Source organism: Musa acuminata, chromosome BXJ2-11 (assembly GCF_036884655.1).
Source record: "Musa acuminata AAA Group cultivar baxijiao chromosome BXJ2-11, Cavendish_Baxijiao_AAA, whole genome shotgun sequence".
Lineage (NCBI taxonomy): Eukaryota > Viridiplantae > Streptophyta > Magnoliopsida > Zingiberales > Musaceae > Musa > Musa acuminata.
The window spans coordinates 3,248,328-3,314,779 of NC_088348.1; the positions used below are offsets into that span (position 1 = coordinate 3,248,328).

Consider the following 66,452-nt stretch of genomic DNA (forward strand, 5'->3'; position numbering starts at 1 on the left):
TGCAACTCAACATCAATCCTAACATACATATTTTGAGAGAAAGAAACAAAATTATTTATTAGATAGCATGGGTACAAAAGTCATAAGACCCCTATGTATGAGTTAATAATCAAGACAAGTTCTGAGAGCTAATGCACTTTAGCATAGTTTGCTAGTCAATTGGCAACTCTGTTATATTTATGATATCAAGAAAGAGTTAAAACGTCTTAACAATAAAGGGAGGATGCTTAAAGGAAATTGGGATGTGTCACTTAGATGTCAACAAAGTACTTAAAATCAATTTCAATATGAATACGACTGAAACATCGAATAAGATTTTAGAAAGGCTACGATGAATATATGCAACTAGCAAAAAGAACACCACTAGTATTCAAAATGCAAAAAACTAGTACCCTCCTTGTCATATTGATTGAAAGAGTTATCACAGTTCAATTTTAGCCACCTAGATTGAAAGAGTTATCCCGGTTCAAGAGATCGTTTCTTAGAGACTTTAGAATGATCCTATAATAATAATAATAATAAATTATCCTAAGAAAGATAGTATTAGAAGAAGCTTTGAGTTTTAAGCTTAAAGATCCAATCTGAAGGAGGAAAAGAGGAAAAGAAGTTTGATTTTGATAGCTTTCCAAAGAAAAACAACTATAAGACAGAAAATATACAAATTGGAAGTAGAGAAACCAAGTGTGACAAGTCTTTCTGTGGGAAAGTGGTGAAGCAACAATTTTCAGGAAAAAGTTTTGATTCAGTGAATCACTAGGAGATATCACAAATGACACCACCAATCCCCACCGGAGAAGAGTAAGTCTGTGTTGAGAATCAAAAGGTAAATAGATTTAATGGATGAAAAACTCGTGCTATCAGAATATCAATATATGAAAGATTTCGACTGCTAATATATCGATAAACATTTCTTCAGCGGATCATTGAAATGGAGACGTCCTGTGTAGATTTTTTGTTCCGCTCCCATCTTTCTTTCTTTCGCTGAAACTACTTGGAAAGTGATGATGGAGCCATGTCGGCTTGTCCCAAAGCGTGGATGATTTTTTTTTGTTCTTTTGAAAAGTAAAGAAGATTATATTAGATCAGCTAAAGCTGCAAAATCCGAAGAGGTCAAAGTCGTCCAACGAAGACGAGAAAAAAACAAAATTTGCATCGTCATGAGCTACGAGATCGAGAAAGCGATCAAAATATTTAAACCGGACAACTTGTAGGAAACCGACGACCGGGATAATGGTATGGAGACCCACGAGTCTCGCTGTTAGGTTTGAAGAAGTTGATCAGCCGGACAGGACACCAAGGTGATGTCAGGTTAAAGCGTTCAGCATGCAGTCCCGTGAGCACCGCATCCAATCCGATGAAATGATGACTTCGGCAAAAACATCCATCCGATTTTTCTCCGTACAATTGCGCACGTTGTTGCTATCCCACTCGCCGTTCGGCTTTCGTCTCCCTCGCTGCGTTCCAACGCATCGATTCCTTGGGATAAGATATTTAAACGGGACTGCAGTGGCCACTGTGAGCTCGTTGACCAAGAAGTCGTGTCATCGGCGTCTGGTGAGGACAGGCTGTACAAGAAGTAGGAACTGTTCCAATCACAAGCCTCCATATATAGGTGTTCTAGCGTCGTTTTATCTGCAAGCTTGTTTTCATTCATCCATACCTCCCTCCCTCCTGTTGTATCATCAGCCAGATGGAAATATAGGGTCTGTTTCGCTGAAACTAATTAAAAATTTAAGTGAAGATAGGTTTTAGGAAGATATTATTGTAATTAGAAGACTCCCTCTCATCAAAATAAGCTCCTAAGAAATTTTAGAATAATCAAAACTTTTTTATTGATCAATAATTATAATTAAAAACTATAATATATCTTACTTAATGCGATAGAATTATATAATTTATTAATTTTATCCTGACCTTTACTCGAGTTTCTGATGGATATTAGGGGACACATCGTCATATGGATCGGTCGTATCAAATAGTAGACAGGTCGTATCTGTTATTTTCTACGTGAAGAAAAGTTTACGAAAAGCTATATCATAAGTCCATCATGTTTCATCAACATTCTCAAACACAAATACCGCACATCGACTGTCCCGGTCTCGCTTCATTCTCTACGTAGTTTCGGCGAACGAGAAAAGCAAGCTGAGAAAAAGTATTCTACGAAGTCCAGACCAATGGGATGCATGACTAGAGGGAGCAACATACGTTTTGGAGACGACTTCTTCAACAAGGCTGGCGTCTTGATGGAGACAGGACCAAGAAGACCGACCGGGAGGAATCATTCGACATTTTTAGCATATATATAGGCGTCCTAACTTCGAGTTGTTTGTGACCAAATCGAGACACAGAGAGAGAGAGAGAGAGAGTAACTCAGCATGGATCCGAGACTAGAGGAAGCAGCTTATGCGGGAGACCTCACTTTGTTGCGACGTTTGCTACAAGAAGACCGGCTCCTGCTCCACAGGCAAGCCATCGCCGTGGCTCACCTGTCGGACAGCCCCCTCCACATCGCTGCATCCCTCGGCCACTCCGACCTGGTCCGGGAGATCCTCGCCGTAAACCCGGAGCTCGCGCATGGCCACAACCGCGAAGGCCTTTCCGCATTGCACCTGGCCGCTGCCCAAAGCCACTTATCCGTGGTGAACGAACTGCTGCAGTACGCAGCCGCTGCCAATCTCTGCTTGGCGACCGACAACGATGGCTTCATGCCCGCCCACACTGCAGCCTTACGAGGCAAGCTTGATGCTTTGACTGTGTTACTGGATGCGTGCCCGGAGTCCTCGCGAGCTGTGACATCGCAAGGTGATTCCATCCTTCATCTTACTGTGAAATCAAACAGCTTCGAGACCGTGCAGTTCTTGCTGAACAGAACGGATGAGAACGATGAGCTACTCAACTCTGGAGATGCGAAAGGCAACACCGTCCTGCACCTTGCTGTGGCCAGAAAACAGCTCCAAGTAGGTATTCCTGATCCCAAGTAGAGGAAATGAATTTGTCTTCTTCTTTTCACCAGGTGTTTATGCATCCCGTACATCTTGAGACACAGCCTTCTCATGGCAAAAAGATATTAAGTATTTTGCATTTCATTCACGAAAAGCAAATGGAAATAGTAAGGAGCTTCATGTTCATATTAAATTCAGACACAAATAAAACATCATAGTATAACATAAATCTCATAATATTTAGATTTAATAATTAAATAATAATAATTTAAAAACATATATTGATCCATTGATAAATTGGATATCATTTGAGAAATTAAAATATCCTAAAAATCAACTCAGATAAATAGAATTCTAGTTTTTCTCCCTTACCCCCTTTATTTGAAATAAGTTCTCGATGAAAATATCATATTAAATAATCATTTATGAATATGACATAATATTAATAATGATGTCTAATAGTGCTTATTCTTTTAACATGTTCAATAAATATCTTGGGTGATAATCTTTTCGATCTGTAATCATAAGGGCAATGCTAATATGTTCAATTAATATTGTTTGTTTCTAAGCTTTTTTTTTTCACTGCTAAATATTCCATTTTCATATGTTTAGCACCCTTATAGCACTCATTTTTAAAGAAGAATAATATTACAAAATTATCATAATAAAATTTTAATTTTTTTTAAGAGTAAATTATGAAAACTAGATTTGAGCTTTTGAATTGTAGCCTTAAAGAATATCACAAACTCAACTTCTATAATGAATGTAGGAATGATGGACCGCTTTGCCCTCATCCACCAAATTGCTCCTCAACTAAAAGGAACAAATAGTCAAAGTATTATTTTTTTATATCATCACATCTAAGCAAAATCTGAATCTAAACATCCAATTACTTTGAGATTATTTGATCTCCTATAAGCGAGTATATAAGTATCTTAGAATTTTCTTTATAGCTTTTCAATAGTCAAATCTAGAATTACGTTGATATCTGCCCAATATTCCAATAGCAAAACTGATGTTTGACCTAATACAAATTTATTCTTTGAACATTGCATAAAGTAAATTTATCCCCTTTCCAAATTGGAATAATTCCTCCTAAATAATTTTTTCTTAAATTTTTTAAAATTTTATTAATATATTTTTTCTGAGATAATCCCAATAATCCTTATGATCGATCTTAAAATATTTTAATTCCTATCACATGAGTTGCCACTCCCATATTTTTTAATTTAAAGTTCTTAGAAAGATATTTTTTATTTCATATAATAAACCAAGATCATTACCAGCAAGCAAGCAAAATATCATCATCATTTACAATCCAAAAAATAAACTTACTCCCACCGACCTTCATATATGTACATAGATCAATAGTATTTTCATAAATATAAAGAATTTTTTATATTTAAGATATCATTGTCCAGAAGTTTGTATAATTTCATATATTAATTCTTAAGTTTATATATCATGTGTTTCTTCCCTTTAATTGGAAAGCCTTTAGGTTGGTAGATGTAAATTTCTTTCTCCAAGTTCTCATTTAGAAACATCTTTTTTCATATCTATTTGGTGTAACTCTAAGTTATAACAAGCTAAGATCATAAAAATTTTGAAAAAATCTTTTCTGAAGATTAAATAAAATATTTTTATATAATCAATGCTATCTTTTTGAGTGAAACCTTTAGCACCAAATCTGACCAGGTATATATTATCATTCAAGTAAAATTTGATCCTAAAGACCTATTAATAATCGACATTTTTACATCCTTCAAGTAATTCCTCAAAGGTCTCAAACTTGATTTTCATTCATAGATTTTAATTCTTGCATTAACCTAATTTTTTAGAAATTATAGTTTCAATGGCCTATGAAAATAAAACTGGACCATCAAATATAACTAAGTCACTTTTGACTCTGGTAAATAGACCACATAATTATTAGAAATAATAGATCTTCTTTATTTTGAGATATTCTTAATATTATTATTTGTGATTGACTTGTTATAGTTCGATTGATGTTTATTTCATCATGGAATGGTTGATCATTTATTTATTTATTGCTCTTGAACATTATCAAATTGTTTAACAGTTTGGGGGAACAACAACATTGAAGTTACTAGTAAAGCTACCTCTATTTGAATTTTTTAAATAATTGTATTTCGTGATTCACCACTCTCACTTATTTTACAATTCTGAGAATAAAATCTATACCTCTTAGATTATAAATATTAAATAATAAAAACATAATTTGATACGATAATAAGATAAACAAATTCAAAAATAAAAGTTATAAATATTAAATCATGACTCTGATACCATATATAAATAGTTTAATTCTTGCACAACTAAAACATCATTGTGCACAACATAAATCTCATGATCTTTAGATTTAATGTTTTTTTTTAAGAAAATCAACTTTAATTGAAAAAAAATACCTTGACATAATTCTAGTTTCCCTTGTTTTGACATATGCTATGGATGAAAAGAGAGGATCATGTTCCAAAATTTATAGTGACAAAAGATGTCTTTCATCCAAATATTAATTTGAAATTAATATATATTCATTAGGAAGACACATCTATCCGAGAATTACATCTTTTATCGTTAATAGATACGATCTTTAATATCATATGAATCAAAAGTCATGTGTGCCACGTTAATTCTGACACATATCTCGAATGAATGCAGACCGTGAAGTTGCTTCTGGGAAGGCGAGGTATCGAAGTTAACGCCACAAACATGAGAGGCGACACCGTCCTTGATATGCTACTGGATTCACCCTTCCAACATGGAGATCTATTGTTGGGAGAACTGATTCGGGCAGCAGGTGGAAGAACCGCCGCAGAAGAAGGGAAGACTCAGCCGAAATCGTCACCGAGTGATGCCAGAGCCTCTGCCACTGTCGCGTCACACAGAAGCCGACCAAATCGTTGGAACCCCTTCCGACGCCAGGCTCGACCTTCTAAGGATGACCGCAGCCCCCGAAAAGTATTGTCTGAACTTAAAGAAAGGTACAACAACAAACCAGCAACACTAATGTTGGTGGCGACGTTGATCGCCACCGTCACATTCCAAGCTGGGCTAAACCCCCCTGGTGGGTTTAAGCAGAAAGATGATGGTGGGCCGACACCCCCCAATACAAAAGTCAATTTTGATGGGAGTTCAAGTGAAGGGGAGGCAGTTCTAAAACATGGTCTCAAGTTATTCCTGCTGTTCGACATGTTCGGGTTGTTTGCATCCTTGAGCATCATCCTCTTGTTAATATGTTGTGTGCCCAGAAAGACGAAAATGGTGATGGGAATCCTAAAGTGGATTCTATGGCTGGCGGTGTTCTCGACGGCATTAGCATTCTCGACCGCCATTATGCGAATATTTTTCTATCCGCCCTACACTACCATCCTTCTCCTGAGTTGGTTCGGAATCCTCAGTCTCTTCATGGTTTGGGTGTGCTTTAGAGCGATCAGGTGGTTGTTGCGCAAAGGTGGATGCTGGAAGAAGAAAGATGGAAAAGGAGAAAGCCAGGGAGGCCCCAGAAGGACCGTTGCCATCTGCACGAAGATTGTGGTGGGCGTGTTGATAATAATTCTTTTAGGAGTTTTTCTTATTGTAAATTTAGTCCTGTTTGTTTATATAGCGACAAGGTCAATAAAATTCCGATAGGATAATATGACCTATCGTTGTTCGTATATGGTTTAATATTTGTCTTCTTTTAAGTTTATTTTATCTTATTTTCAAAATGTAATTTGCTTCTCTGTAAACTTGGTCTTGTACGTCGTGTTCTATATAAAAATTAATGGATGTTCATTTTAGTGTGTTTTCTATTTGTTGACATTGTATGTAATAATATGTAACATTAGTCTTTATTAACTTTTGTTTTGCTGTCACAGATTATTTAGGCAAATTTTGTGGGACATTATATCTCACACATATTAGTGACTTATTAGGAAATTTATTACAGTGAAGGAAAAACTAACGTATACATAAAAAAAAATTAAAAATTTGGAAAAAAAATTTCCTTTGAACCCTTAGCCGACAAATTTTGTATCTCAATCACATAAGCAACAACGCATGTTCAATCGATTGGTTAATATGTGGATGAGATCCAAAGCTAATAAAGATTACTTCTAGGTCCATCTCTACTTGAGGTCTCAGGACGCTAGGAGATTGAGTCCAAGACCTTGCAAAAGATTACATTAGGAAATATCCAACGAGTCTCCTTGATATTGAGAATTAATAGAAGTTTAAAGGATCCGATCAAGTTTTAAGTTATAAGATCCCCATGTTGACACTTGGAGGATATTTTTTATAATGCGATAGATAATCATTAGATTGAAATCGTAATGAATACATAGAATGATTACATGTATCATCCGACTCTCAATAAGTTATAGAAACATGCATTGACTTTCAATTACTTGAGTGTCGAAGGGATCAAATAATTCTTAGTATTATCCTCCTAATAATCTTTGGGCTTCTACACATGTCGTTTGAGTCCCAATTAGGCTAATAAAGATGTCACTCATAATCAATCCTATCATTTTGGTATTAAATTAAGAGATCACGGACATTGATAAAAAATATTTAATCTTACATCGATTAAGAAATAAAAAAAATAAGACCTTATAAGCCCCCAGTATTATCATCTATCCTTAGAATATTTTTTTGAGACTCATTCTTAAGAGATCAGATCATATGAGTTTACGTACAATAAATAATTTTAAAATTACATGGAACCAATTTGAACCTTTAAGTTGAAATTCCTTTTGTCAATTTGAGGATTAAAAAGACACTATACTTTTTCGTAAAACAAAGTACTGTTTGTTTATACAGCACAAGGGTAAATAATAGAATAATATGACCTATCGTTATTCCTATATGTTTTATCCTTTATCATCTTCTAAAGTTACTTTGTCTTATTTTTCAGAATGTAATTTGCTTTTATGTATTTTGTTCCACGGTATATAGTAAATCTGTAACTTTAATCATTATTAACTTTGGTTTTGTTGTTACAGATGATTTATGAGAGTTTTGTGGAACATTTATATCTCTTACATATTAATGATGTATTTCTTTAAAAACACTGGATTCAGCAGATCTAAAACTTATCAATAGTACAATGATGCACTAATATATTTATAAAATCTTAAATATCTGAATCATTATCCAGACTTGAATAATTTAGAACCGACATAATATTAAATGGTGCATAAAAGATAACAAGGATTTAATGTATAGAATTATCAATTATTAACAACTGTGTGCCTATACTTATGTTGCACTTCAAAAAAAAAAACATAATTAACCCTTCATAAATACTTTTTTTATTATATGAAAGGAATTTAGAATATTCTTTTATGTCTAATTTGGATTTTTTTTCTGTATCAACTATAATATTTTTATATTATTACTATTTTTATTTATTTTTTTAGGATATTTATTTTATTTGGAAAAATAATGAATATATTCTTCAAATATGCATTATGCAACCCCTTAAGTTTTTGTTGCCATCATCTCTTTTGCTCATTATTATTATTATTATTATTATTATTATTATTATTATTATTATTATTATTATTATTATTATTATTATTATTATTATTATTATTCTCTTTAAGTCTGGTGTCACGATTTATTTATTGTTCAATTACATTTTTTTTTTCAACAAGCTTTTAAAATTTGTTCTATAATGAAGATGGATTTACAACTATAGTCTTGTCATAATTTTTTTATTTTTAATATAAAAATAAGTATTTATCATTTTTATATATGTTATAAGCATAGTAATTTGGTTAACTTTCCCATCAATCAAAATTCAATATAGGAATTTATGATTTCATAAGAAAATTACAAGAAAAGACTAAGATCTAACATGTTATAATCAATTCCAATTGAAATTAGTCATTAGAATTTACTTCAATCATAGCTCACCACATGGCTACCAACTCAGTATGGAGACTTATATAATAACAACTCCGGGAGGAAAAATATGGTCCATCCCATATAATATTCTTTTGAAGTCCAGTTTATTATAAATATCTATCGATTTACTATTATCAAAGTAGATTACTATTCACTCATCCCATATAATATTCTTTTGAAGCCCATTTAATATTATCAATTTATCTATCTTTAGAATGTCTTTTGAGTGAGTAAAATTGTACGAGTTCACTAAAAACGAACAATTCTGCATGAGCTTAAAGTTATGTGGAACAATTCTTTTAAAATTATGTGGAACTAATTTAAACCCTTTTAGTTGAAATTCTTTTTTCCAATTCGATTGCAGAGTTTAAAAAAACATTATACTTTTGTAAAAACATAGTAAGTTTCATTTTATTAATTATTTTTACACAATACTTATCTAAAAATATATATCAAACTTGTGATCCGATCGTTTGACCCTCTATATATATATATATATATATATATATATATATATATAAGGCTTTGTGGATCACGTTATGTATCAGAATAAATCGGGTCAACACTCATCATGAAGATTCCACACGAGTCCATAAGACATGTGTACGAGCTTCATCGGCAAAATGGCAATGGCGCAATACATGATGCTATCCATGTATCATCACGTACGTACGATATCATGACGTGGTGAGAGGACGAGTGCAGCAACATCATACCTAACTCACCCCCTTTTCCTAGACGACGTCATGCCATGGTCGTACCACAATACAAGTGTAAGTTTGGAATCGGAATCGTGATGCATGGTTGAGTCGCAAATAGGACCGCATCGTTATCGACAGTACTCATTTCCTATTCATCAATCATCACAGTTTTAGGTTTAGAATGTAGGAATATTTACATAATAATAAGATATATTTTGGGTCAAAAATATGTTACAATTGATGTCACGTCGCATTATAGCCGGGTCGGCAAGGGGAGCACCCCCACACGCTAAGTCAGAATTTGTACAAAGACACTGTTTGACATGTCTCATCTCGGAAGCTCGGGACGGTGTCATCTAACATCGTCCCACACGTCCCGGGACAACGGTCGATCATACAGTACCGTCTCATCCCCTAAGGATCAGTCGCCATGTCGAACCCACATGTAACCAACCCTCGAACAATAATATAAAAGCCCATGGTTGGCATCCTGCCAAGGGGAGGCAACAACAATTCAACACTGACTTACTCGTCGGAGGGGCCAAAGTCAAGAATCACTAGACGAGAGCTATTTTTGCAGGTAAGCGGTCACCCCCAAGCCGCGAGCATCTCAACATGGGAATCGCCATCCAGTGAACGAAGGCAAGCTGCCAACCAGCCCGGGAATAGAGACACACTGGTCAACGTAGACGACGCCCGGACTGAGAAACGCTGATCAACACCCTGTTGCGAGAGCCCGGCCTACCTCAACGTCCAATTCAATCGGTAGAAGACTCCCGACATCAATCGTGGACCGAGCCGTGCTAACTTACCAGCCACGACATATTTATTCACCAACATATATAACGTGGAACACATAATTTAAGATGGTTTATTTTTATGCATCATGATTTTAGTTTCTTTTTTTCTTCTCTATTTCTCTCGGATTCATAGAGTAATCATTTAATTAGCACGGATTGATGAATCCGTGGTTAAAGAGTTGCTGCAGTACGCAGACGCTGCCAATCTCTGCTTGGAGAACCGACAACGACGGCTTCATGCCCGCCCACACTGCAAGCCTTACAAGGCAGGCTTGATGTGTTGACAGTGTTACCGGATGCGTGCCCGGAGTCCGATCGAGCTGTGACGTCGCAAGGTGACTCCATCCTTCATCTTGCTGTGAAATCAAACAGCTTCTAGACAGTGCAGTTCTTGCTGAACAGAACGGATGAGAACGATGAGCTACTCAACTTTGGGGATGCGAAGGGCAACACCATCCTGCACCTTGCTGTGGCCAGAAAACACCTCTAGGTAGGTATTCCTGATCCCAATTAGAGGAAATAGATTTAAATGTCTTCTTCTTTTCACAAGGTGTTCACAAGGAAATAGATTTAGGACTATCATCGGACTCCTATATATAAATAAATTAGAGATGCATGATGTACATGAATAAAGTAATTGTACTTGTATGGAGAGAAGAAGATGAAAGGAAGAACAAGAGAGCAACATTGAATTACTCTTCCTGTCTAAAACCAAATACTAACTCATGCATTAAAGTGGCCGGAGAAGATTAAAGGTTTGTCTGCAGGAATGCAAACTTTTAGAGTATAATTATTGCATAATCTAGTTCATAATTAATCACCCATGGGATATTTATTATATAATTTAATTCATAGCTAATCTATCCATAGGACATTTTATAACTATTTAATAATTTAATCACATAATTCAATCCATCATCCTTCTTTTGCGTAACTCTGAAAAATTAAGAAATAATCATATAATAAATTACACCTCTGAAAATTGAGAAATACATAAATTCTTTATGCTTTCGATATATGCTTTTGAAATATACATAAATACCAAGTCTTCCTTGGTATTTATACAAAATTTACAAAACATCAGTTTATATTCATTTTAAATCATGGCTTGCTAATAATATTTTCAAAATTAAAGCATAAATATAACTAGTGTCACATACAATAACATAAGACATTATAATTACCATTCATATAAATATAACTAGGGGTTCATAAATATAAATATAGTTAGAATGTAAATGTTAAAATACAAATCGTAATAATATCAATGGCTATGATAACATTATATTACTGTGATAAAACCGTGAATCATGTTTAACACTTAATGTGTAGGTAACGCATATCTCCTTGTATCAAGATGCAAAAGAATCTAGTCTTTGAAATATATTCTAATATATAACTCCGATTGATAAGTTTCATATCATACTCATACTGACCATATAAGAAAATAATATATCAATTACTGTTTACCAAACTAAGGGTTTCGACATGTCTCTTATTGTATCTCATTTCAAAACTGATATAATTATATATCATTTGAAACCGATAATAATTATATATACTTTAATTATTTTTAAATATAATGTTAAACATATATTTTTGTATAAATTCTGATAAGATAACTTTAAAAAGCTTATAAAATAATAAATAAATATTCAAACCATATACTTTTCCAAATTGTAAACATCTAAATTTTTTTTATACTTTTAAATAAGAAAGATTTATAAACCTTGTAAATCATATGTTTTTATCAATTTCAAACAAATGCATTAATACTTTTCAAAACAAACTAGATGGAATAATCAGATACTCACTTTGATAGCATGTCCTTGTACAAACATATAGCTCTCATCTTTCCCTTTTTTTCTCTTATTTTTTTAATATAATCATTTTTCTCCTTTTATTTCTTCACAACATAAATATTTAATTAACTAAGTACATCAGAATGTATCAATCTATACTTAAAAACACAAATATAATTAATAAAAATATAAGAGATTTCAAAATCATACTTACTATAATATTTTCTGTAGTTATCTGAATTCATCTGATATCAATCAAACTGAGTACTTGATTTTTTTTTTTTTTCCTTCCTTCCATTGTTCTCTTATTCTTATTCTTCTTTTTCTTCTCTGTCCCACAATAAGAAAATCAAGTTTGATATCTCCTGTTTAAACTATAAATAAAGGCCTGGGCATTATAGTCAGATGTACCATAAGAAAATCTAAGTGTTTGCTTTGGGTTTAAATCCACACTTAGTTAAATAGTTTGGGTTTATAGTTTAGATTTTTCTTGTTTAGTATTTTCAGTGTTTTATGACCTAGGAATATAGGCATTTGTAATTGTCCTCTTTCTATAATCTATGAATTCGTGCTCTACCAATCAGATAAGAAAAATTATATTTCAACGTGGAATGAAAAAGATAAATTCTACCAATCAGATAAGAAAAATTATATTTCAACGTGGATGGGTAGAAGGAGCCTTTTTCTTAGCTTGATCTACGGCCTCTCTCTCTCTCTCTCTCTCCTTAAACAGGATCCTCCCTCTCTTTCTCTTTCCTTCTCCCACCTCTTCTTCTTTTGTTCTTCTCTGTTTCCGTTTCCATCTTTCTTTCTCCTATTTCTTTCTTCTTCACCCTTCTCTTTTTCTTCTTCTCTTCCTTGCCTCTGTGTTCTTTCTTTATCTCCCACAGCTCCCACTTAGCCTTTGTTTTTTTTTTTTTTTACTTTTTATATTTTAATTCCGGTAATCTTTACATTTATAATTAGAACCTCAGATTAAATTTGAAATACTACACAATATACCGATATAATATTCTTAAACACTGAATTGGATGATCAAAGATCTTAAGAATTTACATAGTTAGAAAAAAAAAAACACAATATATACTTTAAATATCTCCTCTCATAAGCAAAACGATTTAATTTTGATGTATGAATGAAATACGAATATATGTATGTCCCATATGTATGAATACAAACATAAATGAAAAATAGTGATTGTACGAATAATTTTTAATTAAATATTAAAAAATATATATAAATATATGATTCAAACTCATAGTCTACTCTCGCACCATCTTCAAAAATTTAATTGATGACCACACAACCTAAGAGTCTAAACTATTAGGAAAGGACTTAACACAAAACAAAAAAAAAATTAGAAAGCACACATTTAGAGAAAAATCTTTCTGCTGACTGAGTGTATAACAGCACTGCAATTTCCTTTGAGGATTTGTTCGTATTTGGAATTAAACGTTCACGTAACACAAATAAATATGCAACTTAAAAGAACGGAAGCTTTTTAGTGGCTTATGTACTCAAAGAGTTGCACCACTACAATACACTTAATCGATCGAGCAATATGCCTTTTCAAACCGAATGGCTCTTTTAAGGGGTATTATGAACCTGTGCATATCGATCGTGTGACCATTGGTAAGAGTCAAACAATGTTAATTTCCTGAAGTGAGCAATCGAATGATTTTTTCAGCTGGACAAGAAAGAACGATGCATGTTGGTTGGATATCGTTAAGTCGGAGTTTGATTGTCTGACGTGTGAATGAGATTCGAATCTAATCGTAATCCATTTTTAAGTTCATCCCAAGTTCAAGTGTTGGAAAGCCGGGGGATTGAATCCAAGGTATTATAAAATATTACGTTGGGACATACTCAACAAGGTTTAGTCAAGTTTGGATGGTTTAGTCAAGTATATTTAGTCAAAAATTCTCTAAGAATGCACATAGAGGACCTTTTTATGATGGAATAAGACAATTATTAGATTGATATCACTATGAATGCTAAATATGATTCTGTGTATCGTCCGACTATCGATGAGCTATGGGATGATATTATCGAACTCGGGGGTCACGGTGTTGGCCCAATTGGAGTCATTTGCTTGTTGACCCAGAAAACTTGGAAATCAAGTTTTCTTCCCAAGTAACATCATCATTAAATGAGGATTACAAGAAATATAAATCCAAGTCAACGCCAATTCCTTCTCCTTTCTTTCTTTCATTGAAACTACTGAAAAAGGTGAAGTTACATCCTAGAACTATTAATGAGATCCGGATTAGGGAGCTACAAAAGTCTAAATACACGTTTGAAATTAGCATGTGGTTGGAGCAGTTCCTCCTGTTCGGGAGGCGAGGTTTCTTCTTGTCGAGCCTGTCCTCACCAGACGCCAAAGAGACGACTGGGTCATCGAGCTCACAGTGGCCACTGCAGTCCCGTTTAAACATCTTATCCCAAGGAATCGATGCGGTGTAAACGCAGCGAGGGAGACGAAAGCCGAACGGCGAGTGGGATAGCAACAGCGTGCGCAATTGTTCGGAGAAAAATTGGATGTTTTTGCAGACGTCAACTGCCGTGCTTACGAGGCTGCATGCTGAACGCGTTAACCTAACATCACCTTGGTGTCCTGTCCGGCTTATCAACTTCTTCAACCCTAACAGCGAGACTCGTAGCTCATGACCATTCTAATATAATCTTCTTTACTTTTCAAAAGAAAAAAATAGTCATCCACGCTTTGGGACAAGCCGAAATGGCTCGCTCCATCATCACTTTCCAACTAGTTTCAGCGAAAGAAAGATGGGAGTGGGAACAAAAAATCTACACAGGACGTCTCCATTTCAAGGATCCGCTGAAGCAATGTTTATCAATATATTAGCAGTCGAAATCTTTCATTTATTGTGAATATTTATTTGGATGGTACAAGTGGCAGAATTCCAATCGAACTAAGCGTTCTGTGCAACAGATCAAATCAATGTTAGTTAACCCTTCATATGTATGATTTCCATCCACTAAATCTGCTTGCCTTGATAGCTCCTCGTCGTTTGTGGCATCCCTCTCATCAAAATAATCTCCTAAGAAATTTTGGACTAATCAAAACTTTTTATTGATCAATAATTATAATTAAATACTATAATGTATCTTACTTAATCCGATAGACTTCTATAATTTATTAATTTTGTCCTGACCTTTACTCGGGTTTCTGTAGGTGGATATTAGGGGACACATCGTCATATGGATCGGTCGTATCAGATAGTAGACAGGCCGTGTCTGTCATTTTCTACGTGAAGAAAAGTTAGGAAAAGCTATATCATAAGTCCATCATGTTTCATCAACATTCTCAAACACAAAGACCGCACATCGACTGTCCCACCTTCACTTCATTCTCTCGATAGTTTCGGCGAACGAGAAAGCAAGCTGAGAAAATTATTCTACCAAGTCCAGATTGTTAGAGCTAGCCCCAGGAAATTTACCACAAGTTAATTTTGGCAACCCAACAAGACAATAAAACGGAAAGAATAAAATGAGACAAGAACACCAGAACACCAGATATACGTGGTTCGGTCAATTGACCTACATCCACGGACGAAAAAGGAGCAAATTACTACTATAAAAGAGGGACACTTACAAATGCCTTAGGAAGATGTTCCTAGGCCATAAAACACCTTCAGCTTACTAAACAAGAAAAACCCAAACCGTAAGCACGTTTTCTTGTGGTGCCTCTTGTGCTGCCTGTGGTACTTCTGACTTCAAAGCCCAGACCCTTATTTATAGTTCCAAAACGAGACAACAAGTCTGATTTTCCCGATGTGGGACTATGGGACTTGCCAAACTAACAAATCTCCACCTTGGCATGTCCCAACAAAACTTGCTCCACCTTTTTCATAAAAGCCCCAACGGGCAATCACCAACAATGAACACCAACCAAGTCCAAGCACTGCTTGAACTTGTAAACTGGAACAAGCTTCGTAAGCATATCAGCTGGATTGTCTTTCGTATGAATTTTCTGAACAAGGACCTTTCCCTCAGTAATAGTATCCCATTTGCATCTAACAATTTTCTTATCCGAAGGCGGCTTCACAAGATCCCAAGTTCTATTCGGATGGAGAGACTCAATTTCTTCATTCATCACAATCAACCACTTCGCGGAATTATCACAAGAAACTGCATATGAGTAGGAAGTAGGCTCACCAACTTCACTTGTCTCTTCTGCAACAAACAAAGCATATGCAACCAAATTTGCATATCTTTGTGGTGGTCGAATATCTCTCCGTGGTCTATCTTTGGCTATTGAGTATTGCTCTTCCTTTGGATCATCTGTGTCAGTAGACTCGAGACCACCTACTGACATTCTTTGAGTAGAAGAGTTCGACTTAAAGGAATCTGAACTACTAATCTCAAGCTCCACTTGCTTTTGCGCACTATCATTTGTACAACTAGTAAAATCCTCTTTAGAAGATAACAAAGACAATTCATCAAAAGTAACATCTCTACTGATTACAAATTTTAGGGATTTGGGATCAGAACACCATAATATGTATCCTTTCACCCCAGAAGCATACCCAAGGATAATACATTTTTTAGCTCGAGACTCTAATTTTCCTTCATTTACATGCATGTATGCTGGACACCCAAAAATTTTAAAATCAGAGTAATCAGCAGGAGTACCTGACCAAACTTCCTCTGGAGTTTTAAAGTCAAGTGCTGTAGAAGGAGCGCGGTTGACAACGTAACAGGCCATATTAATCGCCTCTGCCGAAATGTTTTTTGTCAACCCTGCATTTGAGATCATACACCTTGCTCTCTCCAAGAGTGTTCTGTTCATACATTCGGCCACACTATATTGTTGAGGCATCATCCTAACAGTGCGATGTCGAACGATTCCTTCATTTTTGCAGAATTCTTCAAAGTCACCTTCATAAAATTCCATGCCATTATCTGTTCGAAGCCGCTTAATCTGTTTACCTATTTGCTTCTCAATTAAAGCCTTCCATTGTTTAAAGGTTAGAAAAACATCACTTTTATGCTTCAAAAAATAAACCCAAACTTTCCTGGAATAATCGTCAATGAAAGTCAACATATACCTAGCACCACCCTTAGATTGAACATGAGCTGGACCCCAAAGGTCTGAATGAATATAGTCAAGAGTACATTTCATTTTGTGAATTGCCGGAGAAGTGAAGCTGACTCTTTTCTGCTTTCCAAAAGTGCAGTATTCACAAAAATCAAGTAGCCCAGTACTCTGTCCGCAAAGTAGACCTCTTTTGCTCAATATGCTCAAACCTTTTTCGCTCATATGACCCAAATGCATATGCCATAATTTGGTGATGTCAGGATCAGACAATGATGATGACGAAACTACAACCGAACCTGTGATAGTAGTTCCCTGCAGAATATACAAGCTACCAGACCTACAAGCTTTCATAACAACAAGAGCATTTCTAGAAACTTTAATAACTCCACATTCAGTTGTGTATTTACACCCAAGGGCCTCTAGGGTGCCTAAAGAGATGATATTTTTTTTTAAATCAGGAATATGTCTAACATTAGTGAGCGTCCTCACAATACCATCATGCATTTTAATTCGGATTGTGCCTCTACCAACAACATCACATGCGGCATTATTGCCCATCAAAACAATTCCACCATTACAAGATTCATATGTGGAAAACAAATCCCTATTGGGACACATGTGATAAGAACAACCCGAATTTAAAATCCATTCATTTTTAGACATCGTCCTGTCATCAATAGCAGAAAAAATATTTCCAACATTCTCATCAGTTGCTACACTAACTTCAGCAGACTCAATAGTTTTCTCAACAAGTTTTCCCTTTTGCTTTAATTTATTTTTCAATTTAAAACAATCAGATTTAATGTGCCCCATTTTATGACAATATCTGCATTCCAAATTTCTCTGTCTGGATTTAGATCTAGATTTAGATCTACTAGTGTCAAATTCTCTTTTATCCATTCTCCCCCTAACAACCAGACCCTAAACCCGATTCTCTCTACTTACCCCAGTGATATTCCTGTCTATCTGCTCCTTAGATTTCAGTGCAGATTTAATTTCTTGATACAAAACTATTTCTTTTCCATAAATCAAAGTATCATGAAAATGCTTAAAAGATTGGAGAAGAGAACACAAGAGTAACAAAGCTTTATCCTCATCATCAATTTTTGTATCTATATTCTCCAAATCCATAACCAAAGAATCAAACTTATCAAGATGTGAGAGTATAGATGTACCTTCAGTCATCCGAAGCATATATAGACTCTGCTTCAAGTAGAGACGATTCTCCACTGTCTTCTTTATGTACAAGGCTTACATGCTCTTAGCCGTAGTCTCCGTAGCTACCTCCCGTAAAACCTCGTCAGAGAGATTTAGAATGATGCTAGATCGGGCTTTCTTATCCAGGAATGTTCTCAGCACCCTGAAATGCCAAATCAACTCCGTCTTGAACCAGAATGGCCTCTATCTTGAGTTGCCACAAAGTTGACATTTCTGTCGAATTTCTCGATAACAATCTTTGTTATTGTGCGACAATAAAATGGAAAGAATAAAAGCGAGACAAGAACACCAGAACCAGATATACGTGGTTCGGTCAATTGACCTACATCCACGGACGAAAGAGGAGCAAATTACTACTATAAAAGTGGGACACTTGCAAATGTCTTAGGAAGATATTCCTAGGCCATAAAACACCTTCAGCTTACTAAACAAGAAAAACCCAAATCGTAAGCACGTTTTCTTGTCTGATTTTCCCGATGTGGGACTATGGGACTTGCCAAACTAACAGAGACTAATGGGAAGGAAGCAACTTACGTTTTGGGGCCGGTGTCTTGATGGAGACAGGACCAAGAAGACCGAGCGGGAGGAATCGTTAGAGATTTTTAGCCTATATATAGGCGTCCTAACTTCGAGTTGTTTGTGACCAAATCGAGAGAGTGTGTGTGTGTGTGCGCGTAACTAAGCATGGATCCGAGACTAGAGGAAGCAGCTTATGCGGGAGACCTCACTTTGTTGCGGCGTTTGCTACAAGAAGACCGGCTCCTGCTCCACAGGCAAGCCATCGCCGCGGCTCACCTGTCGGACAGCCCCCTCCACATCGCTGCATCGCTCGGCCACTCCGACCTGGTCCGGGAGATCCTCACCGTAAACCCGGAGCTCGCGCATGGCCGCAACCGCGAAGGCCTTTCCGCCTTGCACCTGGCCGCTGCCCAAGGCCACTTATCCGTGGTGAACGAGCTGCTGCAGTACGCAGCCGCTGCCAATCTCTGCTTGGCGACCGACAACGATGGCTTCATGCCGGCCCACACTGCAGCCTTACGAGGCAGGCTTGATGTATTGACTGTGTTACTGGATGCGTGCCCGGAGTCCGCGCGAGCTGTGACATCGCAAGGTGACTCCATCTTTCATCTTACTGTGAAATCAAACAGCTTCGAGACCGTGCAGTTCTTGCTGAACAGAACAGATGAAAACGATGAGCTGCTCAACTCCGGAGATGCGAAAGGCAACACCGTCCTGCACCTTGCTGTGGCCAGAAAACAGCTCCAGGTAGGTATTCCTGATCCCGAAGGCATCCCGTACATCTTGAGACACAGCCTTGTCATAGCAAAAAGATACAAGTATTTTGCATTTCATTCACGAAAAGCAAATGGAAATAGTAAGGAGCTACATGTTCAAATTAACTTCAGACACAAATAAAACATCATCATAGTACAACATAAATCTCATAATATTTAGATTTAATAATTTTAGAAATTTAAATCTCCTAAAAAATAACTTAGATAAACAGAATTCTGGTTTTTCTCCATTACCCCCTTTATTTGAAATAAGTTCTCGATGAAAATATCATATTAAATAATTATTTATGAATATGACATAATATTAATAATGATGTCTAATAGTGCTTATTCTTTTAACATGTTCAATAAATATCTTGGGTGATAATCCTTTCGTTAATGGATCTGTAATCATAAGGACAATGCTAATATATTCAATTAATATTATTTATTTCTAAACTTTCTTTTTTCACCGCTAAATATTCCATTTTCATATATTTATCACCTTTATAGCACTCACTTTTAAAGAAGAATACTATTACAAAATTATCATAATAAAGTTTTAAATTTTTTTAAAGAGTAAATCATGAAAACGAGATTTGAGCTTTTGAATTGTAGCCTTCAAACATGTCACAAACTAAACTTCTATGATGAATGTAGCAATGATGGACTGCTTTTATTTTGCCCTCATCCACAAAATTGCTCCTCAACTAAAAGGAACAAATAGTCAAGTGTTATTTTTTTTATATCAACACATCTAGCAAAATCTGAATCTAAACATCCAATTACTTCGAGATTATTTGATCTCCTATGAGCGAGTATATAATCCTTCATTCCTCATAAATATCTTATAACTTTCTTTATAGCTTTTTAATAGTCAAATCTAGAATTACGTTGATATCTGCCCAATATTCCAATAGCAAAACTGATGTATGGCCTAATACAAATTTAGGCATGCATTTAACTTTCCAGGATAGATACATAAGGAATTCTTTTCATTTGTTCCAATTCATTCTTTGAACATTGCATAAGATAAATTTACCCCCTTTCCAAATTGGAATAATACCTCCTAAATAATTTTTTTTACTTTTTAAAAGTTTTATTAATATTTTTTTTATGAGATAATCCTAATAATCCTTATGATTGATCTTAAAATATTTTAATTCCTATCACATGGGTTGCCTCTCTCATATTTTTTAATTCAAAGTTTTTAGAAAGATATTTTTTATTTCATATAATAAACCAAGATCCATAGTAACTTGCTCCCACCAACCTTCGTATATGTATATAGATCAATAGTATTTTCATAAATGTAAAGAATTTTTTGTATTTAAGATATCAGTGTCGAGAAGTTTGTATAATTTCATATATTGATTTCTTAAGTTTATATATCATGTGTTTCTTCCCTTTAATTGGAAAGCCTTTAGGTTGGTAGATGTAAATTTCTTTCTCCAAGTTCTCATTTAGAAACATCTTTTTTCATATCTATTTGGTGTAACTCTAAGTTATAACAAGCTAAGATCATAAAAAGTTTGAAAAAATCTTTTCTGAAAATTAAATAAAATATTTTTTTATATAATCAATGCTATCTTTTTGAGTGAAACCTTTAGCACATGACCCGGTATATATTATCATTCAAGTACAATTTGATCTTAAAAACCTATTAATAATTGACTTTTTTACATCATTCAAGTAATTCATCAAAGGTCTCAAACTTGATTTTCATTCAAAGATTTTAATTCTTGCATTAACCTATTTTTTTAGAAATTATAGTTTCAATGGCCTATAAAATAAAACTGGACCATCATATATAACTAAGTCACTTTTGACTATGGTAAATAGACCACATAATTATTAGAAATAATAGATCTCCTTTATTTTGAGATATTCTTAATATTATTATTTGTGATTGACTTGTTATAGACTGATTGATGTTTATTTCATCATGGAATGGTTGATCATTTATTTATTTATTGCTCTTGAACATTATCAAATTGTTTAACGGTTTGGGGGAACAACAACATTGAAGTTACTAGTAAAGCTACCTCTATTTGAATTTTTTAAATAATTGTATTTCGTGAGTCACCACTCTCACTTATTTTACAATTCTGAGAATAAAATCTATACCTCTTAGATTATAAATATTAAATAATAAAAACATAATTTGATACGATAATAAGATAAACAAATTCAAAAATAAAAGTTATAAATATTAAATCATGACTATGATACCATATCTAAATAGTTTAATTCTTAAATAGTTTAATTCTTGCACAACTAAAACATCATTGTGCACAACATAAATCTCATGATCTTTAGATTTAATGTTTTTTTAATAAAATCAACTTTAATTGAAAAAAAATACCTTGACATAATTCTAGTTTCCCTTGTTTTGACATATGCTATGGATGAAAAGAGAGGATCATGTTCCAAAATTTATAGTGACAAAAGATGTCTTTCATCAAAATATTAATTTGAAATTAATATATATTAATTAGGAAGAGACATCTATCCGAGAATTGCATCTTTTATCGTTAATAGATACGATCTTTAATATCATAAGAATCAAAAGTCATGTGTGCCACGTTAATTCTGACACATAGCTCGAATGAATGCAGATCGTGAAGTTGCTTCTGGGAAGGCGAGGTATCGAAGTTAACGCCACAAACATGAGAGGCGATACCGTCCTTCATATGCTACTGGATTCACCCTTCCAACATGGAGATCTATTGTTGGGAGAACTGATTCCGGCAGCAGGTGGAAGAACCGCCGCAGAAGAAGGGAAGACTCAACCGAAATCGTCACCGAGTGATGCCAGAGCCTCTGCCACTATCGCGTCACACAGAAGCCGACCAAATCGTTGGAACCCCTTCCGACGCCAGGCTCGACCTTCTAAGGATAACCGCAGCCCCCGAAAAGTATTGTCTGAACTTAAAGAAAGGTACAACAACAATCCAGCAACACTAATGTTGGTGGCGACGTTGATCGCCACCATCACATTCCAAGCTGGGCTAAACCCCCCTGGTGGGTTTAAGCAGAAAGATGATGATGGGCCGACTCCCCCCAATACAAAAGTCAATTTTCATGAGAGTTCAAGTGAAGGAGAGGCGGTTCTAAAATATGGTCTCAAGTTATTCCTGCTGTTCGACATGTTCGGGTTGTTTGCATCCTTGAGCATCATCCTCTTGTTGATATGTTGTGTGCCCAGACGGACTAAAATGGCGATGGGAATCCTAAAGTGGATTCTATGGCTGGCGGTGTTCTCGACGGCATTAGCATTCTCGACCGCCATTGTGCGAATATTTTCCTATCAGCTCGACACTGTCATCCTTCTCATGAGTTGGTTCGGAATTCTCAGTCTCTTCATGGTTTGGGTGTGCTTTAGAGCGATCAGGTGCTTGTTGCGTAAAGGTGGATGCTGGAAGAAGAAAGATGGAGAAGGAGAAAGCCATGGAGGCCCCACAAGGGCCGTTGCCATCTGCACGAAGATTTTGGTGGGCGTGTTGATAATAATTCTTTTAGGAGTATTTTCTTTTGTAAATTATTTAGTGCTTATTTATATATTGAGTAGGTCAAAATAGAATAATATGACCTATCATTATTCTTATATGGTTTATCCTTTATCATCTTTTAAAGTTACTTTATCTTATTTTCAGAATGTAATTTGCTTTAATCATTAGTAACTTTGGTTTTGTTGTTACAGATGATTTATGAGAGTTTTGTGGAACATTATATCTCTTACATATTAATGATGTATTTATTTAAAAACACTGGATTCAGCAGATCTAAAACTTATCAATAGTACAATGATGCACTAATATATTTATAAAATCTTAAATATCTGAATCATTATCCATACTAGAATAATTTAGAACCGACATAATATTAAATGGTGCATAAAAGATAACAAGGATTTAATGTATAGAATTATCAATTATTAACAACTGTGTGCCTATACTTATGTTGCACTTCAAAAAAGAAACATAATTAATCCTTCATAAATACTTTTTTTTTATTATATAAAAGGACTTTAGAATATCTTTTATGTCTAATTTGGATTTTTTTTTCTGTATCAACTATAATATTTTTATATTATTACTATTTTTATTTAATTTTTTTAGGATATTTATTTTATTTGGAAAAATAATGAATGTATTCTTCAAATATGTATTATGCAACCCCTCTGCTACATGTTTTTATTGTCATCAACTCTTTCGGTGGTTATTATTATTATTATTATTATTATTATTATTATTATTATTATTCTTTTAAAGTATGATGTCACAATTTATTGTTCAATGACATTTATTTTTTTCCCTTTTCGTCAAGCTTTTAAAATTTGTTCTATGATGAAGATGGATTTACAACTATAGACATGTCATAAGTTGATTATTATTATTATTATTATTATTATAAAAATAAGTATTTATTACTTTTATATATGTTATATGTATAGTAATATGGTTAAATTCCCCAAAAATCAAAATTCAATATACAAATTTATAATTTCATAATAAAATTACAAGTTATCGTCAATTTCAAGTGAAATTAGTAGGGAGAACCCACCTCATTCATATATCACATGACTATTAGCTCAGCATGAAGAGCAAACCTATGTCATATGATAGACACCCAAGTCCCACAAAAAAAAGGCTTGCTATAAAGGTTCTTCAATTTACTATTATAATTATCAATTACTATTTACTTATGATTTCACTTTTTATTTTAATCTTAATTTGAGTATCGAAGGGATTGGATGAGGCGCCCAATTTTATCTTTTTATATATTGATCATCAAATAAGCAAACAATCATTAGAGTCATTCTTTTAGTTGTCTTTTTCTCTCAAGCATGATCACAATTCGTTCCACCGACTCATCCATTCGATGTCGAAGAATCATGCATATGACACAAAGGTTTTTTGAATGTGTCAACCGTTTTAACCTTAAGTGTTAAATAGGTGTTAATTATATATTGAGGTATCATCCACACGATGCTAAAGTATCGATCATATCTTTATTCCTATATTATATTTTAATATATTTTATTAAATGACTCAGAGAACTTGATTTATAAAGATTTTGACTCTTAACCGGAAGATTATATATTCACAATCAAACTCATATATTTTAATGTCATAATATTTTAAAAAATACTATTGTAAAAAAATAGAATGGAGGAAAAATTGAAAATATAAAAAGTATAAGCTTGAGTTTTTTCCCATAAATATATCCTCCTTTGCGAAAGATGATGCCTATGGTCCGATCGCACTTGACGTAGAATAATATTTAGCATTTAAAAGTGGCACCCCTAATAGTTCCATGTTAGGAATCCTAACGACAAGTCCACTAAAAGTCACTAAGCTAAGGTAATTAAGATATTAAAGTGATCAGGCCACAAGCATATGCATTGTTTTGTATCTTTCTTTGCAATCATAAGATAATACGTTATTTTAGTTAGGTTAGAAACTAATCCAAATCAAATATTAGGATAATCTTTTTGCCTCTCATGCAACCTTGAATCAATATCTCTTAAGGTCAAAGTCTTCGAATAGACTTCGTGCAAGTCATTGTTAATTGTTGGCCTCATGTGAAGGGCTCTGACTCAGCATGCATGAACTTGAATGGATGATAGAGCAACGAGGGAATGAGACATGCATCTACAATAAAAAAATTTGAGCAACGAGGGAATGAGACATGCATCTACAATAAAAAATTTGAGCAACGAGGGAATGAGACATGCATCTACAATAAAAAATTTGAGCAGCGAGGGAATGAGACATGCATCTACAATAAAAAATTTGAGAAACGAGGGAATGAGACATGCATCTACAATAAAAGATTTGGATGACGTAAAGAGCCACCGAATCATGGTGACATAGGTCGTAAGACTCTAGTTGGATAATGACTCATACGTAAATTAGATATTTAGTCTCCGTACCCAACTAATTAGATCGAATCAAGGTGTTTTATAAGCTAATAATGCAATAATACATCCTTTGAGCTTCATCGTTTCAGTCGCTTAAAAATATTTCTTCTTTATCCAAACTTTATATACTCCTTGAAACTCTGAAATCTAACCTAATATTGCAATAATACATTCTTCGAGCTTCATCATTTGATTCACTTAAAAATGTTTCTTCTTCGAGTCAAACTTTATATTCTTCTTATAACTTTGAAACCTTCTTATGCAATACAAGCGAAGACTAACATTGAGAGACTATGGGGCTATGAAAACTTCATAACTAATTTAGATTTCATATCCTCAAAAGACTAATGTTGAAAATATATTTAATAGAGTCCTTCCATACTTAACATACATCTTTAAATATCTAAGATAAGAGAAAGAAGCAAAAAGAAATTGATAGCTCGAATTCTAGATGATCGGATGAATGTTTTACGTTGCAATCCATAGTAACATGACAATGCTTTTTGTTCTTAGCCTATTGACTCCCATCTTTCATTTTCGTTGCCATCATGCATCGACTTTTGGGAAAGAAAAGATTAGAACTTTGTGATGTTAGATAGAAAGCCACAGTGAGGACTTACAAGACCAATTTGGCACAACAAGCTATTGGTCATTATCTATATTCATGCAAGGACATGAGTAGGAACATCTAGAATAGGAAGTTGGACCACTGACCAACTATCTATCATGTGGTTTCCCTGGATTCTTTTAATTATGATTAATAATTCACATTTCCTAAAGTTAGATGCCTCTTCATTGATTTCAATTAATGGTAGCTGCTTTTTGACTTGCTCATTTTTGCAAGTCATGGGACCTATGCCATATGATGCACTCATGCACCAAAGCTTTTTCCAAAACGAAGGAGAGTAATCTTTTTTCTTCTTTTTCTCTTCTTTTTTTTGAATTAAGATATTATTATAATTTTTCTCTACGTGTGTAGTTTTTCTTTCTCAAAACAAGCAATTATAATGCTATATAACTGATCTTATAGGATCGTTCCGAATTGATATATCGATTAGATGATTCGAGCCCACACATATAAAAAACCTTGTCAGTGTCATGCTACCAGATCAAATCCTTCGAGACATATCAACCAAATAAGAGTGGAGTATTGGCTTGATGGGAGTGATGTATCGGTGATTGCCTACATGTCATGTCTCTCGTATCATATATAGTATTGATTGTATAATTAGATTTGATCATTAACTAGATTATCATAATGTTTATTCATTTATTTTTCTCTATTTATATAGGATGAAATTTTAAAAAGAAAATTTATGTTTATAGATAGATTAATAGCCCTATACTATCAATAAATTAAAAATAATTAGATTATATAATAATAATAATAATTTATCAGGACGAGGATATTTCATCCCGAGCTCGTTGTTCTTTCGAAACACACCTTGACTACTTACACATCTAAGAGCTTAGAGAAGGAAAAAAAAAAATCAACTTTCAGAAGACACAAAGTACTAAAAGTTGCACTCGATATTTGCAAGAAATCCTTCTTCCTAAATGATCAAGATTCTTGTTGACCCAGCAAACTTACGATTCAAGTTTCTTCTCAATTAACATATTATCATTAAACGAGGATTACAAAATTTGCAACTCAACATCAATCCTAACATACATATTTTGAGAGAAAGAAACAAAATTATTTATTAGATAGCATGGGTACAAAAGTCATAAGACCCCTATGTATGAGTTAATAATCAAGACAAGTTCTGAGAGCTAATGCACTTTAGCATAGTTTGCTAGTCAATTGGCAACTCTGTTATATTTATGATATCAAGAAAGAGTTAAAACGTCTTAACAATAAAGGGAGGATGCTTAAAGGAAATTGGGATGTGTCACTTAGATGTCAACAAAGTACTTAAAATCAATTTCAATATGAATACGACTGAAACATCGAATAAGATTTTAGAAAGGCTACGATGAATATATGCAACTAGCAAAAAGAACACCACTAGTATTCAAAATGCAAAAAACTAGTACCCTCCTTGTCATATTGATTGAAAGAGTTATCACAGTTCAATTTTAGCCACCTAGATTGAAAGAGTTATCCCGGTTCAAGAGATCGTTTCTTAGAGACTTTAGAATGATCCTATAATAATAATAATAATAAATTATCCTAAGAAAGATAGTATTAGAAGAAGCTTTGAGTTTTAAGCTTAAAGATCCAATCTGAAGGAGGAAAAGAGGAAAAGAAGTTTGATTTTGATAGCTTTCCAAAGAAAAACAACTATAAGACAGAAAATATACAAATTGGAAGTAGAGAAACCAAGTGTGACAAGTCTTTCTGTGGGAAAGTGGTGAAGCAACAATTTTCAGGAAAAAGTTTTGATTCAGTGAATCACTAGGAGATATCACAAATGACACCACCAATCCCCACCGGAGAAGAGTAAGTCTGTGTTGAGAATCAAAAGGTAAATAGATTTAATGGATGAAAAACTCGTGCTATCAGAATATCAATATATGAAAGATTTCGACTGCTAATATATCGATAAACATTTCTTCAGCGGATCATTGAAATGGAGACGTCCTGTGTAGATTTTTTGTTCCGCTCCCATCTTTCTTTCTTTCGCTGAAACTACTTGGAAAGTGATGATGGAGCCATGTCGGCTTGTCCCAAAGCGTGGATGATTTTTTTTTGTTCTTTTGAAAAGTAAAGAAGATTATATTAGATCAGCTAAAGCTGCAAAATCCGAAGAGGTCAAAGTCGTCCAACGAAGACGAGAAAAAAACAAAATTTGCATCGTCATGAGCTACGAGATCGAGAAAGCGATCAAAATATTTAAACCGGACAACTTGTAGGAAACCGACGACCGGGATAATGGTATGGAGACCCACGAGTCTCGCTGTTAGGTTTGAAGAAGTTGATCAGCCGGACAGGACACCAAGGTGATGTCAGGTTAAAGCGTTCAGCATGCAGTCCCGTGAGCACCGCATCCAATCCGATGAAATGATGACTTCGGCAAAAACATCCATCCGATTTTTCTCCGTACAATTGCGCACGTTGTTGCTATCCCACTCGCCGTTCGGCTTTCGTCTCCCTCGCTGCGTTCCAACGCATCGATTCCTTGGGATAAGATATTTAAACGGGACTGCAGTGGCCACTGTGAGCTCGTTGACCAAGAAGTCGTGTCATCGGCGTCTGGTGAGGACAGGCTGTACAAGAAGTAGGAACTGTTCCAATCACAAGCCTCCATATATAGGTGTTCTAGCGTCGTTTTATCTGCAAGCTTGTTTTCATTCATCCATACCTCCCTCCCTCCTGTTGTATCATCAGCCAGATGGAAATATAGGGTCTGTTTCGCTGAAACTAATTAAAAATTTAAGTGAAGATAGGTTTTAGGAAGATATTATTGTAATTAGAAGACTCCCTCTCATCAAAATAAGCTCCTAAGAAATTTTAGAATAATCAAAACTTTTTTATTGATCAATAATTATAATTAAAAACTATAATATATCTTACTTAATGCGATAGAATTATATAATTTATTAATTTTATCCTGACCTTTACTCGAGTTTCTGATGGATATTAGGGGACACATCGTCATATGGATCGGTCGTATCAAATAGTAGACAGGTCGTATCTGTTATTTTCTACGTGAAGAAAAGTTTACGAAAAGCTATATCATAAGTCCATCATGTTTCATCAACATTCTCAAACACAAATACCGCACATCGACTGTCCCGGTCTCGCTTCATTCTCTACGTAGTTTCGGCGAACGAGAAAAGCAAGCTGAGAAAAAGTATTCTACGAAGTCCAGACCAATGGGATGCATGACTAGAGGGAGCAACATACGTTTTGGAGACGACTTCTTCAACAAGGCTGGCGTCTTGATGGAGACAGGACCAAGAAGACCGACCGGGAGGAATCATTCGACATTTTTAGCATATATATAGGCGTCCTAACTTCGAGTTGTTTGTGACCAAATCGAGACACAGAGAGAGAGAGAGAGAGAGTAACTCAGCATGGATCCGAGACTAGAGGAAGCAGCTTATGCGGGAGACCTCACTTTGTTGCGACGTTTGCTACAAGAAGACCGGCTCCTGCTCCACAGGCAAGCCATCGCCGTGGCTCACCTGTCGGACAGCCCCCTCCACATCGCTGCATCCCTCGGCCACTCCGACCTGGTCCGGGAGATCCTCGCCGTAAACCCGGAGCTCGCGCATGGCCACAACCGCGAAGGCCTTTCCGCATTGCACCTGGCCGCTGCCCAAAGCCACTTATCCGTGGTGAACGAACTGCTGCAGTACGCAGCCGCTGCCAATCTCTGCTTGGCGACCGACAACGATGGCTTCATGCCCGCCCACACTGCAGCCTTACGAGGCAAGCTTGATGCTTTGACTGTGTTACTGGATGCGTGCCCGGAGTCCTCGCGAGCTGTGACATCGCAAGGTGATTCCATCCTTCATCTTACTGTGAAATCAAACAGCTTCGAGACCGTGCAGTTCTTGCTGAACAGAACGGATGAGAACGATGAGCTACTCAACTCTGGAGATGCGAAAGGCAACACCGTCCTGCACCTTGCTGTGGCCAGAAAACAGCTCCAAGTAGGTATTCCTGATCCCAAGTAGAGGAAATGAATTTGTCTTCTTCTTTTCACCAGGTGTTTATGCATCCCGTACATCTTGAGACACAGCCTTCTCATGGCAAAAAGATATTAAGTATTTTGCATTTCATTCACGAAAAGCAAATGGAAATAGTAAGGAGCTTCATGTTCATATTAAATTCAGACACAAATAAAACATCATAGTATAACATAAATCTCATAATATTTAGATTTAATAATTAAATAATAATAATTTAAAAACATATATTGATCCATTGATAAATTGGATATCATTTGAGAAATTAAAATATCCTAAAAATCAACTCAGATAAATAGAATTCTAGTTTTTCTCCCTTACCCCCTTTATTTGAAATAAGTTCTCGATGAAAATATCATATTAAATAATCATTTATGAATATGACATAATATTAATAATGATGTCTAATAGTGCTTATTCTTTTAACATGTTCAATAAATATCTTGGGTGATAATCTTTTCGATCTGTAATCATAAGGGCAATGCTAATATGTTCAATTAATATTGTTTGTTTCTAAGCTTTTTTTTTTCACTGCTAAATATTCCATTTTCATATGTTTAGCACCCTTATAGCACTCATTTTTAAAGAAGAATAATATTACAAAATTATCATAATAAAATTTTAATTTTTTTTAAGAGTAAATTATGAAAACTAGATTTGAGCTTTTGAATTGTAGCCTTAAAGAATATCACAAACTCAACTTCTATAATGAATGTAGGAATGATGGACCGCTTTGCCCTCATCCACCAAATTGCTCCTCAACTAAAAGGAACAAATAGTCAAAGTATTATTTTTTTATATCATCACATCTAAGCAAAATCTGAATCTAAACATCCAATTACTTTGAGATTATTTGATCTCCTATAAGCGAGTATATAAGTATCTTAGAATTTTCTTTATAGCTTTTCAATAGTCAAATCTAGAATTACGTTGATATCTGCCCAATATTCCAATAGCAAAACTGATGTTTGACCTAATACAAATTTATTCTTTGAACATTGCATAAAGTAAATTTATCCCCTTTCCAAATTGGAATAATTCCTCCTAAATAATTTTTTCTTAAATTTTTTAAAATTTTATTAATATATTTTTTCTGAGATAATCCCAATAATCCTTATGATCGATCTTAAAATATTTTAATTCCTATCACATGAGTTGCCACTCCCATATTTTTTAATTTAAAGTTCTTAGAAAGATATTTTTTATTTCATATAATAAACCAAGATCATTACCAGCAAGCAAGCAAAATATCATCATCATTTACAATCCAAAAAATAAACTTACTCCCACCGACCTTCATATATGTACATAGATCAATAGTATTTTCATAAATATAAAGAATTTTTTATATTTAAGATATCATTGTCCAGAAGTTTGTATAATTTCATATATTAATTCTTAAGTTTATATATCATGTGTTTCTTCCCTTTAATTGGAAAGCCTTTAGGTTGGTAGATGTAAATTTCTTTCTCCAAGTTCTCATTTAGAAACATCTTTTTTCATATCTATTTGGTGTAACTCTAAGTTATAACAAGCTAAGATCATAAAAATTTTGAAAAAATCTTTTCTGAAGATTAAATAAAATATTTTTATATAATCAATGCTATCTTTTTGAGTGAAACCTTTAGCACCAAATCTGACCAGGTATATATTATCATTCAAGTAAAATTTGATCCTAAAGACCTATTAATAATCGACATTTTTACATCCTTCAAGTAATTCCTCAAAGGTCTCAAACTTGATTTTCATTCATAGATTTTAATTCTTGCATTAACCTAATTTTTTAGAAATTATAGTTTCAATGGCCTATGAAAATAAAACTGGACCATCAAATATAACTAAGTCACTTTTGACTCTGGTAAATAGACCACATAATTATTAGAAATAATAGATCTTCTTTATTTTGAGATATTCTTAATATTATTATTTGTGATTGACTTGTTATAGTTCGATTGATGTTTATTTCATCATGGAATGGTTGATCATTTATTTATTTATTGCTCTTGAACATTATCAAATTGTTTAACAGTTTGGGGGAACAACAACATTGAAGTTACTAGTAAAGCTACCTCTATTTGAATTTTTTAAATAATTGTATTTCGTGATTCACCACTCTCACTTATTTTACAATTCTGAGAATAAAATCTATACCTCTTAGATTATAAATATTAAATAATAAAAACATAATTTGATACGATAATAAGATAAACAAATTCAAAAATAAAAGTTATAAATATTAAATCATGACTCTGATACCATATCTAAATAGTTTAATTCTTGCACAACTAAAACATCATTGTGCACAACATAAATCTCATGATCTTTAGATTTAATGTTTTTTTTAAAGAAAATCAACTTTAATTGAAAAAAAATACCTTGACATAATTCTAGTTTCCCTTGTTTTGACATATGCTATGGATGAAAAGAGAGGATCATGTTCCAAAATTTATAGTGACAAAAGATGTCTTTCATCCAAATATTAATTTGAAATTAATATATATTCATTAGGAAGACACATCTATCCGAGAATTACATCTTTTATCGTTAATAGATACGATCTTTAATATCATATGAATCAAAAGTCATGTGTGCCACGTTAATTCTGACACATATCTCGAATGAATGCAGACCGTGAAGTTGCTTCTGGGAAGGCGAGGTATCGAAGTTAACGCCACAAACATGAGAGGCGACACCGTCCTTGATATGCTACTGGATTCACCCTTCCAACATGGAGATCTATTGTTGGGAGAACTGATTCGGGCAGCAGGTGGAAGAACCGCCGCAGAAGAAGGGAAGACTCAGCCGAAATCGTCACCGAGTGATGCCAGAGCCTCTGCAACTGTCGCGTCACACAGAAGCCGACCAAATCGTTGGAACCCCTTCCGACGCCAGGCTCGACCTTCTAAGAATGACCGCAGCCCCCGAAAAGTATTGTCTGAACTTAAAGAAAGGTACAACAACAAACCAGCAACACTAATGTTGGTGGCGACGTTGATCGCCACCGTCACATTCCAAGCTGGGCTAAACCCCCCTGGTGGGTTTAAGCAGAAAGATGATGGTGGGCCGACTCCCCCCAATACAGAAGTCAATTTTGATGGGAGTTCAAGAGAAGGGGAGGCAGTTCTAAATCATGGTCTCAAGTTATTCCTGTTGTTCGACATGTTCGGGTTGTTTGCATCCTTGAGCATCATCCTCTTGTTAATATGTTGTGTGCCCAGAAAGACGAAAATGGTGATGGGAATCCTAAAGTGGATTCTATGGCTGGCGGTGTTCTCGACGGCATTAGCATTCTCGACCGCCATTATGCGAATATTTTTCTATCCGCCCTACACTACCATCCTTCTCCTGAGTTGGTTCGGAATCCTCAGTCTCTTCATGGTTTGGGTGTGCTTTAGAGCGATCAGGTGGTTGTTGCGCAAAGGTGGATGCTGGAAGAAGAAAGATGGAAAAGGAGAAAGCCAGGGAGGCCCCAGAAGGACCGTTGCCATCTGCACGAAGATTGTGGTGGGCGTGTTGATAATAATTCTTTTAGGAGTTTTTCTTATTGTAAATTTAGTCCTGTTTGTTTATATAGCGACAAGGTCAATAAAATTCCGATAGGATAATATGACCTATCGTTGTTCGTATATGGTTTAATATTTGTCTTCTTTTAAGTTTATTTTATCTTATTTTCAAAATGTAATTTGCTTCTCTGTAAACTTGGTCTTGTACGTCGTGTTCTATATAAAAATTAATGGATGTTCATTTTAGTGTGTTTTCTATTTGTTGACATTGTATGTAATAATATGTAACATTAGTCTTTATTAACTTTTGTTTTGCTGTCACAGATTATTTAGGCAAATTTTGTGGGACATTATATCTCACACATATTAGTGACTTATTAGGAAATTTATTACAGTGAAGGAAAAACTAACGTATACATAAAAAAAAATTAAAAATTTGGAAAAAAAATTTCCTTTGAACCCTTAGCCGACAAATTTTGTATCTCAATCACATAAGCAACGACGCATGTTCAATCGATTGGTTAATATGTGGATGAGATCCAAAGCTAATAAAGATTACTTCTAGGTCCATCTCTACTTGAGGTCTCAGGACGCTAGGAGATTGAGTCCAAGACCTTGCAAAAGATTACATTAGGAAGTATCCAACGAGTCTCCTTGATATTGAGAATTAATAGAAGTTTAAAGGATCCGATCAAGTTTTAAGTTATAAGATCCCCATGTTGACACTTGGAGGATATTTTTTATAATGCGATAGATAATCATTAGATTGAGATCGTAATGAATACATAGAATGATTACATGTATCATCCGACTCTCAATAAGTTATAGAAACATGCATTGACTTTCAATCGCTTGTGATTTCCTTTTCTACTTCGATCTTAACTTGAGTGTCGAAGGGATCAAATAATTCTTAGTATTATCCTCCTAACAATCTTTGGGCTTCTACACATGTCGTTTGAGTCCCAATTAGGCTAATAAAGATGTCACTCATAATCAATCCTATCATTTTGGTATTAAATTAAGAGATCACGGACATTGATAAAAAATATTTAATCTTACATCGATTAAGAAATAAAAAAAATAAGACCTTATAAGCCCCCAGTATTATCATCTATCCTTAGAATATTTTTTTGAGACTCATTCTTAAGAGATCAGATCATATGAGTTTACGTACAATAAATAATTTTAAAATTACATGGAACCAATTTGAACCTTTAAGTTGAAATTCCTTTTGCCAATTTGAGGATTAAAAAGACACTATACTTTTTCGTAAAACAAAGTACTGTTTGTTTATACAGCACAAGGGTAAATAATAGAATAATATGACCTATCGTTATTCCTATATGTTTTATCCTTTATCATCTTCTAAAGTTACTTTGTCTTATTTTTCAGAATGTAATTTGCTTTTATGTATTTTGTTCCACGGTATATAGTAAATCTGTAACTTTAATCATTATTAACTTTGGTTTTGTTGTTACAGATGATTTATGAGAGTTTTGTGGAACATTTATATCTCTTACATATTAATGATGTATTTCTTTAAAAACACTGGATTCAGCAGATCTAAAACTTATCAATAGTACAATGATGCACTAATATATTTATAAAATCTTAAATATCTGAATCATTATCCAGACTTGAATAATTTAGAACCGACATAATATTAAATGGTGCATAAAAGATAACAAGGATTTAATGTATAGAATTATCAATTATTAACAACTGTGTGCCTATACTTATGTTGCACTTCAAAAAAAAAAACATAATTAACCCTTCATAAATACTTTTTTTATTATATGAAAGGAATTTAGAATATTCTTTTATGTCTAATTTGGATTTTTTTTCTGTATCAACTATAATATTTTTATATTATTACTATTTTTTTTATTTTTTTAGGATATTTATTTTATTTGGAAAAATAATGAATATATTCTTCAAATATGCATTATGCAACCCCTTAAGTTTTTGTTGCCATCATCTCTTTTGCTCATTATTATTATTATTATTATTATTATTATTATTATTATTATTATTATTATTATTATTATTATTATTATTATTATTATTATTATTATTATTCTCTTTAAGTCTGGTGTCACGATTTATTTATTGTTCAATTACATTTTTTTTTTCAACAAGCTTTTAAAATTTGTTCTATAATGAAGATGGATTTACAACTATAGTCTTGTCATAATTTTTTTATTTTTAATATAAAAATAAGTATTTATCATTTTTATATATGTTATAAGCATAGTAATTTGGTTAACTTTCCCATCAATCAAAATTCAATATAGGAATTTATGATTTCATAAGAAAATTACAAGAAAAGACTAAGATCTAACATGTTATAATCAATTCCAATTGAAATTAGTCATTAGAATTTACTTCAATCATAGCTCACCACATGGCTACCAACTCAGTATGGAGACTTATATAATAACAACTCCGGGAGGAAAAATATGGTCCATCCCATATAATATTCTTTTGAAGTCCAGTTTATTATAAATATCTATCGATTTACTATTATCAAAGTAGATTACTATTCACTCATCCCATATAATATTCTTTTGAAGCCCATTTAATATTATCAATTTATCTATCTTTAGAATGTCTTTTGAGTGAGTAAAATTGTACGAGTTCACTAAAAACGAACAATTCTGCATGAGCTTAAAGTTATGTGGAACAATTCTTTTAAAATTATGTGGAACTAATTTAAACCCTTTTAGTTGAAATTCTTTTTTCCAATTCGATTGCAGAGTTTAAAAAAACATTATACTTTTGTAAAAACATAGTAAGTTTCATTTTATTAATTATTTTTACACAATACTTATCTAAAAATATATATCAAACTTGTGATCCGATCGTTTGACCCTCTATATATATATATATATATATATATATATATATATATAAGGCTTTGTGGATCACGTTATGTATCAGAATAAATCGGGTCAACACTCATCATGAAGATTCCACACGAGTCCATAAGACATGTGTACGAGCTTCATCGGCAAAATGGCAATGGCGCAATACATGATGCTATCCATGTATCATCACGTACGTACGATATCATGACGTGGTGAGAGGACGAGTGCAGCAACATCATACCTAACTCACCCCCTTTTCCTAGACGACGTCATGCCATGGTCGTACCACAATACAAGTGTAAGTTTGGAATCGGAATCGTGATGCATGGTTGAGTCGCAAATAGGACCGCATCGTTATCGACAGTACTCATTTCCTATTCATCAATCATCACAGTTTTAGGTTTAGAATGTAGGAATATTTACATAATAATAAGATATATTTTGGGTCAAAAATATGTTACAATTGATGTCACGTCGCATTATAGCCGGGTCGGCAAGGGGAGCACCCCCACACGCTAAGTCAGAATTTGTACAAAGACACTGTTTGACATGTCTCATCTCGGAAGCTCGGGACGGTGTCATCTAACATCGTCCCACATGTCCCAGGACAACGGTCGATCATACAGTACCGTCTCATCCCCTAAGGATCAGTCGCCATGTCGAACCCACATGTAACCAACCCTCGAACAATAATATAAAAGCCCATGGTTGGCATCCTGCCAAGGGGAGGCAACAACAATTCAACACTGACTTACTCGTCGGAGGGGCCAAAGTCAAGAATCACTAGACGAGAGCTATTTTTGCAGGTAAGCGGTCACCCCCAAGCCGCGAGCATCTCAACATGGGAATCGCCATCCAGTGAACGAAGGCAAGCTGCCAACCAGCCCGGGAATAGAGACACACTGGTCAACGTAGACGACGCCCGGACTGAGAAACGCTGATCAACACCCTGTTGCGAGAGCCCGGCCTACCTCAACGTCCAATTCAATCGGTAGAAGACTCCCGACATCAATCGTGGACCGAGCCGTGCTAACTTACCAGCCACGACACATTTATTCACCAACATATATAACGTGGAACACATAATTTAAGATGGTTTATTTTTATGCATCATGATTTTAGTTTCTTTTTTTCTTCTCTATTTCTCTCGGATTCATATAGTAATCATTTAATTAGCACGGATTGATGAATCCGTGGTTAAAGAGTTGCTGCAGTACGCAGACGCTGCCAATCTCTGCTTGGAGAACCGACAACGACGGCTTCATGCCCGCCCACACTGCAAGCCTTACAAGGCAGGCTTGATGTGTTGACAGTGTTGCCGGATGCGTGCCCGGAGTCCGATCGAGCTGTGACATCGCAAGGTGACTCCATCCTTCATCTTGCTGTGAAATCAAACAGCTTCTAGACAGTGCAGTTCTTGCTGAACAGAACGGATGAGAACGATGAGCTACTCAACTTTGGGGATGCGAAGGGCAACACCATCCTGCACCTTGCTGTGGCCAGAAAACACCTCTAGGTAGGTATTCCTGATCCCAATTAGAGGAAATAGATTTAAATGTCTTCTTCTTTTCACAAGGTGTTCACAAGGAAATAGATTTAGGACTATCATCGGACTCCTATATATAAATAAATTAGAGATGCATGATGTACATGAATAAAGTAATTGTACTTGTATGGAGAGAAGAAGATGAAAGGAAGAACAAGAGAGCAACATTGAATTACTCTTCCTGTCTAAAACCAAATACTAACTCATGCATTAAAGTGGCCGGAGAAGATTAAAGGTTTGTCTGCAGGAATGCAAACTTTTAGAGTATAATTATTGCATAATCTAGTTCATAATTAATCACCCATGGGATATTTATTATATAATTTAATTCATAGCTAATCTATCCATAGGACATTTTATAACTATTTAATAATTTAATCACATAATTCAATCCATCATCCTTCTTTTGCGTAACTCTGAAAAATTAAGAAATAATCATATAATAAATTACACCTCTGAAAATTGAGAAATACATAAATTCTTTATGCTTTCGATATATGCTTTTGAAATATACATAAATACCAAGTCTTCCTTGGTATTTATACAAAATTTACAAAACATCAGTTTATATTCATTTTAAATTCATGGCTTGCCAATAATATTTTCAAAATAAAAGCATAAATATAACTAGTGTCACATACAATAACATAAGACATTATAATTACCATTCATATAAATATAACTAGGGGTTCATAAATATAAATATAGTTAGAATGTAAATGTTCAAATACAAATCGTAATAATATCAATGGCTATGATAACATTATATTACTGTGATAAAACCGTGAATCATGTTTAACACTTAATGTGTAGGTAACGCATATCTCCTTGTATCAAGATGCAAAAGAATCTAGCCTTTGAAATATATTCTAATATATAACCCGGATTGATAGGTTTCATATCATACTCATACTGATCATATAAGAAAATAATATATCAATTACTGTTTACCAAATTATGGGTTTCGACATGTCTCTTTTTGTATCTCATTTCAAGACTAATATAATTATATATCATTTGAAACCAATAATAATTATATATACTTTAATCATTTTTAAATATAATGTTAAACATATATTTTTGTATAAATTCTGATAAGATAACTTTAAAATGCTTATAAAATAATAAATAACTATTCAAACCATATACTTTCCCAAATTGTAAACATCTAAAATTTTTTTATACTTTTAAATAATAAATATTTATAAATCTGGTAAATCATATGTGTTTTATCAATTTCAAACAAATGCATTAACACTTTTCAAAACAAACTAGACGGAATCATCAGATACTCACTTTGATAGCCATGTTCTTATACAAACATATAGCTCTCAAATTTCCCTTTTTTTCTCCTTTTTTTTTAATATAATAATTTTTCTCCTTTTATTTCCTTCACAACATAAATATTTAGTTAACGTAGTACATCAGGATGTATCAATCTATAATTCAATACACAAATATAATTAATAAGAATATAAGAGATTTCAAAATCATACTTAATATAATATTTTCTGTAGTCATCTGAACTCATCTGATATCAAACTGAGTCCTTGATTTTTTTTAAATTTTAAATTTTTCCTTCCTTCCCTTTTGTTGTTGTTCTTCTTCTTTTCTTTCTTTCATTCTCTCGTTTAGGTTCTCATAGCTGATGCCTCCCTATCCTCTCTCAAAAAGAACTCATCAGTTTTTCTTTGATGCTTTTTCCTATATTATACGTAAATTCTCGTCGTAAATAGAAATGGTTGTGTATTTCTATAATCTATGAATTCGTGCTCTACCAATCAAATAAGAAAAATTATATTTCAACGTGGAATGAAAAAGATAAATTCTACCAATCAAATAAGAAAAAATCTATTTCAACGTGGATGGGTAGAAGGAGCCTTTTTCTTAGCTTGATCTATGGCCTCTCTCTCTCTCTCTCTCTCCTTAAAGAGGATCCTCCCTCTCTTTCTCTTTCCTTCTCCCACCTCTTCTTCTTTTGTTCTTCTCTGTTTCCGTTTCCATCTTTCTTTCTCCTATTTCTTTCTTCTTCACCCTTCTCTTTTTCTTCTTCTCTTCCTTGCCTCTGTGTTCTTTCTTTATCTCCCACAGCTCCCACTTAGCCTTTGTTTTTTTTACTTTTTATATTTTAATTCCGGTAATCTTTACATTTATAATTAGAACCTCAGATTAAATTTGAAATACTACACAATATACCGATATAATATTCTTAAACACTGAATTGGATGATCAAAGATCTTCAGAATTTACATAGTTAGAAAAAAAAAACACAATATATACTTTAAATATCTCCTCTCATAAGCAAAACGATTTAATTTTGATGTATGAATGAAATACGAATATATGTATGTCCCATATGTATGAATACAAACATAAATGAAAAATAGTGATTGTACGAATAATTTTTAATTAAATATTAAAAAAAATATATAAATATATGATTCAAACTCATAGTCTACTCTCGCACCATCTTCAAAAATTTAATTGATGACCACACAACCTAAGAGTCTAAACTATTAGGAAAGGACTTAACACAAAAAAAAAAAATTAGAAAGCACACATTTAGAGGAAAAATCTTTCTGCTGACTGAGTGTATAACAGCACTGCAATTTCCTTTGAGGATTTGTTCGTATTTGGAATTAAACGTTCACGTAACACAAATAAATATGCAACTTAAAAGAACGGAAGCTTTTTAGTGGCTTATGTACTCAAAGAGTTGCACCACTACAATACACTTAATCGATCGAGCAATATGCCTTTTCAAACCGAATGGCTCTTTTAAGGGGTATTATGAACCTGTGCATATCGATCGTGCGACCATTGGTAAGAGTCAAACAATGTTAATTTCCTGAAGTGGGCAATCGAATGATTTTTTCAGCTGGACAAGAAAGAACGATGCATGTTGGTTGGATATCGTTAAGTCGGAGTTTGATTGTCTGACGTGTGAATGAGATTCGAATCTAATCGTAATCCATTTTTAAGTTCATCCCAAGTTCAAGTGTTGGAAAGCCGGGGGATTGAATCCAAGGTATTATAAAATATTACGTTGGGACATACTCAACAAGGTTCCTCTGGTATGAACTTAGTCAAGTTTGGATGGTTTAGTCAAGTATATTTAGTCAAAAATTCTCTAAGAATGCACATAGAGGACCTTTTTATGATGGAATAAGACAATTATTAGATTGATATCACTATGAATGCTAAATATGATTCTGTGTATCGTCCGACTATCGATGAGCTATGGGATGATATTATCGAACTCGGGGGTCACGGTGTTGGCCCAATTGGAGTCATTTGCTTGTTGACCCAGAAAACTTGGAAATCAAGTTTTCTTCCCAAGTAACATCATCATTAAATGAGGATTACAAGAAATATAAATCCAAGTCAACGCCAATTCCTTCTCCTTTCTTTCTTTCATTGAAACTACTGAAAAAGGTGAAGTTACATCCTAGAACTATTAATGAGATCCGGATTAGGGAGCTACAAAAGTCTAAATACACGTTTGAAATTAGCACTAGTGTTCGCTGGATTCAAGAGATGATAGCCATTGGTCTCGCTGTTAGGGTTGAAGAAGTTGATCGGCCGGACGGAGTCCTACCGGACAGGACACCAAGGTGATGTTAGGTTAACGCGTTCAGCATGCAGCCTCGTAAGCACGGCATCCAATCTGATGAAATGTTGCCTTCTGCAAAAACATCCAATTTTTCTCCGAACAATTGCGCACGCTGTTGCTATCCCACTCGCCGTCCGGCTTTCGTCTCCCTCGCTGCGTCCGCACCGCATCGATTCCTTGGGATAAGATGCCTCAAAGGGACTGCAGTGGCCACTGTGAGCTCGATGACCCAGTCGTCTCTTTGGCGTCTGGTGGAGAGGCTCAACAAGAAGAAACCTCGCCTCCTGAACCAGGAGGAACTGCTCCAACCACAAGCCTACATGTATAGGTGTTCTTGCGTCGAGTTATCTGCAAGCACATCTGGAGACTAATTGAGCATGGATCCGAGACTAGAGGAAGCAGCTTATGCGAGAGACCTCACTTTGCTGCGGCGTTTGTAGAAAATTCAATTGTTAATTTGCTAGAAATCCTTATCATTATTGTTGACCAGCAAACTTGGAAATCAAATTTCTTCTCAATTAACATTATCATTAAATGAGGATTACAAAAATTACAAGTCAACGTCAATCCTGACAAACTTTTTTTGTTTTGCAAGAAGGAAAAAAATTATTTATTAGATAGCATAGGGTACAAAAGTCACCTTAAAGATTTGAGATAATAATCAGGAAAAGAAAAGTTCTGAGAGCCACTCTCCTCACCTAAAAATAGTAATTAAATGCACTCTAACGTAGTAGTTTGCTAGTCAGTTGGCTCCTCTATTATATTCATGATATACATGTGTGATCAAGAAAGAGTGAAAAACATCTTAAGAATAGCAAAATCTCATTAGTTCTATCCAAGTCGAGATGTACCACTTAGGATGTCGACGAGGCACTTAGAATCAATTTCGACATGAATACAATTAATATCATCCGATAAGACTTTAGAGAGGCTATGATAAATAATCGTTGTTTCTAATAAGAGAATGCTCCATCTCCTCCAATATCTACAACTAGCAAAAGAGACACCACTAGTATTGATTGAAAGAGTTATCACAGTTTAATTTTAGCCATTTAGATTGAGGCCTAGTCTAAAAAATCTCTAAGCGAGATCTTTTCATAGAGACTTCAAGAGAATTAGCCTCCTCATAATAAAAAACAAAAGAAATCATTCTAAGTTAGATTATTGAAAGGAGTTTTGAGTTACTTAAAGATCCAAATCATTCATGGCCCTCCAAATCTCACTAGAATCAAGGCTCTTAGAGTTGGAGGCTTTAAAGTCAAGATTTGAATCTTCATAGAGCTAGGAAAAGTTTGGTTTTGATATCTTTCCAAAGAAAAACAATTATAGAAGAAGAGACAGAGAAAAGTCTCATCCGTAATAAGACAAAGATAGTACAAATTAGAGTTAGAGATATCAAGTGCGACAAGTCTGTCCGAGGTTGAAAGGCGACGGTGCAATAATTTTTTTTAAAAAAATTTGATTCAGTAAATAAGTGGGAGATGCCATAAACGAGACCATCAATCCCAACCGGATGGAAAACGACAATTAGATTTAGTGGATGGAAAACCTGTGCTATCAGGACCCAACTTGTTGGTGATAGGTTTAGTGACACTATTGATGCTCGAAATCCAAATATGACGGGGAGCAATCAAGTTGCCAAAGTATTTGAAGGAAAATTTATTCTTCTAGATTTGAAATCGATTGCAAATTGTCCTTCGAGTAGTAGGAGAGGTGTGCTTAGGGAAGAAAATTTTAGATTTGTGGACATTAACTTTTGTGTTAGTAAGCAATTTGTAGTAAATCGTAGATTAGGCAGAAGCAACAAGTAGTGAGCAATCAACCACTTAGCGGAATTATCACAAGAAACTGCATCTAAGTAGGAAGTAGGCTCACCAACTTCACTTGTCTCTTCTGCGACAGACAAAGCATATGCAACCAAATTTGCATATCTTTGTGGTGGTCGAATATCTCTTCATGGTTTATCCTTGGCTATGGAATATTGCTCTTCCTCTGGATCATCTGTGTCAGTAGACTCGGGACCACCTACTAGCAATTTTTGAGTAGAAGAGTTTGACTTAAAGGAATCTGAACTACTAATCTCAAGCTCCACCTGCTTCTGCGCACTATCATTTGTACAACTAGTAGAATCCTCTTTAGAAATAACATAGACAATTCATCAAAAATAACATCTCTACTGATTACAAATTTTGGGGATTTGGGATCAGAACACCATAATCTGTATCCTTTCACCCCAGAAGCATACCCAAGGAAAATACATTTTTTAGCTCGATGCTCTAATTTTCCTTCATTTACATGCATGTATGCTGGACACCCAAAAATTTTAAAATCAGAGTAATCAGCAGGAGTACCTGACCAAACTTCCTCCGGAGTTTTAATTGTTAGAAGTAACGACTATTCATCATAGCCTCTCTAAAGTCTTATCAGATGATATTAATTGTATTCATGTCAAAATTGATTCTAAGTGCCTCGTCGACATACTAAGTGGTACATCTCGACTTTGATAGAACTAATGAGATTATGCTATTGTTAAGATATTTTCACTCTTTCTTGATCACAAATGTATATCATAAATATAATAGAGGAGCCAACTGACTAGCGAACTACGCTAGAGTGCATCTAATTACTATTTTTAGGTGATTTTTGTACCCTATGCTATCTAATAAATTTTTTTTTTCCCTTTTTGTAAAACAAAAAAAAAGTATGTTAGGATTGACGTTGACTTGCAATTTTTGTAATCCTCATTTAATGATAATGTTCATTGAGAAGAAATTTGATTTCCAAGTTTGCTGGTCAACAATTGAACAATTGAATTTTATACAAACGCCGCAGCAAAGTGAGGTCTCTCGCATAAGCTGCTTCCTCTAGTCTCGGATCCATGCTCAATTAGTCTCCAGATGTGCTTGCAGATAACTCGACGCAAGAACACATATACATGTAAGCATGTGGTTGGAGCAGTTCCTCCTGTTCTGGAGGCGAGGTTTCTTCTTGTCGCGCCTGTCCTCACCAGACGCCAAAGAGACGACTGGGTCATCGAGCTCACAGTGGCCACTGCAGTCCCGTTTAAACATCTTATCCCAAGGAATCGATGCGGTGTAAACGCAGCGAGGGAGACGAAAGCCGAACGGCGAGTGGGATAGCAACAGCGTGCGCAATTGTTCGGAGAAAAATTGGATGTTTTTGCAGACGTCAACTGCCGTGCTTACGAGACTGCATGCTGAACACGTTAACCTAACATCACCTTGGTGTCCTGTCCGGCTTATCAACTTCTTCAACCCTAACAGCGAGACTCGTAGCTCATGACCATTCTAATATAATCTTCTTTACTTTTCAAAAGAAAAAAAAAGTCATCCACGCTTTGGGACAAGCCGAAATGGCTCGCTCCATCATCACTTTCCAACTAGTTTATCAATACACAGGACGTCTCCATTTCAAGGATCCGCTGAAGCAATGTTTATCAATACATTAGCAGTAGAAATCTTTCATTTATTGTGAATATTTGGATGGTACAAGTGGCAGAATTCCAATCGAACTAAGCGTTCTGTGCAACAGATCAAATCAATGTTAGTTAACCCTTCATATGTATGATTTCCATCCACTAAATCTGCTTGCCTTGATAGCTCCTCGTCGTTTGTGGCATCTCCCACTCATTTACCGATTAAAATTTTAAGTGAAGATAGGTTTTAGGAAGAAATTATTGTAATTAGAAGAATCCCTCTCATCAAAATAATCTCCTAAGAAATTTTGGACTAATCAAAACTTTTTATTGATCTATAATTATAATTAAATACTATAATGTATCTTACTTAATCCGATAGACTTATATAATTTATTAATTTTGTCCTGACCTTTACTCGGGTTTCTGTAGGTGGATATTAGGGGACACATCGTCATATGGATCGATCGTATCAGATAGTAGACAGGCCGTGTCTGTCATTTTCTACGTGAAGAAAAGTTAGGAAAAGCTATATCATAAGTCCATCATGTTTCATCAACATTCTCAAACACAAAGACCGCACATCGACTGTCCCACCTTCACTTCATTCTCTCGATAGTTTCGGCGAACGAGAAAGCAAGCTGAGAAAAAGTATTCTACCAAGTCCAGACTGTTAGAGCTAGCCCCAGAAAATTTACCACAAGGTAATTTTGGCAATCCAACAAGACAATAAAACGGAAAGAATAAAACGAGACAAGAACACCAGAACACCAGATATACGTGGTTCGGTCAATTGACCTACATCCACGGACGAAAGAGGAGCAAATTACTACTATAAAAGAGGGACACTTACAAATGCCTTAGGAAGATGTTCCTAGGCCATAAAACACCTTCAGCTTACTAAACAAGAAAAACCCAAACCGGAAGCACGTTTTCTTGTGGTGCCTCTTGTGCTACCTGTGGTACTTCTGACTTCAAAGCCCAGACCCTTATTTATAGTTCCAAAACGAGACAACAAGTCTGATTTTCCCGATGTGGGACTATGGGACTTGCCAAACTAACAAATCTCTACCTTGGCATGTCCCAACAAAACTTGCTCCACCTTTTTCATAAAAGCCCCAACGAGCAATCACCAACAATGAACACCAACCAAGTCCAAGCACTGCTTGAACTTGTAAACTGGAACAGGCTTCGTAAGCATATCAGCTGGATTGTCTTTCGTATGAATTTTCTGAACAAGGACCTTTCCCTCAGCAATAGTATCCCATTTGCATCCAATAATTTTCTTATCCGAAGGCGGCTTCACAAGATTCCAAGTTCTATTCCGATGGAGAGACTCAATTTCTTCATTCATCATAATCAACCACTTAGCGGAATTATCACAAGAAAATGCATATGAGTAGGAAGTAGGCTCACCAACTTCACTTGTCTCTTCTGCAACAGACAAAACATATGCAACCAAATTTGCATATCTTTGTGGTGGTCGAATATCTCTCCGTGGTCTATCCTTGGCTATGGAATATTGCTCTTCCTCTGGATCATCTGTGTCAGTAGACTCGGGACCACCTACTAGCATTCTTTGAGTAGAAGAGTTCGACTTAAAGGAATCTGAACTACTAATCTCAAGCTCCACCTGCTTCTGCGCACTATCATTTGTACAACTAGTAGAATCCTCTTTAGAAGATAACATAGACAATTCATCAAAAGTAACATCTCTACTGATTACAAATTTTGGGGATTTGGGATCAGAACACCATAATCTGTATCCTTTCACCCCAGAAGCATACCCAAGGAAAATACATTTTTTAGCTCGAGGCTCTAATTTTCCTTCATTTAAATGCATGTATGCTGGACACCCAAAAATTTTAAAATCAGAGTAATCAGCAGGAGTACCTGGCCAAACTTCCTCCGGAGTTTTAAAGTCAAGTGTTGTAGAAGGAGCGCGGTTGACAACGTAACATGCCATATTAATCGCCTATGCCCAAAAGTCTTTTGTCAACCCTGCATTTGAAATCATACACCTTGCTCTCTCCAAGAGTGTTCTGTTCATACGTTCGGCTACACCATTTTGTTGAGGCGTCATCCTAATAGTGCGATGCCGAACGATTCCTTCATTTTTGCTGAATTCTTCAAAGTCACTTCACAAAATTTCATGCCATTATCTGTTCGAAGCCGCTTAATCTGTTTACCTGTTTGCTTCTCAATTAAAGCCTTTCATTGTTTAAAGGTTAGAAAAACATCACTTTAATGCTTCAAAAAATAAACCCAAACTTTCCTGGAATAATCGTCAATGAAAGTCAACATATACCTAGCACCACCCTTAGACTGAACATAAGCTGGACCCCAAAGGTCTGAATGAATATAGTCAAGAGTAACTTTCGTTTTGTGAACTGCCGGAGAAGTGAAGCTGACTCTTTTCTGCTTTCCAAAAGTGCAGTGTTCACAAAAATCAAGTGGTCCAGTACTCTGTCCGCAAAGTAGACCTCTTTTGCTCAATATGCTCAAACCTTTTTCGCTCATATGACCCAAACGCATATGCCATAATTTGGTGATGTCAGAATCAGACAATGATGATGACGAAACTGCAACCGAACCTGTGATAATAGTTCCCTACAGAATATACAAGCTACCAGACCTACAAGCTTTCATAACAACAAGAGCATTTCTAGAAACTTTCATAACTCCACATTCAGCTGTGTATTTACACCCAAGGGCCTCTAGGGTGTCTAAAGAGATAAGATTCTTTTTTAAATCAGGAATATGTCTAACATTAGTGAGCGTCCTCACAATACCATCATGCATTTTAATTCGGATTGTGCCTCTACCAACAACATCACATGCGGCATTATTGTCCATCAAAACAATTCCACCATTACAAGATTCATATGTGGAAAACAAATCCCTATTGGGACACATGTGATAAGAACAACCCGAATCTAAAATCCATTCATTTTTAGACATCGTCCTGTCATCAATAGTAGAAAAAATATTTCCAACATTCTCATCAGTTGCTACACTAACTTCAGCAGACTCAATAGTTTTCTCAACAAGTTTTCCCTTTTGCTTTAATTTATTTTTCAATTTAAAACAATCAGATTTAATGTACCCCATTTTATGACAATATCTGCATTCCAAATTTCTATGTCTGGATTTAGATCTAGATTTAGATCTACTAGTGTCAAATTCTCTTTTATCCATTCTCCCCCTAACAACCAGACCCTCAACCTGATTCTCTCTACTTACCCCAGTGATATTCCTGTCTATCTGCTCCTTAGATTTCAGTGTAGATTTAATTTATTGATACAAAACTATTTCTTTTCCATAAATCAAAGTATCACGAAAATGCTTAAAAGATTGGGGAAGAGAACACAAGAGTAATAAAGCCTTATCCTCATCATCAATTTTTGCATCTATATTCTCCAAATCCATAACCAAAGAATCAAACTTATCAAGATGTAAGAGTATAGATGTACCTTCAGTCATCCGAAGCATATATAGACTCTGCTTCAAGTAGAGACGATTCTCCACTGTTTCTTTATATACAAGGCTTTAAACTTGTCCCACATGCTCTTAGCCGTAGTCTCCGTAGCTACCTCCCGTAAAACCTCGTCAGAGAGATTTAGAATGATGCTAGATCGGGCCTTCTTATCCATACCCGCAAGATCTTCCTTTGACGTACCATCTGGAATGTTCTCAGCACCCTGAAATGCCAAATCAACTCCGTCTTGAACCAGAATGGCCTCCATCTTGAGTTGCCAAATGCCGAAGTTGACATTTTTATCGAATTTCTCGATAACAATCTTTGTTATTGTCATCGTTGCGACAATAAAACGGAAAGAATAAAAGCGAGACAAGAACACCAGATATACGTGGTTCGATCAATTGACCTACATCCACGGACGAAAGAGGAGCAAATTACTACTATAAAAAGGGACACTTACAAATGCCTTAGGAAGATATTCTTAGGCCATAAAACACCTTCAGCTTACTAAACAAGAAAAACCCAAACCGTAAGCACGTTTTCTTGTCTGATTTTCCTAATGTGGGACTATGAGACTTGCCAAATTAACAGAGACTAATGGGAAGGAAGCAACTTACGTTTTGGGGCCGGTGTCTTGATGGAGACCGGACCAAGAAGACCGAGCGGGAGGAATCGTTAGAGATTTTTAGCCTATATATAGGCGTCCTAACTTCGAGTTGTTTGTGACCAAATCGAGAGAGAGAGAGAGAGTGTGTGTGTGTGTAACTAAGCATGGATCCGAGACTAGAGGAAGCAGCTTATGCGGGAGACCTCACTTTGTTGCGGCGTTTGCTACAAGAAGACCGGCTCCTGCTCCACAGGCAAGCCATCGCCGCGGCTCACCTGTCGGACAGCCCCCTCCACATCGCTGCATCGCTCGGCCACTCCGACCTGGTCCGGGAGATCCTCACCGTAAACCCGGAGCTCGCGCATGGCCGCAACCGCGAAGGCCTTTCCGCCTTGCACCTGGCCGCTGCCCAAGGCCACTTATCCGTGGTGAACGAGCTGCTGCAGTACGCAGCCGCTGCCAATATCTGCTTGGCGACCGACAACGATGGCTTCATGCCGGCCTACACTGCAGCCTTACGAGGCAGGCTTGATGTATTGACTGTGTTACTGGATTCGTGCCCGGAGTCCGCGCGAGCTGTGACATCGCAAGGTGACTCCATCTTTCATCTTACTGTGAAATCAAACAGCTTCGAGACCGTGCAGTTCTTGCTGAACAGAACGGATGAGAACGATGAGCTACTCAACTCTGGAGATGCGAAAGGCAACACCGTCCTGCACCTTGCTGTGGCCAGAAAACAGCTCCAGGTAGGTATTCCTGATCCCGATTAGAGGAAATAGATTTAAATGTCTTCTTCTTCTTCTTCACAAGGTTTTTATGCGTCCCGTACATCTTGAGACACAGCCTTGTCATAGCAAAAAGATACAAGTATTTTGCATTTCATTCACGAAAAGCAAATGGAAATAGTAAGGAGCTACATGTTCAAATTAAATTCAGACACAAATAAAACATCATCATAGTACAACATAAATCTCATAATATTTAGATTTAATAATTTTAGAAATTTAAATCTCCTAAAAAATAACTTAGATAAACAGAATTCTGGTTTTTCTCCATTACCCCCTTTATTTGAAATAAGTTCTCGATGAAAATATCATATTAAATAATTATTTATGAATATGACATAATATTAATAATGATGTCTAAGAGTGCTTATTATTTTAACACGTTCAATAAATATCTTGGGTGATAATCCTTTCGTTAATGGATCTGTAATCGTAAGGGCAATGCTAATATGTTCAATTAATATTGTTTGTTTCTAAACTTTTTATTTTACCGCTAAATATTCCATTTTCATATGTTTAGCACTCTTATAGCACTCATTTTTAAAGAAGAATACTATTAGAAAATTATCATGATGAAGTTTTATTTTTTTTAAAAGGGTAAATCATGAAAACGAGGTTTGAGCTCAATATTTGAATTGTAGCCTTAAAGCATGTCACAAACTAAACTTCTATAATGAATGTAGCAATGATGGACTGCTTTGCCCTCATCCACAAAATTGCTCCTTTGACTAAAAGGAACAAATAGTCAAGTGTTATTTTTTTATATCAACACATCTAGCAAAATCTGAATCTGAACATCCAATTACTTCGAGATTATTTGATCTCCTATATAATCCTTCATTACTTACAAATATTTTAAAATTTTCTTTACAACATTTGAATGGTCAAATTTAGGATTAATTTGATATCTGCCCAATATTTCAATAGTAAAACTAATGTGTGAGCTATTACAAGTTTGGGTATTCATTAAACTTTCCACGTAGATACATAAGGAATTCTTTTCATTTGTTCTAATTCATTCTTTGAACATTGGATAAGGTCAGACAATTAAAACACATCTAAACCATATCTAAAGAGTTTAATTCTTGCACAATTAAAACATCATTGTGCACAACATAAATCTCATGATCTTTAGATTTAGTGATTTTTATAATAAAAAAAATCAACTTTAATTGAAAAAAAATACCTTGACATAATTCTACTTTCCCTTGTTTTGACATATGCTATCGATGAAAATATGATCCAAGGATGGAGAGAGGATCATGTTCCAAATTTATAGTGACAAAAGATATCTTTCGTCAAAATATTAATTTAAAATTAATATCTATTCATTAGGAAGACACGTCTATCCGAGAATTACATCTTTTATCGTTAATAGATACGATCATTTAATATCATAAGAATCAAAAGTCATGTGTGCCACCTTAATTATGACACATAGCTCGAATGAATGCAGATTGTGAAGTTGCTTCTGGGATGGCGAGGTATCAATGCCAACGCCACCAACATGAGAGGCGACACCGTCCTTGATATGCTGCTGGATTCACCCTGCCAACAAGGAGATCTATTGTTGGGAGAACTGATTCGAGCAGCAGGTGGAAGAACCGCCGCAGAAGAAGAAGGGAAGCCTCAACCGAAATCGTCACCGAGTGATGCCAGAGCCTCTGCCACTGTCGCCTTACACAGAAGCCGACTAAATTGGTCTGAACCTAAAGAAAAGTACAACAACAAACCAGCAACACTAATGGTGGTGGCGACGTTGATCGCCACCATCACATTCGAAGCTGGGTTGAACCCCCCAGGTGGGTTTAACCAGAAAGATGATGTTGGTTCCCCCTACACTTCTAGTCTCAAGTTATTCCTGCTGTTCGACATGTTCGGGTTGTTTGCATCCTCGAGCATCATTCTTTTGTTGATATGTTGTGTTCCCAGACGGAAGAAAACGGTGATGGGAATCCTAAAGTGGATTCTATGGCTGGCGGTGTTCTCGACGGCGTTAGCATTCTCGATCGCCATTAGGCGAATATGATTCTATCCGCCCTACACTACCATCCTTCTCATGAGTTGGTTCGGAATCCTCAGTCTCTTCATGGCTTGGGTGTGCTTTAGAGTGATCAGGTGCGTATGGCGCAAAGGTGGAAGCTGGAAGAAGAAGGATAGAGAAGGAGAAAGCCACGGAGGCCCCAGAAGGGCTGTTGCCATCTGCACCAAGATTGCGGTGGGCGTGTTGATTATAATTCTTTTAGGCGGATTTCTTATTGTAAATATTGCATCTTGATCACATAAAGGATGGCCCATGTTCGATAGATGATATTGGAACCAATTATCTTGAGCCATAAGATCACAAAAAATATACCTAGAGAACATTTTTATGATGCAATGGATAATTATAAGATTGAGATCATAATAAATATACTCAGAATGATTATACATATCATCTGATTATCAAGAAATTGTGGGAACATGCATCAAACTCGCTCGAGGAGCATGAAGTAACGATTTATTGAATCAAATTTTCAATCTACGCTATATAATTGATCTTGTGAGATTGAGTCGACATATCAATCAAATAGTTCGAGTCCACACATCGTGTCATGCTACCAACCTAATAAGGCGGGATCCCTCATGACATATCGGCCAATGAAAAGAGAGTGTCTACCTAATGGGAGTGATGTATCGGTGATTGCCTACATGTCGTGTCTCCCATATCATATATAGTATTGACATATCGACTAACTAAATTATCATCATGTTTATTCATTTATTTTTTATTTATAAAAATATAAATTAAAAAAAAATTATGTTTATAGATAGACTAATTATCCTATATCATGAATAAATTAATAATAATAATAATAATACCTTGACTACTTACACATCCAAGAGACAAGGAAAGAATTCTTTCATCTTTCTAGACCTGAAGACACAAATATCTAAAATTCAATTGTTAATTTGCAAAATATCCTTCTTCCTAAAGGATCAAGATTCTTGTTGACCCAGCAAATTTACAAATCAGGTATCTTCTCAACTAACATTATCATTAAACGAAGATCACAAAAATTGCAAGTCAACGTCAACCCTAAGATACATTTTTTTTGTTTTTCGCAAGAAAGAAAGAAAAAACTTATTAGATAGCATGGGTACAAAAGTCACCCGAAAGATCTGAAGTAATAATCAAGAAAATTTCTGAAAGCCACTCCCCTTGCCAAAAAAATATAGAAGCTAGATGCACTCTAGCGTAATTCAATTCGCTAGGTAGTTGACAACTCTATGTGTATTTTCAAATTATTAATTATTTTTTAAAAAAATAGGTTGTAAATAATAAAAAAAGGCATGCCAATAAAAATCTTCAAACTGAAAATGGGGAAAAAAATCCCAAAAAAGGGTCATAAATCATACATATGAAGGGTTAACAAACATTGATTTGATCTCTTACACAGAATGCTTAATTCCATTGGAATTCTGCCACTTGTACCATCCAAATAAATATTCACAATAAATGAAAGATTTCGACTGCTAATATATCGATAAACATTGCTTCAGCGGATCCTTGAAATGGAGACATCCTGTGTAGATTTTTTGTTCCCACTCCCATCTTTCTTTCGCTGAAACTGCTTGGAAAGTGATGATGGAGGGAACCATGTCGGCTTGTCCCAAAGCGTGGATGATTTTTTTTTGTTCTTTTGAAAAGTAAAGAAGATTATATTAGATCAGCTAAAGCTGCAAAATCCGAAGAGGTCAAAGTCGTCCAACGAAGACGAGAAAAAAAAAAAAATTAGCATCGTCATGAGCTACGAGATCGAGAAAGCGATCAAAATATTGAAACCGGACAACTTGAAGGAAACGGACGACCGGGATAATGGTATGGAGACCCACGAGTCTCGCTGTTAGGGTTGAAGAAGTTGATAAGCCGGACAGGACACCAAGGCGATGTTAGGTTAACGTGTTCAGCATTGGAATTAAATTTGTTCAAATGTCATAAAGAGGTTCATTGCATCAAGAGGGAGATTCATTACATCAAGAAGAAAAAATGGATTAAAAGTCTATAGAAAAATAAGTCAAATTGGTTATTGGTTCTCGAAAGGGTTTCTTGAAAGAGAATGATTCATCTTGAATACAATTAATATAATGTATCTTTGGGGACTATATAAACCTCATATGTTGGGTAATGAGTCAAATAGAGTTTTTGAAATTGTAAAAGTGTTTTTCTTAAGAGAAATATAGAAGATTGAAAGCTTGTCATACTCTTCCTCTATTTGATATATCTATCCCCAGATTGACAAAAGAAAATTATGACATATGGTGTATCCAAATGAAGGTTCTTCTAGGCTCCCAAGATGTATGGGAGTTTGTAGAAGATGGATTTGCTGAACCAAGTCCAGCAGAAGAAGGAGCAATGAATGCAGAAGGAAGAAAACAACTCAAAGAAAGAAGGAAGAAGGAGAAAAAGGCTTTGTTCATAATCTACCAAGGCCTTGATAATACAATGTTCGAGATCATCGCTCCAGCAAATACTTCAAAGGAAGCTTGGGAAATGCTTCAAAGAGCATTCGGTGGTGTTGATAAGATAAAGAAACTTCGTCTACAAGTTTTACGAGCCGAGTTTGAGAAATTACAACAAGGTACTTCTGAAACCATTTCTGATTACTTCTCAAAAATCATTTCTATTGTTCATCAAATGAGACGAAATGGTGAACAAGTAAATGATCAGAGAGTAATAGAAAAAATATTGAGATCTCTAGATCCGAAATTTGATTTTATTGCTGTTGCGATCGAAGAATCTAAAGATTTGGAAAAAATATCTTTAGAAGAACTTATGGGTTCCCTTCAAGTTCATGAACAAAGGATTACAAAAAGAGGAGAAGAGAAAACTATGGAGCAAGCACTACAAGCTAAGTTTGCTCTTGAAAATAAAAGAGAATCAAATTCTCAAAGAGGAAGAGGACGAGGACAAAGAGGAAGAGGAGGCAGAAATCAGACCAATCAAGAATCTCCAAACAGTAAAGATGTTGGAGAAAATTATAGCCAAAGAGGCCGAGGTTATTGTCGAGGACGTGGCCGAGGCCGTGGACGTGGCAGAAACTCTAAAAGGTCTGAAATACAATGTTATGTTTGCAAAAGGTATGGACATTATTCTTTTGAATATTATTATAATCCTAACAATCAAGGTGATAAGGCAAATTTTGTTGAGGAAGAAAAGAACGTAAATAAGTTTTATTAATGAGTTATGATAATTTGAAAGAGGACCAATCTATGACATGGTATCTAGATACAGGAGCTTCAAATCACATGTGTGGCATCAAAGAGCTATTTTCATAAATAGATACAAGTTATTCCGGGATTATTACATTTGGCGATTTGTCTCAAAGACCAGTAAGAGGTAAAGGTAAAATTCTCCTTGAACTTAATAATGACAAGGAAGTATGCATTTCAGATGTTTATTATGTTCCTGATATGAAAATTAATATTTTAAGCTTGGGACAATTACTTGAAAAAGGATATGAAATTGAGATGAAAGATATGGCTCTCTCAATTCATGACAAGAATAAAACATTGATATCACATGTGAAAATGGCAAGGAATAGAATGTTTCCTCTACATTTGAGTATTTTTTATCAATCAAATTGTTTTAAAGCTGATATTGAGGATATTTCTACACTTTGGCATCTTAGATATGCTTATTTAAATTTTGAGGCTTTGAAAATTCTAGAAAAGTATAATATGGTGACAGGAATGCAAAAAATTGATCGCCCAGCAAAACTCTGTGAAGTATGTGTCATGGGTAAACAAGAAAGAAAGCCTTTCAAAGTAAGAAGAACAAAAAGAGCATGGCATCGACTCGATCTGGTGCACTCGGATGTTTGTGGCCCTATCAATCCAATAACACTTGGAGGAAGCAGGTATTTTCTTACATTTACTGATGATCATAGTGGCAAAACTTGGGTTTACATGTTAAAAGAAAAGAAAGAAGTTTTAAGCAAATTCAAAGAATTTAAGGATTTGGTTGAAAGACAAAGTTGTTGTAAGATTAAATGTTTAAGAACAGATAGAGGTGGTGAATATATATCAAATGAATTTGAAAGTTTTTGTAGAAATAATGGAATTCTACATCAATTTATCATGCCATACACACCTCAACAAAATGGTGTCTCGGAAAGAAAAAAATAGGACTATCCTTAATATGGTCCGATGTTTGTTAAACGAAAGAAAAATTCCTAAAGAATTTTGGGGTGATGCTGTTGCTTATGCAGTTTATTTGCTTAACAGGTTTCCGATAAAGCGAATTAGTAATGTTACACCAGAAGAAGCATGGAGCTTACAAAAACCAAGAATTGATCATTTGAGGATTTTTGGAAGTGTTGCATTTGCCAAGATACCAGAAGAAAAGAGAACAAAATTAGAGGATAAAAGTCAGAAATGTATTTTGCTAGGTTATCCAGAAAATTCTAGTGGTTACAAACTCTACAATCCTATCACAAATAAAGTTGTGATGTCAAGAGATGTTGAGTTTGATGAACAACAGATTTGGAACCGGAAAAGTGATGAGCAGCATAAGCAAGCTATAATTTCAGAAGAAGATGATATAATATAAACAAGCACCGAAGTTGCTTTGCCAGAATCATCACCTAGATCAGCTAGGTCACATGATTCAAGAAGTCCAATTATAAGAAGGACAAGACCAATTCAGGACCTATATGATGTGACTCGAAGGATTGATACTAACAATGATGAACTTTCTTTATTTTATCTTTTTGCAGGATATGATCCATTAACCTTCGAAGAAGCTTATAGAGATGAAAAATGGTGACAAGCTATGAATGAAGAGATTCATGCAATTAACAAAAATAATACATGGGAGCTTACTACACTTCCAGAAGACCACCAAGCTATCTGTGTTAAGTAGATCTTCAAAACAAAAAGAAATGCAAAAGGAGAGGTGGAGAAATATAAGGCCAGATTGATCGCGAAGGTATATAAACAACAATATGGGATTGATTATGAAGAAGTATTTGCGCCAGTTGCTGGATTAGAGATAGTAAGATTACTTATCTCTCTAGCAGCTCAAATGAAATGGAAGATTTTACAAATGGATATCAAATCAGCATTTCTTAATGGAGTTCTTGAAGAAGAGGTATATATTCAACAACTTCGAAAGAAACTTGCATGCTAGATGGAACAAGTTTAAGGGGGGAGAATATTGGAATTAAACTTGTTCAAATGTCATAAAGAGGTTCATTGCATCAAGAGGGAGATTCATTACATCAAGAAGAAAAAATGGATTAAAAGTCTATAGAAAAATAAGTCATATTGGTTATTGGTTCTTGAAAGAATTTCTTGAAAGAGAATGATTCATCTTGAATATAATTAATATAATGTATCTTTGGGGACTATATAAACCCCATATGTTGGCTAACGAGTCAAATAGAGTTTCTGAAATTGTAAAAATGTTTTTCTTGAGAGAAATATAGAAGATTGAAAGCTTCTCGTACTCTTTCTCTATTTGATATCTCTATCCTCTCTTCCTATCAACATCAACAGAAGTCTCGTAAGCACGGCTGTTGAAGTCTGCAAAAACATCCAATTTTTCTCCGAACAATTGCGCACGCTGTTGCTATCCCACTCGCCGTTCGGCTTTCGTCTCCCTCGCTGCGTTTACACCGCATCGATTCCTTGGGATAAGATGTTTAAACGGGACTGCAGTGGCCACTGTGAGCTCGATGACCCAGTCGTCTCTTTGGCGTCTGGTGAGGACAGGCTCAACAAGAAGGAGGAACTGCTCCAATCACAAGCCTCAAATGGACGGCAGAGCCACTGTGAGCTCGATGACCAAGTCGTCTCTTTGGCGTCTGGTGAGGACAGGCTGTACAAGAAGGAGGAACTGCTCCAATCACAAGCCTCCATTATCTGCAAGCTTGTTTTCATTCATCCATCCCTCCTTCCTGATGTATCATCATCCAGATGGAAATAGGGTGTTGATGAGGTCTGTTTCGCTGAAACTATTTAAAAGCTATATCATAAGTCCATCATGTTTCATCAACATTCTCAAACACATACCGCACATCGACTGTCCCAGTCTCGCTTCATTCTCTAGGTAGTTTCGGCGAACGAGAAAGCAAGCTGAGGAAAAGTATTCTACCAAGTCCAGACTAATGGGATGCAAGTCCAGAGGAAGCAACTTACCCTTTTGGAGACGACTTCTTCAACAAGGCCGGCGTCTTGATGGAGACAGGACCAAGAAGACCGAGCGGGAGGAATCGTTAGAGATTTTTAGCCTATATGTAGGCGTCCTAACTTCGAGTTGTTTGTGACCAAATCGAGAGAGAGAGAGAGAGAGTGTGTGTGTGTAACTAAGCATGGATCCGAGACTAGAGGAAGCAGCTTATGCGGGAGACCTCACTTTGTTGCGGCGTTTGCTACAAGAAGACCGGCTCCTGCTCCACAGGCAAGCCATCGCCGCGGCTCACCTGTCGGACAGCCCCCTCCACATCGCTGCATCGCTCGGCCACTCCGACCTGGTCCGGGAGATCCTCGCCGTAAACCCGGAGCTCGCGCATGGCCGCAACAGCGAAGGCCTTTCCGCCTTGCACCTGGCCGCTGCCCAAGGCCACTTATCCGTGGTGAACGAGCTGCTGCAGTACGCAGCCGCTGCCAATCTCTGCTTGGCGACCGACAACGATGGCTTCATGCCCGCCCACACTGCAGCCTTACGAGGCAGGCTTGATGTATTGACAGTGTTACTGGATGCGTGCCCGGAGTCCGCGCGAGCTGTGACATCGCAAGGTGACTCCATCCTTCATCTTACTGTGAAATCAAACAGCTTCGAGACCGTGCAGTTCTTGCTGAACAGAGCAGGTGAAAACGATGAGCTGCTCAACTCCGGAGATGCGAAAGGCAACACCGTCCTGCACCTTGCTGTGGCCAGAAAACAGCTCCAGGTAGGTATTCCTGATCCCAACTAGAGGAAATGAATTTGTCTTCTTCTTCACAAGGTGTTTATGCATCTCTGCACCTTCTGATACGAGAGCTTTCCCACAACAAAAGATAAATACTCTTTGCATTTCAATCAAAAAAAAGCAAATGGAAATACCGAGGAACTTCCTGTTCATAGCTCTGGTAATACGATTGAATGCAGACCGTGAAGTTGCTTCTGGGACGGCGAGGTATCGAAGTTAACGCCACAAACATGAGAGGCGACACCGTCCTTGATATGCTACTGGATTCACCCTGCCAGCATGGAGATCTGTTGTTGGGAGAACTGATTCGAGCAGCAGGTGGAAGAACCACCGCAGAAGAAGGGAAGACTCGGCCGAAATCGTCACCGGGTGATGCCAGAGCCTCTGCCACTGTCGAGTCACACAGAAGCCGACCAAATCGTTCTGAACCTAAAGAAAAGTACAACAACAAACCAGAAACACTAATGGTGGTGGCGACGTTGATCGCCACCGTCACATTCGCAGCTGGGCTGAACCCCCCAGGTGGGTTTAAGCAGAAAGATGATGGTGGGCCGACTCCCCCCATTGCAGAAGTCAATTTTGATGAGAGTTCAAGTGAAGGGGAGGCAGTTCTAAGAGATGATCTCGAGTTATTCCTACTGTTCGACATGTTCGGGTTGTTTGCATCCTTGAGCATCATCCTCTTGTTGATATGTTGTGTGCCCAGACAGACTAAAATGGTGACGGGAATCCTAAAGTGGATTCTATGGCTGGCGGTGTTCTCGACGGCATTAGCATTCTCGACCGCCATTGTGCGAGTATTTTCCTATCAGCTCTACACTGTCATCCTTCTCATGAGTTGGTTCGGAATTCTCAGTCTCTTCATGATTTGGGTGTGCTTTAGAGCGATCAGATACTTGTTGCGCAAAGGTGGATGCTGGAAGAAGAATGATGGAGAAGGAGAAAGTCAGGGGGGGCCCACAAGGGCCGTTGCCATCCGCACGAAGATTGTGGTGGGCGCGTTGATGATAATTATTTTTGGAGTGGCTCTTATTGTAAATTATTTAGTGTTTGTTTATATATTAAATATGTCAAATAATAGAATAATATGATCTATCATTATTCTTATATGGTTTATCCTTTATCATCTTTTAAAGTTACTTTATCTTATTTTCAGAATGTAATTTGCTTTAATCATTATTAACTTTGGTTTTGTTGTTACAGATGATTTATGAGAGTTTTGTGGAACATTATATCTCTTACATATTAATGATGTATTTATTTAAATAGTACAATGATGCACTAATATATTTATAAAATCTTAAATATCTGAATCATTATCCAGACTTGAATCAATTAGAACCAACATAATATTAAATGGTGCATAAAAGATAACAATAATCTAATGTATAGAATTATCAATTATTAACAATAATCTAATGTATTTGGAATTAAACGTTCACGTAACACAAATAAATATGCAACTTAAAAGAACGGAAGCTTTTTAGTGGCTTATTTACTCAAAGAGTTGCACCACTACAATACACTTAATCGATCGAGCAATATGCCTTTTCAAACCGAATGGCTCTTTTAAGGGGTATTATGAACCTGTGCATATCGATCGTGTGACCATTGGTAAGAGTCAAACAATGTTAATTTCCTGAAGTGGGCAATCGAATGATTTTTTCAGCTGGACAAGAAAGAACGATGCATGTTGGTTGGATATCGTTAAGTCGGAGTTTGATTGTCTGACGTGTGAATGAGATTCGAATCTAATCGTAATCCATTTTTAAGTTCATCCCAAGTTCAAGTGTTGGAAAGCCGGGGGATTGAATCCAAGGTATTATAAAATATTACGTTGGGACATACTCAACAAGGTTCCTCTGGTATGAACTTAGTCAAGTTTGGATGGTTTAGTCAAGTATATTTAGTCAAAAATTCTCTAAGAATGCACATAGAGGACCTTTTTATGATGGAATAAGACAATTATTAGATTGATATCACTATGAATGCTAAATATGATTCTGTGTATCGTCCGACTATCGATGAGCTATGGGATGATATTATCGAACTCGGGGGTCACGGTGTTGGCCCAATTGGAGTCATTTGCTTGTTGACCCAGAAAACTTGGAAATCAAGTTTTCTTCCCAAGTAACATCATCATTAAATGAGGATTACAAGAAATATAAATCCAAGTCAACGCCAATTCCTTCTCCTTTCTTTCTTTCATTGAAACTACTGAAAAAGGTGAAGTTACATCCTAGAACTATTAATGAGATCCGGATTAGGGAGCTACAAAAGTCTAAATACACGTTTGAAATTAGCACTAGTGTTCGCTGGATTCAAGAGATGATAGCCATTGGTCTCGCTGTTAGGGTTGAAGAAGTTGATCGGCCGGACGGAGTCCTACCGGACAGGACACCAAGGTGATGTTAGGTTAACGCGTTCAGCATGCAGCCTCGTAAGCACGGCATCCAATCTGATGAAATGTTGCCTTCTGCAAAAACATCCAATTTTTCTCCGAACAATTGCGCACGCTGTTGCTATCCCACTCGCCGTCCGGCTTTCGTCTCCCTCGCTGCGTCCGCACCGCATCGATTCCTTGGGATAAGATGCCTCAAAGGGACTGCAGTGGCCACTGTGAGCTCGATGACCCAGTCGTCTCTTTGGCGTCTGGTGGAGAGGCTCAACAAGAAGAAACCTCGCCTCCTGAACCAGGAGGAACTGCTCCAACCACAAGCCTACATGTATAGGTGTTCTTGCGTCGAGTTATCTGCAAGCACATCTGGAGACTAATTGAGCATGGATCCGAGACTAGAGGAAGCAGCTTATGCGAGAGACCTCACTTTGCTGCGGCGTTTGTAGAAAATTCAATTGTTAATTTGCTAGAAATCCTTATCATTATTGTTGACCAGCAAACTTGGAAATCAAATTTCTTCTCAATTAACATTATCATTAAATGAGGATTACAAAAATTACAAGTCAACGTCAATCCTGACAAACTTTTTTTGTTTTGCAAGAAGGAAAAAAATTATTTATTAGATAGCATAGGGTACAAAAGTCACCTTAAAGATTTGAGATAATAATCAGGAAAAGAAAAGTTCTGAGAGCCACTCTCCTCACCTAAAAATAGTAATTAAATGCACTCTAACGTAGTAGTTTGCTAGTCAGTTGGCTCCTCTATTATATTCATGATATACATGTGTGATCAAGAAAGAGTGAAAAACATCTTAAGAATAGCAAAATCTCATTAGTTCTATCCAAGTCGAGATGTACCACTTAGGATGTCGACGAGGCACTTAGAATCAATTTCGACATGAATACAATTAATATCATCCGATAAGACTTTAGAGAGGCTATGATAAATAATCGTTGTTTCTAATAAGAGAATGCTCCATCTCCTCCAATATCTACAACTAGCAAAAGAGACACCACTAGTATTGATTGAAAGAGTTATCACAGTTTAATTTTAGCCATTTAGATTGAGGCCTAGTCTAAAAAATCTCTAAGCGAGATCTTTTCATAGAGACTTCAAGAGAATTAGCCTCCTCATAATAAAAAACAAAAGAAATCATTCTAAGTTAGATTATTGAAAGGAGTTTTGAGTTACTTAAAGATCCAAATCATTCATGGCCCTCCAAATCTCACTAGAATCAAGGCTCTTAGAGTTGGAGGCTTTAAAGTCAAGATTTGAATCTTCATAGAGCTAGGAAAAGTTTGGTTTTGATATCTTTCCAAAGAAAAACAATTATAGAAGAAGAGACAGAGAAAAGTCTCATCCGTAATAAGACAAAGATAGTACAAATTAGAGTTAGAGATATCAAGTGCGACAAGTCTGTCCGAGGTTGAAAGGCGACGGTGCAATAATTTTTTTTAAAAAAATTTGATTCAGTAAATAAGTGGGAGATGCCATAAACGAGACCATCAATCCCAACCGGATGGAAAACGACAATTAGATTTAGTGGATGGAAAACCTGTGCTATCAGGACCCAACTTGTTGGTGATAGGTTTAGTGACACTATTGATGCTCGAAATCCAAATATGACGGGGAGCAATCAAGTTGCCAAAGTATTTGAAGGAAAATTTATTCTTCTAGATTTGAAATCGATTGCAAATTGTCCTTCGAGTAGTAGGAGAGGTGTGCTTAGGGAAGAAAATTTTAGATTTGTGGACATTAACTTTTGTGTTAGTAAGCAATTTGTAGTAAATCGTAGATTAGGCAGAAGCAACAAGTAGTGAGCAATCAACCACTTAGCGGAATTATCACAAGAAACTGCATCTAAGTAGGAAGTAGGCTCACCAACTTCACTTGTCTCTTCTGCGACAGACAAAGCATATGCAACCAAATTTGCATATCTTTGTGGTGGTCGAATATCTCTTCATGGTTTATCCTTGGCTATGGAATATTGCTCTTCCTCTGGATCATCTGTGTCAGTAGACTCGGGACCACCTACTAGCATTCTTTGAGTAGAAGAGTTTGACTTAAAGGAATCTGAACTACTAATCTCAAGCTCCACCTGCTTCTGCGCACTATCATTTGTACAACTAGTAGAATCCTCTTTAGAAATAACATAGACAATTCATCAAAAATAACATCTCTACTGATTACAAATTTTGGGGATTTGGGATCAGAACACCATAATCTGTATCCTTTCACCCCAGAAGCATACCCAAGGAAAATACATTTTTTAGCTCGATGCTCTAATTTTCCTTCATTTACATGCATGTATGCTGGACACCCAAAAATTTTAAAATCAGAGTAATCAGCAGGAGTACCTGACCAAACTTCCTCCGGAGTTTTAATTGTTAGAAGTAACGACTATTCATCATAGCCTCTCTAAAGTCTTATCAGATGATATTAATTGTATTCATGTCAAAATTGATTCTAAGTGCCTCGTCGACATACTAAGTGGTACATCTCGACTTTGATAGAACTAATGAGATTATGCTATTGTTAAGATATTTTCACTCTTTCTTGATCACAAATGTATATCATAAATATAATAGAGGAGCCAACTGACTAGCGAACTACGCTAGAGTGCATCTAATTACTATTTTTAGGTGATTTTTGTACCCTATGCTATCTAATAAATTTTTTTTTTCCCTTTTTGTAAAACAAAAAAAAAGTATGTTAGGATTGACGTTGACTTGCAATTTTTGTAATCCTCATTTAATGATAATGTTCATTGAGAAGAAATTTGATTTCCAAGTTTGCTGGTCAACAATTGAACAATTGAATTTTATACAAACGCCGCAGCAAAGTGAGGTCTCTCGCATAAGCTGCTTCCTCTAGTCTCGGATCCATGCTCAATTAGTCTCCAGATGTGCTTGCAGATAACTCGACGCAAGAACACATATACATGTAAGCATGTGGTTGGAGCAGTTCCTCCTGTTCTGGAGGCGAGGTTTCTTCTTGTCGCGCCTGTCCTCACCAGACGCCAAAGAGACGACTGGGTCATCGAGCTCACAGTGGCCACTGCAGTCCCGTTTAAACATCTTATCCCAAGGAATCGATGCGGTGTAAACGCAGCGAGGGAGACGAAAGCCGAACGGCGAGTGGGATAGCAACAGCGTGCGCAATTGTTCGGAGAAAAATTGGATGTTTTTGCAGACGTCAACTGCCGTGCTTACGAGACTGCATGCTGAACACGTTAACCTAACATCACCTTGGTGTCCTGTCCGGCTTATCAACTTCTTCAACCCTAACAGCGAGACTCGTAGCTCATGACCATTCTAATATAATCTTCTTTACTTTTCAAAAGAAAAAAAAAGTCATCCACGCTTTGGGACAAGCCGAAATGGCTCGCTCCATCATCACTTTCCAACTAGTTTATCAATACACAGGACGTCTCCATTTCAAGGATCCGCTGAAGCAATGTTTATCAATACATTAGCAGTAGAAATCTTTCATTTATTGTGAATATTTGGATGGTACAAGTGGCAGAATTCCAATCGAACTAAGCGTTCTGTGCAACAGATCAAATCAATGTTAGTTAACCCTTCATATGTATGATTTCCATCCACTAAATCTGCTTGCCTTGATAGCTCCTCGTCGTTTGTGGCATCTCCCACTCATTTACCGATTAAAATTTTAAGTGAAGATAGGTTTTAGGAAGAAATTATTGTAATTAGAAGAATCCCTCTCATCAAAATAATCTCCTAAGAAATTTTGGACTAATCAAAACTTTTTATTGATCTATAATTATAATTAAATACTATAATGTATCTTACTTAATCCGATAGACTTATATAATTTATTAATTTTGTCCTGACCTTTACTCGGGTTTCTGTAGGTGGATATTAGGGGACACATCGTCATATGGATCGATCGTATCAGATAGTAGACAGGCCGTGTCTGTCATTTTCTACGTGAAGAAAAGTTAGGAAAAGCTATATCATAAGTCCATCATGTTTCATCAACATTCTCAAACACAAAGACCGCACATCGACTGTCCCACCTTCACTTCATTCTCTCGATAGTTTCGGCGAACGAGAAAGCAAGCTGAGAAAAAGTATTCTACCAAGTCCAGACTGTTAGAGCTAGCCCCAGAAAATTTACCACAAGGTAATTTTGGCAATCCAACAAGACAATAAAACGGAAAGAATAAAACGAGACAAGAACACCAGAACACCAGATATACGTGGTTCGGTCAATTGACCTACATCCACGGACGAAAGAGGAGCAAATTACTACTATAAAAGAGGGACACTTACAAATGCCTTAGGAAGATGTTCCTAGGCCATAAAACACCTTCAGCTTACTAAACAAGAAAAACCCAAACCGGAAGCACGTTTTCTTGTGGTGCCTCTTGTGCTACCTGTGGTACTTCTGACTTCAAAGCCCAGACCCTTATTTATAGTTCCAAAACGAGACAACAAGTCTGATTTTCCCGATGTGGGACTATGGGACTTGCCAAACTAACAAATCTCTACCTTGGCATGTCCCAACAAAACTTGCTCCACCTTTTTCATAAAAGCCCCAACGAGCAATCACCAACAATGAACACCAACCAAGTCCAAGCACTGCTTGAACTTGTAAACTGGAACAGGCTTCGTAAGCATATCAGCTGGATTGTCTTTCGTATGAATTTTCTGAACAAGGACCTTTCCCTCAGCAATAGTATCCCATTTGCATCCAATAATTTTCTTATCCGAAGGCGGCTTCACAAGATTCCAAGTTCTATTCCGATGGAGAGACTCAATTTCTTCATTCATCATAATCAACCACTTAGCGGAATTATCACAAGAAAATGCATATGAGTAGGAAGTAGGCTCACCAACTTCACTTGTCTCTTCTGCAACAGACAAAACATATGCAACCAAATTTGCATATCTTTGTGGTGGTCGAATATCTCTCCGTGGTCTATCCTTGGCTATGGAATATTGCTCTTCCTCTGGATCATCTGTGTCA

General features: G+C 35.8%; 4 protein-coding genes across 4 annotated transcripts; all 4 read left to right on the top strand.

Moving 5' to 3' along the window:
• Window positions 1-2,083: 2,083 nt before the first annotated feature.
• On the top strand, window positions 2,084-6,754 carry LOC135627466 (ankyrin repeat-containing protein BDA1-like). Its single transcript, XM_065133573.1, has 2 exons — window positions 2,084-2,957; window positions 5,622-6,754. The coding sequence occupies exons 1-2, from the start codon at window positions 2,376-2,378 to the stop codon at window positions 6,591-6,593; spliced, it is 1,554 nt and encodes a 517-aa protein (XP_064989645.1). The 5' UTR covers window positions 2,084-2,375; the 3' UTR covers window positions 6,594-6,754.
• Window positions 6,755-19,116: 12,362 nt separating this feature from the next.
• On the top strand, window positions 19,117-19,848 carry LOC135626292 (ankyrin repeat-containing protein BDA1-like). Its single transcript, XM_065131495.1, has one exon. The coding sequence runs from the start codon at window positions 19,117-19,119 to the stop codon at window positions 19,846-19,848; it is 732 nt and encodes a 243-aa protein (XP_064987567.1).
• Window positions 19,849-29,355: 9,507 nt separating this feature from the next.
• On the top strand, window positions 29,356-34,031 carry LOC135627470 (ankyrin repeat-containing protein BDA1-like). The gene is made up of 2 exons (XM_065133581.1): window positions 29,356-30,234; window positions 32,899-34,031. The coding sequence occupies exons 1-2, from the start codon at window positions 29,653-29,655 to the stop codon at window positions 33,868-33,870; spliced, it is 1,554 nt and encodes a 517-aa protein (XP_064989653.1). The 5' UTR covers window positions 29,356-29,652; the 3' UTR covers window positions 33,871-34,031.
• Window positions 34,032-49,459: 15,428 nt separating this feature from the next.
• LOC135626293 (uncharacterized) lies at window positions 49,460-60,171 on the top strand. Its single transcript, XM_065131499.1, has 5 exons — window positions 49,460-50,069; window positions 51,565-51,989; window positions 57,648-58,053; window positions 58,457-59,044; window positions 59,242-60,171. The coding sequence occupies exons 1-5, from the start codon at window positions 49,488-49,490 to the stop codon at window positions 60,151-60,153; spliced, it is 2,913 nt and encodes a 970-aa protein (XP_064987571.1). The 5' UTR covers window positions 49,460-49,487; the 3' UTR covers window positions 60,154-60,171.
• The last annotated feature ends 6,281 nt before the right edge of the window (window positions 60,172-66,452 follow it).

Coding starts and splice junctions, on each gene's coding strand:
- LOC135627470 (XM_065133581.1), top strand. CDS start 29,653: ATGGATCCGAGACTAGAGGAAGCAGCTTATGCGGGAGACCTCACTTTG. Junction 30,235..32,898: donor TGGCCAGAAAACAGCTCCAA/GTAGGTATTCCT, acceptor GAATGAATGCAG/ACCGTGAAGTTGCTTCTGGG.
- LOC135627466 (XM_065133573.1), top strand. CDS start 2,376: ATGGATCCGAGACTAGAGGAAGCAGCTTATGCGGGAGACCTCACTTTG. Junction 2,958..5,621: donor TGGCCAGAAAACAGCTCCAA/GTAGGTATTCCT, acceptor GAATGAATGCAG/ACCGTGAAGTTGCTTCTGGG.
- LOC135626292 (XM_065131495.1), top strand. CDS start 19,117: ATGGATCCGAGACTAGAGGAAGCAGCTTATGCGGGAGACCTCACTTTG.
- LOC135626293 (XM_065131499.1), top strand. CDS start 49,488: ATGGATCCGAGACTAGAGGAAGCAGCTTATGCGGGAGACCTCACTTTG. Junction 50,070..51,564: donor TGGCCAGAAAACAGCTCCAG/GTAGGTATTCCT, acceptor GAATGAATGCAG/ATTGTGAAGTTGCTTCTGGG. Junction 51,990..57,647: donor CTGCTGTTCGACATGTTCGG/GTTGTTTGCATC, acceptor CAACATCAACAG/AAGTCTCGTAAGCACGGCTG.